Raw genomic sequence first — 72089 nt, forward strand, 5'->3', positions numbered from 1 at the left:
ATATAGTCCTGACCCTGCCCTGCTCCACTTGTCCACATGTCCGTGGTTAAGTGGACATTGGGTACAACTGCATTTTTTAGGACACTGGTGAGTCTTTTTCTGACGTCCGTGTACATTCTCGGTATCGCCTGCCTAGAGAAGTGGAACCTAGATGGTATTTGGTAACGGGGGCACACTACCTCAAGAAATTGTCTAGTTCCCTGTGAACTAACGGCGGATACCGGACGCACGTCTAACACCAACATAGTTGTCAAGGCCTCAGTTATCCGCTTTGCAGCAGGATGACTGCTGTGATATTTCATCTTCCTCGCAAAGGACTGTTGGACAGTCAATTGCTTACTGGAAGTAGTACAAGTGGGCTTACGACTTCCCCTCTGGGATGACCATCGACTCCCAGCAGCAACAACAGCAGCGTCAGCAGCAGTAGGCATTACACTCAAGGATGCATCGGAGGAATCCCAGGCAGGAGAGGACTCGTCAGAATTGCCAGTGACATGGCCTGCAGGACTATTGGCATTCCTGGGTGAGGAGGAAATTGACACTGAGGGAGTTGGTGGGGTGGTTTGCGTGAACTTGGTTACAAGAGGAAGGGATTTACTGGTCAGTGGACTGCTTCCGCTGTCACCCAAAGTTTTTGAACTTGTCACTGACTTATTATGAATGCGCTGCAGGTGACGTATAAGGGAGGATGTTCCGAGGTGGTTAACGTCCTTACCCCTACTTATTACAGCTTGACAAAGGCAACACACGGCTTGACACCTGTTGTCAGCATTTCTGTTGAAATACTTCCACACCGAAGAGCTGATTTTTTTGGTATTTTCACCAGGCATGTCAATGGCCATATTCCTCCCACGGACAACAGGTGTCTCCCCGGGTGCCTGACTTAAACAAACCACCTCACCATCAGAATCCTCCTGGTCAATTTCCTCCCCAGCGCCAGCAACACCCATATCCTCCTCATCCTGGTGTACTTCAACACTGACATCTTCAATCTGACTATCAGGAACTGGACTGCGGGTGCTCCTTCCAGCACTTGCAGGGGGCGTGCAAATGGTGGAAGGCGCATGCTCTTCACGTCCAGTGTTGGGAAGGTCAGGCATCGCAACCGACACAATTGGACTCTCCTTGTGGATTTCGGATTTCGAAGAACGCACAGTTCTTTGCGGTGCTTTTGCCAGCTTGAGTCTTTTAATTTTTCTAGCGAGAGGCTGAGTGCTTCCATCCTCATGTGAAGCTGAACCACTAGCCATGAACATAGGCCAGGGCCTCAGCCGTTCTTGCCACTCCGTGTGGTAAATGGCATATTGGCAAGTTTACGCTTCTCCTCCGACAATTTTATTTTAGGTTTTGGAGTCCTTTTTTTACTGATATTTGGTGTTTTGGATTTGACATGCTCTGTACTATGCCATTGGGCATCGGCCTTGGCAGACGACGTTGCTGGCATTTCATCGTCTCGGCCATGACTAGTGGCAGCAGCTTCAGCACGAGGTGGAAGTGGATCTTGATCTTTCCCTAATTTTGGAACCTCAACATTTTTGTTCTCCATATTTTAATAGGCACAACTAAAAGGCACCTCAGGTAAACAATGGAGATGGATGGATACTAGTATACTTATGGATGGACTGCCGAGTGCCGACACAGAGGTAGCTACAGCCGTGGACTACCGTACTGTGTCTGCTGCTAATATAGACTGGATGATAATGAGATGAAATCAATATATATGTATATATAATATCACTAGTACTGCAGCCGGACAGGTATATATTATATATTTATTATGTAATGACTGATGACGGACCTGCTGGACACTGTCAGCTCAGCAGCACCGCAGACTGCTACAGTAAGCTACTATAGTAGTATGTATAAAGAAGAAAGAAAAACAAAACAACCACGGGTAGGTGGTATACAATTATGGATGGACTGCCGAGTGCCGACACAGAGGTAGCTACAGCCGTGGACTACCGTACTGTGTCTGCTGCTAATATAGACTGGATGATAATGAGATGAAATCAATATATATGTATATATAATATCACTAGTACTGCAGCCGGACAGGTATATATTATATATTTATTATGTAATGACTGATGACGGACCTGCTGGACACTGTCAGCTCAGCAGCACCGCAGACTGCTACAGTAAGCTACTATAGTAGTATGTATAAAGAAGAAAGAAAAAAAAAAAAAACACGGGTAGGTGCTAGGTGGTATACAATATTATATATATTATATACAATTATATATATATATATATATATATATATATATAATATATATTAAACTCATAAACTGGTGGTGATTATTAAACTGGTGGTCAGGTCACTGGTCACACTATCAGCAACTTGCAAGTAGTACTCCTGAGTTCTAAGCAGACAATCACAATATATATGGGCCCTCATTCCGAGTCGTTCGCTCGGTATTTTTCATCGCATCGCAATGAAAATCCGCTTAGTACGCATGCGCAATATTCGCACTGCGACTGCGCCAAGTAATTTAACAATGAAGATAGTATTTTTACTCACGGCTTTTTCATCGCTCCGGCGATCGTAATGTGATTGACAGGAAATGGGTGTTACTGGGCGGAAACACGACGTTTTATGGGCGTGTGGTTGAAAACGCTACCGTTTCCGGAAAAAACGCAGGAGTGGCTGGAGAAACGGGGGAGTGTCTGAGCGAACGCTGGGTGTGTTTGTGACGTCAAACCAGGAACGACAAGCACTGAACTGATCGCACAGGCAGAGTAAGGTTGAAGTTACTCAGAAACTGCAAAGTAGTTTGTAATCGCAATATTGCGATTACATCGGTCGCAATTTTAAGAAGCTAAGATACACTCCCAGTAGGCGTAGGCTTAGCGTGTGTAACTCTGCTAAATTCGCCTTGCGACCGATCAACTCGGAATGAGGGCCATTATACTGGTGGTCAGTGTGGTCACAAACAATGGCAGTGTGGCTGGCACTCTGGCAGCAAAAGTGTGCACTGTACGTTATATGTACTCCTGAGTCCTGAGTCCTGCTCTCAGACTCTAACTGCTCCCCACTGTCAGTGTCTCCCCCACAAGTCAGATAATACAGTCACACTATCTCTCTCTATCACTTCAGCAAGTACTAGTAGTAGTAGTACTCCTCCTAATGCTCCCCAAATTACTACTGTGTCTCTCTCTGTCTCACTCTCTTCTCGAATCTCTATAAACGGAGAGGACGCCAGACACGTCCTCTCCCTATGAATCTCAATGCACGTGTGAAAAATGGCGGCGACGCGCGGCTCCTTATATAGAATCCGAGTCTCGCGATAGAATCCGAGCCTCGCGAGAATCCGACAGCGTGATGATGACGTTCGGGCGCGCTCGGGTTAACCGAGCAAGGCGGGAAGATCCGAGTCGCTCGGACCCGTGTAAAAAAAACTGAAGTTCGGGCGGGTTCGGATTCCGAGGAACCGAACCCGCTCATCTCTAGTTGAAGACACAATTTGTGAATCGCATGTAACACTATCTCCCTTTCTAGGGGAGAAGCGGGTACCGCCGATTTGAAAAACCGGCAAGGGGGCACCTCTACGAATTCCAGCTTGTATCCCTGAGAAACAATTTCTATTGCCCAGGGATCCACCTGTGACTGAACCCAGATGTGGCTGAAAAGTCGAAGACGTGCCCCCACTGGAGCGGACTCCCTCAGGGGTGCCCCAGCGTCATGCAGTGGATTTTGCAGAGGCCGGGGAGGACTTCTGTTCCTGGGAACTAGCTGTGTTGTGCAGCTTTTTCCCCCTGCCCTACCCTCTGACAAGAAAGGACGATCCACGTACTCTTTTGCTTTTATTTGAACGAAAGGACTGCATTTGATAATGAGGCGCTTTCTTAGGTTGTGAGGGAACATAAGGCAAAAAATTCGATTTACCTGCCGTAGCTGTGGAGACGAGGTCCGAGAGGCCTTCTCCAAATAATTCCTCACCCTAGTAAGGTAAAAACTCCATATGCCTCTTTGAGTCGGTATCACCTGTCCACTGTCGGGTCCATAAGACTCGCCTAGCAGAAATAGACATAGCGTTTATACTGGAACCCAGTAAACTAATGTCTCTTTGAGCACCCCTCATATATAAGACCGCATCTTTTATATGCCCTAGGGTCAATAAAATGGTATCCTTATCTAGGGTCTCAATTTCCGCTGATAAGGAATCTGTCCATGCTGCTACAGCACTACAAACCCAGGCCGACGCAATTGCCGGTCTGAGTATCGTACCAGAATGTGTGTAAATGGACTTCAAGGTAACCTCCTGCTTGCGGTCAGCAGGATCCTTGAGGGTAGCCATATCTTGGGATGGCAGCGCTATCTTTTTTGATAAGCGTGTCAATGCTTTGTCTACCCTAGGGGAGGATTCCCACCGTATTCTGTCCTTTGGCGGGAAAGGATACGCCATAAGAATCCTTTTGGGAATCTGCAGTTTTTTGTCTGGAGTTTCCCAAGCTTTTTCGCATAATTCGTTCAGCTCATGTGAGGATGGAAAGGGGACCTCAGGCTTCTTTCCTTTATGCATGTGTACCCTCGTGTCAGGGACAGGGGGTTCCTCTGTGATATGCAAAACATCTTTTATTGCAATAATCATATATCGAATACATTTAGCCACTTTTGGCTGTAATTTTGCATCATCGTAGTCGACACTGGAGTCTGAATCCGTGTCGGTATCTGTGTCAACTATTTGGGATAGTGTGCGCTTCTGAGACCCCGAAGGTCCCGGCGACATTGGGACAGACATGGTTTGACTCCCTGACTGTTCCCTAGCCTCAGCCTTGTCTAATCTTTTGTGCAATAAATTTACATTAGCACTTAAGACATTCCACATATCCATCCAGTCAGGTGTCGGCGCTGCCGACAGAGACCTTACATTCATACACTCCCCCTCCTCCTTAGGTGAGCCTTCAACCTCAGACATGTCGACACACGCGTACCGACACACCACACACACACAGGGAAGCTCTTTTCTGAAGACAGGTTCCCCACCAGGCCCTTTGGAGAGACAGAGAGAGAGAGTATGCCAGCACACACCCCAGCGCTATATGACCCAGGAGAAACACAGAATGTTTACCCAGTAGCGCCTTTATGTATGTATATGCGCCAATTATGTGCCCCCCCTCCCCCCTCTTGAAAACCTTCTGTCACCGTGAGTAAGAATGGGAGAGTCCAGGGAGCTTCCTCTCAGCGCTGTGCTGTGGAGAAAATGGCGCTGGTGAGTGCTGAGGGAGAAGCCCCGCCCCCTCGGCGGCGGGCTTCTGTCCCGCTCAAAATTTTTAAAAACATGGCGGGGGCTCTTTATATACATGTACAGTGCCCAGCTGTACATGTATATATGTACCTTTGCCACAGGAGAGGTTTATATTGCTGCCCAGGTCGCCCCCCCTGTGCCCTGCACCCTTACAGTGACAGATGTGTGTGAGGTGAATGGGAGCAATGGCGCACAGCTTCACTGCTGTGCATTACCTCTATGAAGATCAAGATGTCTTCTGCCGCCTCTGAAGTCTTCTTTTCTTCTAATACTCACCCGGCTTCTATCTTCCGGCTCTGCGAGGAGGACGGCGGCGCGGCTCTGGGACGGACGGCGAGGGTGAGACCTGCGTACCAATCCCTCTGGAGCTAATGGTGTCCAGTAGCCTAAGAAACAGAGCCTTGAAACTCAGAGAAGTAGGTCTGTTTCTCTCTCCTCAGTCCCTCGATGCAGGGAGTCTGTTGCCAGCAGGCTCCCTGAAAATAAAAAACCTAACTAAAATACTTTCTGACAGGAAACTCAGGAGAGCTCCCTGAAAGCACCCAGTCTCCACTGGGCACAGTATCAAACTGAGGTCTGGAGGAGGGGCATAGAGGGAGTAGCCAGTGCACACCCAGATCCAAAGTCTTTCTTAAAGTGCCCATGTCTCCTGCGGAGCCCGTCTATCCCCATGGTCCTTATGGAGTCCCCGGCATCCTCTAGGACGTTAGAGAAAGACATTTTATGGGTGTCCTCCGTTCTTACCGCCTTCCATTGGTAGTATAGTGGTAGTGACTGTGGTCTGCCAGCAGACTTCCGTAGTGCCATGTTAGCGCTCTCCCGGACACTAAGCGGGATCGATGTGTTCCGCAATCGTCGTGTTTCTCCTGGAACAGGCTTCCTCAGGGTAGCAGTATAGTCCCCCATGTATTTATTGCAGCGGTGGTGTCTGATTACTTCCAAAATGGTTCCTGCTGCATTTAGCCCTTAAACAAAGTCCAACAAAGGACTTCATACAAACATATATGAATGTACAGACAACATAAAGTACAGTAATTTAATTAAAAAAAATATGTGATATTGATAGAGCTGTAATGAAGAATTTGATAATATTAATATGTTTTATGCACTGAGATGGTACTGAATAGATGAGGTACCCAGATGAGATTTATAGAGAGGTTCATTGAAAGCATAATGAATAAAAACTGAATACAAATAAATGTAAATTAATGAAAAAATTATATTGACAAAATAAATAAAAATAAGTAAAAAAGAAAGAAAAAAGAAATAAAATATAAATAAAAAAGAAATAATTACAAATTAAAAAGTAAAAAAATAAAAATAATCATTAAAAATAAAACTAAATAATAAAATAAATATAAAAAAATAAATAAATAATATAATTACATAAAAAATAATACAAATACTTTCTATTTATAGAAATATAAAGTAAAATATAAAAAAACATCAGATTATCCTACTTTTCTTTTAAAAAGTGTATGATTTCTATATCAATATTTATACCTCTCGTACATAATTTTTGTTTCTAGAGTGGTTTTCTTCCATATTGCCTCACCTCCATGGTCTTGTTACTTTTTTTATGCCAACATATTGCAAAAGGCTGGGGTCTGAGTTGTGCTTGTCTTGGAAATGTATGGGTTCACTGTGATTATCTTTTTGGTTCTTAATCTTGCACATATGTTCCTGTACCCATATGTGTAGTTATGTTCCTATACCCATATGTGAAGTTCTAGCTTCATTGTTCCTACATACTGTAGTTCACATGGACACCAGAGCATATACAGTAGATCACCCCAGTCATGTGACATCTTATTCGTCATTTGATGGAAAAGGTCTTAACAGTAGTGTTGTATATCCTGCACCGAACCCAAATAAATAGTTTATTCCTATCGCATGTTATGTAACCAGCCCAGTGGCAGAATTATCGAGTGGAGGGCCCAGGTGCAACAATATGCTTTGGGGCCCCCCCGCCCCCTTTTCACTGCAGCCGCTGCTGCACCCCTTGGCCCATCTAGTCTGCCTGTGTACTAGAGATGTGCACCGGAAATTTTTTCGGGTTTTGTGTTTTGGTTTTGGATTCGGATCTGCGGCCGTGTTTTGGATTCGGACGCATTTTGGCAAAACCTCCCTGGAAATTTTTTCTCGGATTCGGGTGTGTTTTGGATTCGGGTGTTTTTTTTCAAAAAACTCTCAAAAACAGCTTAAATCATATAATTTGGGGGTCATTTTGATCCCATAGTATTGTTAACCTCAATAACCATAATTTCCACTCATTTTCAGTCTATTCTGAACACCTCACACCTCACAAGGGCCCTCATTCCGAGTTGTTCGCTCGCTAGCTGCTATTAGCAGCATTGCACATGCTAAGCCGCCGCCCTCTGGGAGTGTATCTTAGCATAGCAGAATTGCGAACGAAAGATTAGCAGAATTGCGATTAGAAAATTAGCTCGAGACTTACTCCTACATTGCGATCAGTTCAGTCAGTTTCGTTCCTGGTTTGACGTCACAAACACACCCAGCGTTCGGCCAGACACTCCCCCGTTTCTCCAGCCACTTCCGCGTTTTTCCCTGAAACGCCTGCGTTTTTCCGCACACTCCCAGAAAACGGTCAGTTTCCACCCAGAAATACCCACTTCCTGTCAATTACTCACCGATCAGCAGAACGATGAAAAAACTTTGTTACGCCGTGAGTAAAATACCTAACTTTTGTGTAAAATAACTAAGCGCATGCGCTATGCGAACCTTGCGCATGCGCAGTAAGCGACTAATCGCAGTATAGTGAAAATCGGCAACGAGCGAACAACTCGGAATGACCCACAATATTATTTTTAGTCCTAAAATTTGCACCGAGGTCGCTGGATGACTAAGCTAAGCGACCCAAGTGGCCGGCACAAACACCTGGCCCATCTAGGAGTAGCACTGCAGTGTCAGACAGGATGGCACTTAAAAAAATAGTCCCCAAACAGCACATGATGCAAAGAAAAAAAAGAGGTGCACCAAGGTCGCTGGATGGCTAAGGTAAGCGACCCAATTGGCCGGCACAAATACCTGGCCCATCTAGAAGTGGCACTGCAGTGTCAGACAGGATGGCACTTAAAAAAATAGTCCCCAAACAGCACATGATGCAAAGAAAAAAGGAGGTGCACCAAGGTCGCTGGATGACTAAGTTAAGCGACCCAAGTGGCCGGCACAAACACCTGACCCATCTAGGAGTGGCACTGCAGTGTCAGACAGGATGGCACTTAAAAAAATGAGCCCCAAACATCACATGATGCAGAGATAAATAAAAAAAAAAGAGGTGCAAGATGGAAATGTCCTTGGGCCTTCCCACCCACCCGTATGTTGTATAAACAGGACATGCACACTTTAACAAACCCATCATTTCAGTGACAGGGTCTGCCAAACGACTGTGGCTGAAATGACTGGTTGGTTTGGGCCCCCACCAAAAAAGAAGCAATCAATCGTTCCTTGCACAAACTGGCTCTACAGAGGCAAGATGTCCACCTCCTCCTCATCGTCCGATTCCTCACCCCTTTCACTGTGTACATCCCCCTCCTCACAGATTATTAATTCGTCCCCACTGGAATCCCCCATCTCAGGTCCCTGTGTACTTTCTGGAGGCAATTGCTGGTGAATGTCTCCACGGAGGAATTGATTATAATTAATTTTGATGAACATCATCTTCTCCACATTTTCTGGAAGTAACCTCGTACGCCGATTGCTGACAAGGTGAGCGGCTGCACTAAACACTCTTTCGGAGTACACACTGGAGGGGGGGCAACTTAGGTAAAATAAAGCCAGTTTGTGCAAGGGCCTCCAAATTGCCTCTTTTTCCTGCCAGTATACGTACGGACTGTCTGACGTGCCTACTTGGATGCGGTCACTCATATAATCCTCCACCATTCTTTCAATGGTGACAGAATCATATGCAGTGACAGTAGACGACATGTCAGTAATCGTTGGTAGGTCCTTCAATCCGGACCAGATGTCAGCACTCACTCCAGACTGCGCTGCATCACTGCCAGCGGGTGGGCTCGGAATTCATAGCCTTTTCGTCGCAGCCCCAGTTGCGGGAGAATGTGAAGGAGGAGCTGTTGACGGATCACGTTCCGCTTGACTTGACAATTTTCTCACCAGCAGGTCTTTCCACCTCTGCAGACTTGTGTCTGCCGGAAAGAGAGATACAATGTAGGCTTTAAACCTAGAATCGAGCACGGTGGCCAAAATTTAGTGCTCTGATTTCAACAGATTGACCACCCGTGAATCCTGGTTAAGCGAATTAAGGGCTTCATCCACAAGTCCCACATGCCTAGCAGAATCGCTCCGTTTTAGCTCCTCCTTCAATCTCTCCAGCTACTTCTGCAAAAGCCTGATGAGGGGAATGACCTGACTCAGGCTGGCAGTGTCTGAACTGACTTCACGTGTGGCAAGTTCAAAGGGTTGCAGAACCTTGCACAACGTTGAAATCATTCTCCACTGCGCTTGAGTCAGGTGCATTCCCCCTCCTTTGCCTATATCGTAGGCAGATGTATAGGCTTGAATGGCCTTTTGCTGCTCCTCCATCCTCTGAAGCATATAGAGGGTTGAATTCCACCTCGTTACCACCTCTTGCTTCAGATGATGGCGGGGCAGGATCAGGAGTGTTTGCTGGTGCTCCAGTCTTCGGCACGCGGTGGCTGAATGCCGAAAGTGGCCCGCAATTCTTCGGGCCACCGACAGCATCTCTTGCACGCCCCTGTCGTTTTTTTAAAAATTCTGCACCACCAAATTCAATGTATGTGCAAAACATGGGACGTGCTGGAATTTGCCCAGATGTAATGCACGCACAATATTGCTGGCGTTGTCCGATGTCACAAATCCCCAGGAGAGTCCAATTGGGGTAAGCCATTCTGCAATGATGTTCCTCAGTTTCCGTAAGAGGTTGTCAGCTATGTGCCTCTTATGGAAAGCGGTGATACAAAGCGTAGCCTGCCTAGGAACGAGTTGGCGTTTCCGAGATGCTGCTACTGGTGCCGCCGCTGCTGTTCTTGCTGCGGGAGGCAATACATCTACCCAGTGGGCTGTCACAGTCATATCGTCCTGAGTCTGCCCTGCTCCACTTGTCCACATGTCTGTGGTTAAGTGGACATTGGGTACAACTGCAATTTTTAGGACACTGATGACTCTTTTTCTGACGTCTGTGTACATTCTCGGTATCGCCTGCCTAGAGAAATGGAACCTAGATGGTATTTGGTACCGGGGACACAGTACCTCAATCAATTCTCGAATTCCCTGTGAATTAACGGTGGATACCAGACACACGTTTAACATCACCGCAGCTGCCAAGACCTGAGTTATCCGCTTTGCAGCAGGATGACTGCTGTGATATTTCATCTTCCTCGCAAAGGACTGTTGGACAGTCAATTGCTTACTGGAAGTAGTACAAGTGGTCTTCCGACTTCCCCTCTGGGATGACGATCGACTCCCAGCAGCAACAACAGCAGCACCAGCAGCAGTAGGCGTTACACTCAAGGTTCCATCGGAGGAATCCCAGTTAGGAGAAGACTCGTCAGACTTGCCAGTGACATGGCCTGCAGGACTATTGGCGTTCCTGTATAAGGAGGAAATTGACACTGAGATAGTTGGTGGTGTGGTTTGCAGGAGCTTGGGTACAAGAGGAAGGGATTTAGTTGTCAGTGGACTGCTTCCGCTGTCACCCAAAGTTTTTGAACTTGTCAATGACTTCTGATGAATGCGCTCCAGGTGACGTATGAGCGAGGATGTTCCTAGGTGGTTAACGTCCTTACCCCTACTTATTACAGCTTGACAAAGGCAACACACGGCTTGACACCTGTTGTCCGCATTTCTGTAAAAATAATTCCACACCGAAGAGGTGATTTTTTTGTAATTTTACCAGGCATGTCAATGGCCATATTCTTCCCACGGACAACAGGTGTCTCCCTGGGTGCCTGACTTAAACAAACCACCTCACCATCAGAATCCTCCTGGTCAATTTCCTCCTCAGTGCCAGCAACACCCATATCCTCATCCTGGTGTACTTCAACAGTGACATCTTCAATTTGACTATCAGGAACTGGACTGCGGGTGCTCCTTCCAGCACTTGCAGGGGGCGTGCAAATGGTGGAAGGCGCCACCTCTTCCCGTCCAGTGTTGGGAAGGTCAGGCATCGCAACCGAAACAATTGGACTTCCCTTGGGGATTTGTGATTTAGAAGAACGTACAGTGCTTTGCCGTGCTTTTGCCAGCTTAAGTCTTTTCATTTTTCTAGCGGGAGGATGAGTGCTTCCATCCTCATGTGAAGCTGAACCACTAGCCATGAACATAGGACAGGGCCTCAGCCGTTCCTTGCCACTCCGTGTCGTAAATGGCATAATGGCAAGTTTACGGTTCTCATCAGACGCTTTTAATTTTCATTTTTGGGTCATTTTACTAAACTTTTGTTTTTTGGATTTTACATGCTCTCTACTATGACATTGGGCATCGGCCTTGGCAGACAACATTAATGGCATTTCATCGACTCGGCCATGACTAGTGGCAGCAGCTTCAGCACGAGTTGGAAATGGATCTTGATCTTTCCCTATTTTACCCTCCACATTTTTGTTCTCCATCTTTTAATGTTTGGAATTATATGCCAGTAATATATAAATAGCAATGGCCTACTGTACGGTACTGCTATATATATATATATATATATTGTAACACTGTAGGGGTGCAAGGTGCCTTTTCCTGGGGAATATGGCAGCCCGCAGCAGCTGAGGAACAACACAAGTCCAGTTTCTGGTACAACCGACCCCGGCCAGTTTTATTGAAACAGAAAATAAAACAAACCCCAAAATAAAAATACCTTGCCTGTCCGGCACTAACTAAACATAAGATGTTCCTAACTGTCACTAAACAAAACACAGAGTTCTTCAGTACATACTGTATAGCTTACTTGCATCAGAAAGCGTGTCTCTCACACACAGATCCTGCAGCCTTCCCAGGCAGTCTGCCCATACTAATCAGGTTAGAAGCACTATATCACTCTTACACAGCTGAAACCCTGATTAGCCCTCTGTGAGGCCAAAGACCCGAACTGGGCCCAATGTCTAGAACTCGCCTTATCTCTCTCTCAGAGCCTTTTCCCAGCTTTTACAGCAAACTGAAAAGGTTCAGACAAAACAAAAAGCATTTTTCCTAGAAGTTAACATTTTCTAAAACATGTAAGACAAGAACCTGGGACAAATATACCTGCCCTCAAACACTATCCCAGTGTTCTTGTCACATATCCCCCTCCCCTGTTTCGACCTAGGGGCCGGAACACTTGTAGCCCCCAAACAGAAGATGCGAGACAATGCATCTGCGTTGGCCAATTGTGTTCCCGGTCTATGTTCGACAGTAAACTTAAAGTCCTGCAACGCTAGAAACCATCTAGTTACACGAGCATTCTTGCCTCTATTTACATACATCCATTTTAAAGGGGCATGGTCTGTCACTAGTCTGAATTGTCTACCCAAGAGGTAATATCTCAAGGTATCTAGTGCCCACTTAATGGCCAAAGCCTCCTTTTCCACAATGGCATACCTTTTTTCATGCTCATTGAGTTTCCTACTCAAATAAATGATAGGGTGTTCGTCCCCATCTCTGGTTTGGGACAGCACAGCACCTATCCCTACCTCTGAGGCATCTGTCTGTACCACAAATTCTTTTGAAAAATCTGGTGTTATCAACACCGGTTGTGAACACAAAGCCACTTTTAATGCTTGGAACGCCTTTTCTGCATCAGGGTTCCATTTCACCACATTTGACTGCTTCCCTTTGGTAAGGTCTGACAACGGCACCGCTGTGGTCGCAAAATTAGGAATAAACCGTCTATAGTACCCAGTAATTCCCAAAAAAGCCCTTACCTGTTTTTTATTCACTGGACGAGGCCAGTTTTGAATAGCATCAACTTTATTCAATTGGGGCCTAATCAGACCTCTGCCTATGGTGAAGCCCAAGTATTTGACCTCCTCCATTGCGAGGCAGCACTTCTTTGGGTTAGCAGTTAACCCTGCCTCTCTGATTGAGTCCAGTACTGCTTGTACTTTAACCAAATGGGACCCCCAGTCTGTACTGTGAATTACCACATCATCCAAATAGGCAGCTGCATATTTTCTATGGGGCCTCAAAATTTTATCCATCGCCCGTTGAAAGGTTGCTGGAGCCCCATGCAACCCAAAGGGTAACATCTTATACTGGTACAGCCCCTCCGGAACCGAAAAGGCTGTTTTTTCTTTGGCGCTATCAGATAAAGGTATTTGCCAGTAACCTTTGGTCAGGTCCAATGTGGTGAGAAACCTGGCTGTTCCCAGCCTTTCTACAAGCTCATCCACACGGGGCATGGGGTATGCGTCAAACTTGGACACCTCATTTAACTTACGAAAGTCATTACAGAAGCGTATGCTACCGTCGGGCTTCGGGATGAGCACTATGGGACTGGACCACTCACTGTTAGACTCCTCTATGACTCCAAGTTCTAACATGGTTTTAACTTCCTTAGAAATAGCTTCTCGCTGAGCTTCAGGAATCCTATATGGCTTTAAATGAACCCTGACCCCTGGTTCTGTGACAATGTCATGTTTTATTATGGTCGTTCGGCCAGGCAGCTCTGAAAATACTTCCCTATTTTGGATGAGAAATTCTTTAACCTGATTGTTCTGATCAGCTGATAATGTCTCTGACACCTTCACTGCGGGAAGCAACCGGGGTGAAGACACCGAAGGGCAAGGCTCCGCTGACAGAGACAACCTATCTTTCCAGGGTTTGATTAAGTTAACATGGTAGATCTGTTCGGGTTTTCTCTTTCCCGGCTGGTATACTTTGTAATTAACCTCATTCACTTTTTCCCTAATCTCAAATGGACCCTGCCATTTAGCTAGGAATTTGCTTTCCACAGTGGGTACCAAAACAAGAACTCTATCTCCAGGAGCAAATTCCCGTATCTTGGCACTCCGGTTATAGACCCTCTGTTGAGCACTTTGGGCCTGTTCCATGTGCTCTCTGACAACAGGTACCACGGCTGCAATCCTATCCTGCATTTGTGTTACATGCTCAATAACGCTTCTATAAGGAGTGGGCTGTCCTTCCCACGTCTCTTTGGCAATATCCAACAGCCCTCTGGGGTGTCTACCATACAACAAATCAAATGGAGAAAACCCCGTAGAGGACTGAGGGACTTCTCTGATGGCCATTAACAAGTAGGGCAACAAACAATCCCAGTTTTTCCCATCTCTCTCAACAACCTTTTTTAACATACTTTTTAATGTTTTATTAAACCTTTCCACCAACCCGTCAGTTTGGGGATGGTAGATGGACGTCCTGAGGTGAGTGACCTTAAATAACTTGCACAATTCTTTCATGATCCTTGACATAAATGGAGTACCTTGGTCAGTCAAAATTTCTTTTGGTATTCCCACTCTACTAAATACCTGCACCAGCTCCCTAGCTATCGCCTTGGTTGTGATAGTGCGTAAAGGGACAGCCTCAGGATATCGAGTGGCATAGTCCATAATTACCAGGATATACTGATGGCCCCGAGCAGACTTTAACAAGGGCCCCACGAGATCCATGGCTATTCTGTCAAACGGGACCTCTATAATAGGCATGGGAACTAGTGGGCTCCTGAAATGGGGTCTAGGGGCATGATACTGGCATTCAGGACAGGAAGAACAATATTCAGACACTTCTTTATATACCCCTGGCCAAAAGAACCTTTGTAAAACTCTTTCAGTGGTTTTTTCTGCCCCTAAATGTCCTGCGGTAACGTGACTATGAGCTAAATCTAGTACCGTTCTCCGATAAGGCTGGGGAACTACCAGCTGTTCCACCACATCCTCACCCCTTTTGACAATGTGGTACAAGAGCTCATTACAGATGGCCATGTGGGGATACGTAACCCTGTCACCTGGTACCACAGGTTCCCCATTAACAATCTTAACATTCTCTCTAGCCTTTATTAAGGTAGGATCCTTTAACTGTTCAGACGCAAACAGATCCTTCTTTACCTCCAGGTCAGGCACGCTTTCAGTTCTAACTACTATGTCTCTGTTCCCGGCAAGAGGGTCCTCACTGGACTCCCCATCTGTCACTTCCCCAGCCAAACTAGCAAAAGGCAAAGGGCCAGAAAGTTCCGAAGACCCACGTACATCCATAAAATCACTGGTATTATCAACTGGCTTTTTACTTCTCACATCTGTTGATAACCGTGATTCCCACAGTTTCCAAAAATGAGGAAAATCCCTCCCTATTATGGCCTCATGCACCAAGGTAGGGACCAGTCCCACTTTAACCATTGCTGACCCACAACAAGTTTCTATATTCACCTCAGCAGTGGCATAATGTTGGGTATCCCCATGTATGCAAGTTACCCCAATAGGTATTTGCTGGACCTTTAAGGGGTTCACTAACCCAGCTTTCACGAGGGTAACTAAACTTCCTGAATCTAGCAAGGCCTCTACCCGGTTACCTTCTAAGAACACATCACACATTTGTTTTTCCAGCTCAGGTGAAGGTACCACAGTACAAGCTAACCTAGCAAAGAAAGACATTCTGCGACATTCAAAGGCAGCATCACATTGCATGGGTTCTTGCGTGACTGGGCAATTGGCAATAACATGACCTGGCATACCACACCTAAAACATTTAACCACACGATTATCAACCCATTTGAGCAGCATAGACCGTTCTAGCCCCATTGGCCTGTTTCCAGGGCCAGTGTTTACAGTCTCTCCAGCCTTGCGTTCTCTTAACCGCCCAGCAACGTTTTCCCACGGAACAGTCTTACCAGTCTTTACTGAAGGGCGCTGTCGAGGACCTATGGGTTGCTGGGTGGTCATCAGTAGTTCCTCTGCTGCCAAATACCTCTCTACCATGTCCACTAACTGGTCAGCAGCACCCGGGTTTCCATGGCTCACCCACTTGCGCAGGACCATGGGCAAAGATCTCAAGTAGCGGTCCATGACGACTCTTTCCACCATCTGGGGACCAGTTAATGTCTCTGGCTGCAGCCATTTTTTTGTTAGCTGAATAAGGTCGTGCATCTGGGAGCGCGGAGGCTTCTCCATGGCGTACAGCCAACGGTGCACCCGTTGCGCTCGTACTGACAGCGTGACTCCCAGGCGGGTCAGGATCTCAGTCTTTAGTTTATCATAGTCCCGAGCCTCAGCAGGGCTTAAATCAAAGTAAACTTTTTGGGGCTCACCTGACAGGAAAGGTGCCAGCAGACTGGCCCACTGTGCTTTCGGCCAGTTCTCACGCTCGGCAGTCCTTTCAAACGTGGTCAGATAGGCCTCCACATCATCAGCCTCTGTCATTTTCTGCAGGAAGTGACTGGCTCGTATAGAACTAGAGCTGGTTGGAGCACTGACGGCCACATCTCCAACCCGAGCTGCAAGTCTCTGCACCACTTCTGTTAAGGCCTCTCTATCCTGACGCTGTTGCCTGTAAAGTTCATCAACAACTGCCTGCTGTTGTCTCTTATTTTCCTCCATTGCCACCTGCTGTAGTCTCCAATTTTCCTCCATTGCCACCTGCTGCTGTCGGTTGGCCTCCTGCTGAGCCGCTGTAGCTTGCAGCAAGGCTTTAAGCAGATCCTCCATGTCAACAGATTTTTCAGGCGGCTTTGCAGCTGCTTTCACCCAGGACATATATCAAACCCTCAGGGGTGAGTCTCAGTAACTTCACACTGGGCTGTATCTGCATAAACCACCGTTTTCTGCAGGCCTCACAAAGCTGCTGCTTTCACTTATGCGCAGAACGGCCTGCTCGCATTCTCCACCAAGTTGTAACACTGTAGGGGTGCAAGGTGCCTTTTCCTGGGGAATATGGCAGCTCGCAGCAGCTGAGGAACAACACAAGTCCAGTTTCTGGTACAACCGACCCCGGCCAGTTTTATTGAAACAGAAAATAAAACAAACCCCAAAATAAAAATACCTTGCCTGTCCGGCACTAACTAAACATAAGATGTTCCTAACTGTCACTAAACAAAACACAGAGTTCTTCAGTACATACTGTATAGCTTACTTGCATCAGAAAGCGTGTCTCTCACACACAGATCCTGCAGCCTTCCCAGGCAGTCTGCCCATACTAATCAGGTTAGAAGCACTATATCACTCTTACACAGCTGAAACCCTGATTAGCCCTCTGTGAGGCCAAAGACCCGAACTGGGCCCAATGTCTAGAACTCGCCTTATCTCTCTCTCAGAGCCTTTTCCCAGCTTTTACAGCAAACTGAAAAGGTTCAGACAAAACAAAAAGCATTTTTCCTAGAAGTTAACATTTTCTAAAACATGTAAGACAAGAACCTGGGACAAATATACCTGCCCTCAAACACTATCCCAGTGTTCTTGTCACAATATATATATATATATATCAGGGACGTGCGGTGAGCTAAATGGCTCAGGTGGCACTAGTTGGGCCCAGAGCCAGATTTAGACACAATATATGAGTCAAAGGGTGCATCTGGGCATTATACACAGGCTCAGCAGTATAAACTAGAGATGAGCGCCTGAAATTTTTCGGGTTTTGTGTTTTGGTTTTGGGTTCGGTTCCGCGGCCGTGTTTTGGGTTCGAACGCGTTTTGGCAAAACCTCACCGAATTTTTTTTGTCGGATTCGGGTGTGTTTTGGATTCGGGTGTTTTTTTCAAAAAACACTAAAAAACAGCTTAAATCATAGAATTTGGGGGTCATTTTGATCCCAAAGTATTATTAACCTCAAAAACCATAATTTACACTCATTTTCAGTCTATTCTGAATACCTCACACCTCACAATATTATTTTTAGTCCTAAAATTTGCACCGAGGTCGCTGTGTGAGTAAGATAAGCGACCCTAGTGGCCGACACAAACACCGGGCCCATCTAGGAGTGGCACTGCAGTGTCACGCAGGATGTCCCTTCCAAAAAACCCTCCCCAAACAGCACATGACGCAAAGAAAAAAAGAGGCGCAATGAGGTAGCTGTGTGAGTAAGATTAGCGACCCTAGTGGCCGACACAAACACCTGGCCCATCTAGGAGTGGCACTGCAGTGTCACGCAGGATGGCCCTTCCAAAAAACCCTCCCCAAACAGCACATGACGCAAAGAAAAAAAGAGGCGCAATGAGGTAGCTGTGTGAGTAAGATTAGCGACCCTAGTGGCCGACACAAACACCGGGCCCATCTAGGAGTGGCACTGCAGTGTCACGCAGGATGTCCCTTCCAAAAAACCCTCCCCCATCAGCACATGATGCAAAGAAAAAGAAAAGAAAAAAGAGGTGCAAGATGGAATTGTCCTTGGGCCCTCCCACCCACCCTTATGTTGTATAAACAAAACAGGACATGCACACTTTAACCAACCCATCATTTCAGTGACAGGGTCTGCCACACGACTGTGACTGATATGACGGGTTGGTTTGGACCCCCCCCAAAAAAGAAGCAATTAATCTCTCCTTGCACAAACTGGCTCTACAGAGGCAAGATGTCCACCTCATCTTCACCCTCCGATATATCACCGTGTACATCCCCCTCCTCACAGATTATCAATTCGTCCCCACTGGAATCCACCATCTCAGCTCCCTGTGTACTTTGTGGAGGCAATTGCTGCTGGTCAATGTCTCCGCGGAGGAATTGATTATAATTCATTTTAATGAACATCATCTTCTCCACATTTTCTGGATGTAACCTCGTACGCCGATTGCTGACAAGGTGAGCGGCGGCACTAAACACTCTTTCGGAGTACACACTTGTGGGAGGGCAACTTAGGTAGAATAAAGTCAGTTTGTGCAAGGGCCTCCAAATTGCCTCTTTTTCCTGCCAGTATAAGTACGGACTGTGTGACGTGCCTACTTGGATGCGGTCACTCATATAATCCTCCACCATTCTATCAATGTTGAGAGAATCATATGCAGTGACAGTAGACGACATGTCCGTAATCGTTGTCAGGTCCTTCAGTCCGGACCAGATGTCAGCATCAGCAGTCGCTCCAGACTGCCCTGCATCACCGCCAGCGGGTGGGCTCGGAATTCTGAGCCTTTTCCTCGCACCCCCAGTTGCGGGAGAATGTGAAGGAGGAGATGTTGACAGGTCGCGTTCCGCTTGACTTGACAATTTTGTCACCAGCAGGTCTTTCAACCCCAGCAGACTTGTGTCTGCCGGAAAGAGAGATCCAAGGTAGGCTTTAAATCTAGGATCGAGCACGGTGGCCAAAATGTAGTGCTCTGATTTCAACAGATTGACCACCCGTGAATCCTTGTTAAGCGAATTAAGGGCTGCATCCACAAGTCCCACATGCCTAGCGGAATCGCTCCCTTTTAGCTCCTTCTTCAATGCCTCCAGCTTCTTCTGCAAAAGCCTGATGAGGGGAATGACCTGACTCAGGCTGGCAGTGTCTGAACTGACTTCACGTGTGGCAAGTTCAAAGGGCATCAGAACCTTGCACAACGTTGAAATCATTCTCCACTGCACTTGAGACAGGTGCATTCCACCTCCTATATCGTGCTCAATTGTATAGGCTTGAATGGCCTTTTGCTGCTCCTCCAACCTCTGAAGCATATAGAGGGTTGAATTCCACCTCGTTACCACTTCTTGCTTCAGATGATGGCAGGGCAGGTTCAGTAGTTTTTGGTGGTGCTCCAGTCTTCTGTACGTGGTGCCTGTACGCCGAAAGTGTCCCGCAATTTTTCTGGCCACCGACAGCATCTCTTGCACGCCCCTGTCGTTTTTTAAAAAATTCTGCACCACCAAATTCAAGGTATGTGCAAAACATGGGACGTGCTGGAATTTGCCCATATTTAATGCACACACAATATTGCTGGCGTTGTCCGATGCCACAAATCCACAGGAGAGTCCAATTGGGGTAAGCCATTCCGCGATGATCTTCCTCAGTTGCCGTAAGAGGTTTTCAGCTGTGTGCGTATTCTGGAAACCGGTGATACAAAGCGTAGCCTGCCTAGGAAAGAGTTGGCGTTTGCGAGATGCTGCTACTGGTGCCGCCGCTGCTGTTCTTGCGGCGGGAGTCCATACATCTACCCAGTGGGCTGTCACAGTCATATAGTCCTGACCCTGCCCTGCTCCACTTGTCCACATGTCCGTGGTTAAGTGGACATTGGGTACAGCTGCATTTTTTAGGACACTGGTGACTCTTTTTCTGAGGTCTGTGTACATTTTCGGTATCGCCTGCCTAGAGAAATGGAACCTAGATGGTATTTGGTACCGGGGACACAGTACCTCCAACAAGTCTCTAGTTGGCTCTGCAGTAATGATGGATACCGGAACCACGTTTCTCACCACCCAGGATGCCAAGGCCTCAGTTATCCGCTTTGCAGTAGGATGACTGCTGTGATATTTCATCTTCCTCGCAAAGGACTGTTGAACAGTCAATTGCTTACTGGAAGTAGTACAAGTGGGCTTACGACTTCCCCTCTGGGATGACCATCGACTCTCAGCGGCAACAACAGCAGCGCCAGCAGCAGTAGGCGTTACACGCAAGGATGCATCGGAGGAATCCCAGGCAGGAGAGGACTCGTCAGAATTGCCAGTGACATGGCCTGCAGGACTATTGGCATTCCTGGGGAAGGAGGAAATTGACACTGAGGGAGTTGGTGGGGTGGTTTGCGTGAGCTTGGTTACAAGAGGAAGGGATTTACTGGTCAGTGGACTGCTTCCGCTGTCACCCAAAGTTTTTGAACTTGTCACTGACTTATTATGAATGCGCTGCAGGTGACGTATAAGGGAGGATGTTCCGAGGTGGTTAACGTCCTTACCCCTACTTATTACAGCTTGACAAAGGAAACACACGGCTTGACACCTGTTGTCCGCATTTCTGGTGAAATACCTCCACACCGAAGAGCTGATTTTTTTGGTATTTTCACCTGGCATGTCAACGGCCATATTCCTCCCACGGACAACAGGTGTCTCCCCGGGTGCCTGACTTAAACAAACCACCTCACCATCAGAATCCTCCTGGTCAATTTCCTCCCCAGCGCCAGCAACACCCATATCCTCCTCATCCTGGTGTACTTCAACACTGACATCTTCAATCTGACTATCAGGAACTGGACTGCGGGTGCTCCTTCCAGCACTTGCAGGGGGCGTGCAAATGGTGGAAGGCGCATGCTCTTCACGTCCAGTGTTGGGAAGGTCAGGCATCGCAACCGACACAATTGGACTCTCCTTGTGGATTTGGGATTTCGAAGAATGCACAGTTCTTTGCTGTGCTGCTTTTGCCAGCTTGAGTCTTTTCATTTTTCTAGCGAGAGGCTGAGTGCTTCCATCCTCATATGAAGCTGAACCACTAGCCATGAACATAGGCCAGGACCTCAGCCGTTCCTTGCCACTCCGTGTGGTAAATGGCATATTGGCAAGTTTACGCTTCTCCTCCGACAATTTTATTTTAGGTTTTGGAGTCCTTTTTTTTCTGATATTTGGTGTTTTGGATTTGACATGCTCTGTACTATGACATTGGGCATCGGCCTTGGCAGACGACGTTGCTGGCATTTCATCGTCTCGGCCATGACTAGTGGCAGCAGCTTCAGCACGAGGTGGAAGTGGATCTTGATCTTTCCCTAATTTTGGAACCTCAACATTTTTGTTCTCCATATTTTAATAGGCACAACTAAAAGGCACCTCAGGTAAACAATGGAGATGGATACTAGTATACAATTATGGACTGCCTGCCGACTGCAGACACAGAGGTAGCCACAGCCGTGAACTACCGTACTGTACTGTGTCTGCAGCTAATATAGACTGGTTGATAAAGAGAAGATGTCTATGTAACTATGTATGTATAAAGAAGAAGGAAAAAAAACCACGGTTAGGTGGTATACAATTATGGACGGACTGCCTGCCGAGTGCAGACACAGAGGTAGCCACAGCCGTGAACTACCGTACTGTACTGTGTCTGCAGCTAATATAGACTGGTTGATAAAGAGAAGATGTCTATGTAACTATGTATGTATAAAGAAGAATGAAAAAAATCCACGGTTAGGTGGTATTACAATTATGGACGGACTGCCTGCCGAGTGCAGAGACACAGAGGTAGCCACAGCCGTGAACTACCGTACTGTGTCTGCTGCGACTGGATGATAAATGATATAAAAATATATATATATATCACTACTGCAGCCGGACAGGTATATATTATATATTATATAATGACGGACCTGCTGGACACTGTCTGTCAGCAGAATGAGTTTTATTTTTATAGAATAAAAAAAACAACAACACACAAGTGAAGTCACACGACGAGTGTTTAACTTTTTCAGGCAATCACAATATAAGTATACTACTAACTATACTGGTGGTCAGTGTGGTCAGGTCACTGGTCAGTCACACTGGCAGTGGCACTCCTGCAGCAAAAGTGTGCACTGTTTAATTTTAATATAATATGTACTCCTGGCTCCTGCTATAACCTATAACTGGCACTGCAGTAGTGCTCCCCAGTCTCCCCCACAATTATAAGCTGTGTGAGCTGAGCAGTCAGACAGATATATAATATATATAGATGATGCAGCACACTGGCCTGAGCCTGAGCAGTGCACACAGATATGGTATGTGACTGACTGAGTCACTGTGTGTATCGCTTTTTTCAGGCAGAGAACGGATATATTAAATAAACTGCACTGTGTGTCTGGTGGTCACTCACTATATAATATATTATGTACTCCTGGCTCCTGCTATAACCTATAACTGGCACTGCAGTAGTGCTCCCCAGTCTCCCCCACAATTATAAGCTGTGTGAGCTGAGCAGTCAGACAGATATATATAATATTATATATAGATAATAGATGATGCAGCACACTGGCCTGAGCCTGAGCAGTGCACACAGATATGGTATGTGACTGACTGAGTCACTGTGTGTATCGCTTTTTTCAGGCAGAGAACGGATATATTAAATAAACTGCACTGTGTGTCTGGTGGTCACTCACTATATAATATATTATGTACTCCTGGCTCCTGCTATAACCTATAACTGGCACTGCAGTAGTGCTCCCCAGTCTCCCCCACAATTATAAGCTGTGTGAGCTGAGCAGTCAGACAGATATATATAATATTATATATAGATAATAGATGATGCAGCACACTGGCCTGAGCCTGAGCAGTGCACACAGATATGGTATGTGACTGACTGAGTCACTGTGTGTATCGCTTTTTTCAGGCAGAGAACGGATATATTAAATAAACTGCACTGTGTGTCTGGTGGTCACTCACTATATAATATATTATGTACTCCTGGCTCCTGCTATAACCTATAACTGGCACTGCAGTAGTGCTCCCCAGTCTCCCCCACAATTATAAGCTGTGTGAGCTGAGCAGTCAGACAGATATATATAATATTATATATAGATAATAGATGATGCAGCACACTGGCCTGAGCCTGAGCAGTGCACACAGATATGGTATGTGACTGAGTCACTGTGTGCTGTGTATCGCTTTTTTCAGGCAGAGAACGGATTATAAAGTAAACTGCACTGTCCTCACTAGTAAACTCTCTCCACTCAGTCTCTACACTTCTACAGTAACAGTACTCCTCCTAGTCAGCTCCAGTAAATCTCTCTCAGTCTCTTATAATCTAAATGGAGAGGACGCCAGCCACGTCCTCTCCCTATCAATCTCAATGCACGTGTGAAAATGGCGGCGACGCGCGGCTCCTTATATAGAATCCGAGTCTCGCGATAGAATCCGAGCCTCGCGAGAATCCGACAGCGTCATGATGACGTTCGGGCGCGCTCGGGTTAACCGAGCAAGGCGGGAAGATCCGAGTCGCTCGGACCCGTGAAAAAAAACATGAAGTTCTGGCGGGTTCGGATTCAGAGAAACCGAACCCGCTCATCTCTAGTATAAACTCCTGGAAATTTGGTGAGTTTTGATCAGAGATGAGTAGAAAAGATAGGTAAGGGAGGCACTGCCTCACCTGCCATAGACTTTTTACTCCAGAGTTTTGGCTATAAAAATTATTAGAATAATGCAAAGGAGATATTTCTTTGTATTTATCATATACTTTACACAGTCAATACTCTGGTTCAAATGTAAGTATGACAGGAAAGGCTCTGTCTCACCTGCCTCACCCCACTGCAAGTCACTATTTTTTATATATATATATATATATATATATATATACTGGTGGTCAGCAAAATTCTGCACTGTCCTCCTACTATATACTGCGCACAACTACAATGCAGTACAGATATGGATAGTATACTTGACGACACAGAGGTAGAGCAATGGACTACTGTACCGTACTGCTATATATATATATATATATATATATATATACTGGTGGTCAGCAAAATTCTGCACTGTCCTCAACTACAATGCAGCACAGATATGGATAGTATACTTGACGACACAGAGGTAGAGCAATGGACTACTGTACCATACTGCTATATATATACTGGTGGTCAGCAAAATTCTGCACTGTCCTCCTACTATATACTGCGCACAACTACAATGCAGCACAGATATGGATAGTATACTTGACGACACAGAGGTAGAGCAATGGACTACTGTACCGTACTGCTATATATATACTGGTGGTCAGCAAAATTCTGCACTGTCCTCCTACTATATACTGCGCACAACTACAATGCAACACAGATATGGATAGTATACTAGACGACACATAGGTAGAGCAATGGACTACTGCACCGTACTGCTATATATATATTGGTGGTCAGCAAAATTCTGCACTGTCCTCCTACTATATACTGCGCACAACTACAATGCAGCACAGATATGGATAGTATACTTGACGACACAGAGGTAGAGCAATGGACTGCTGTACCGTACTGCTGTATATATACTGGTGGTCAGCAAAATTCTGCACTGTCCTCCTACTATATACTGCGCACAACTACAATGCAGCACAGATATGGATAGTATACTTGACGACACAGAGGTAGAGCAATGGACTACTGTACCGTTACAAGGAAAAAAAGGGGACACCTGGGCGTTGACAAACAACAAATTCTGGGATATTAATTAGACTGATCACAGGCTGCTGCTTCACTTAAGAGGTCACTGTTAACCCCAAAAAAGCAAATTTGACAAATACCATGAACTGTCAGTTTAATATTGCTACTTGGCATTAACCGTTGGTGCTTTCTGAGCTTTTAACATCTTTGAGCTTTACTATCTGCAAATATAAAAGCCATGAACTGTTGGCTAAAAGTAAACGTCATTGCATGTTGTTAATTATTAGTGCAGTAATTAAGCTAAATTGATTCAGGAGTGGCCACTAGTCTCTATATATTTTATATTATCTTAATTAATTGTTATACACCGGCCGTGTGATTAATGTTTGTGTGTAATGTATATTAAATGTTTTATGTTTTAAAAATGTACTGATCTGGACAGCGCTTCATTCTTTGGTGTTGTGACTACTGTACCGTACTGCTATATATATACTGGTGGTCAGCAAAATTCTGCACTGTCCTCCTACTATATACTGCGCACAACTACAATGCAGCACAGATATGGAGCGTTTTCAGGTAGAGAATGTAGATATTTGCAGCACACTGAGCACAGATATTTGCAGCACACTGAACACAGAAACTGAGAGAACGCAGCCACGTCCTCTCGCTATCATCTCCAATGCACGAGTGAAAATGGCGGCGACTCGCGGCTCTTTATATGCAATACGAATCTCGCGAGAATACGACAGCGGGATGATGACGGTCAGGCGCGTTCGTGTTAACCGAGCAAGGTGGGAAGATCCGAGGCTGTCTCGGAACCGTGTAAAATAAGTGAAGTTCGGGGGGGTTCGGACCTCGAGGAACCAAACCCGCTCATCTCTACTGTGTACACACATATACTAGGGTTCATTTTTTTGGGAAGCCAATTAACCTATCAGTATATTTTTGGATTGTGGGAGGAAACCGAAGTAGCCAGGGGAAACACACACAAGTATGTGTAAAACATACAAACTCCACACAGTTAGGGTGATGGAGGGAATCAAAACCATGAACTCTGTGCTGTGAGGCAGTAATGTTAACCATTACAGTATGTCACAATCCTGACTGTAGGTTTTATATTTGGTGACTTACCCCTGCCATCTGTCCTGGATCCTGTGTCTTTTCACTCACGGAGTTAAACAGCTTGTCAGTTTTCCTGAGTTCTCTGCCTGAGAGGTAATAGTTAATTAGCTCCACCTGTGGTGATCTCCTGTGTGAGGCTGAATTCAGTAATCTAAAAGCAAGCATCCTGTGTTTTGCAGAAGTCCAGGCTTCAGTGTTCTCTTGGCCTGCTAGGCCTCATTCTACATCACAGCCTTGGCTAGAGTAGTCACATGACAGTGACATCACCTAATCCTGCCCACCAATCATCAAGGACCAGGAAGTATAAATCAGGAGGCTGAGTTGGAATCTGGGCCAGTTCCTTGTGTCACATACAGCCTTGTGTGGGTCTTAAGCTGAGCTCCCTAAAGGTAACCTTTGTACCTAAGTTCCTGTGGAAACTCTGCTCCCTTGTTACCGTTTGGTTTACTTGTGTGTTGCCATTTGATTTCACCATTTCCCTGAGTCTCAATGTAAAGGTACAGCTGCAATGTTTCGTCTTAAAGGCACAGTACTGAATTCCGTGTTCTCTCCTGAAAACCACAGCTGTCGTGTTTCAGTTTTACTGCTGTTGTAGTTGGGATCTCCAGGGCTCAGTACCTCGTGCCTCAGCATCTCCGTGCCTCAGCACCTCCGTGCTCCCAGCACCTCCGTGCTCCCAGCACCTCCGTGCTCCCAGCATCTCCGTGCCTCAGCATCTCCGTGCCTCAGCATCTCTGTGCCTCAGCACCTCCGTGCTTCCAGCATCTCTGTGCCTCGGTACCTCCGTGCCTCAGTACCTCCGTGCCTCAGCACCTCCGTGCTTCCAGCATCTTCGTGCCTCAGTACCTCCGTGCCTCAGTACCTCCGTGCCTCAGCACCTCCGTGCTTCCAGCACCTCAGTATCTCCGTGACTCAGCATTTCCGTGCCTCAGCACCTCCGTGCTTCCAGCATCTCCGTGCCTCAGTACCTCCGTGCTTCCAGCACCCCCGTGCCTCAGCACCTCCGTGCTTCCAGCACCTCAGTATCTCCGTGACTCAGCATTTCCATGCCTCAGCACCTCCGTGCTTCCAGCATCTCCGTGCCTCAGTACCTCCGTGCTTCCAGCACCCCCGTGCCTCAGTACCTCCGTGCCTCAGTACCTCCGTGCTTCCAGCACCTCAGCATCTCCGTGACTCAGCATCTCCGTGCCTCAGCACCTCAGTGCCTCAGTACCTCCGTGCCTCAGTACCTCCGTGCTTCCAGCACCTCCGTGCCACAGCACCTCCGTGCCACAGCACCTCCGTGCCTCAGTACCTCCGTGCCACAGCATCTCCGTGCTTCCAGCACCTCCGTGCCTCAGCACCCCTACGCACCCCAGTGTCTCTACGCACCCCAGTGCCTCCACGCACCCCAGTGCCTCCACGCACCCCAGTGCCTCCACGTACCTCAGTGTCTCCAAGCACCTCAGTGTCTCCAAGCACCTCAGTGTCTCCAAGCACCTCAGTGTCCGCAAGCACCTCAGTGTCCGCAAGCACCTCAGTGTCCGCAAGCACCTCAGTGTCCGCAAGCACCTCAGTGTCTCCAAGCACCCCGTGCCCTTTAGCACAATTATACCTGGTATTCTTCACTGATTCATCAGTGCCTTTCCAGTTCTGTCTTTCAGGAGACCTTCAGCATGCCTCCTGTCTGCCGACCTAATCCTGCATGAGGAGAACCTAGATTCGGCCATCTCTGCTGCGGTTCCTCTTCCCAGTCACCGGAGGAAACCCAGAGTCCACAGCATTTCCAAACCAGGTCAGTGGTAGTATTCACATAATCCTCCAGTCGCCCGCACAGACTTCACTACACCGGGTTCACAAAAACCTCAGTCATGACAGTAGGAACTGGCCACATGGACCCGGCCGAAAGTGTTAGTCTGACGCATGACCTCCTAAGCAATATTGCAGGACGCTTGGAAGGTCTGGAGTCGACTCAGCATCGATTGGCACAGTGTCTGCAGCGGAATTCGTCCTCCAGAGATTCTATGACCTTCTGCTCTAAGACTCCTGACCAACTGCAGATTTTCTACCAGATGTTACTACAGTTACAAGAACTTTTGTCTAGTATTCTCTCTGTGATGCCTGATCTCCTCAGGAATACTACCAACGTTGTTGATCCTGTTTTGTCCCATCCAGTTAATAGAGTCTCTTCCTCTGCGCAAGGGAAAGTTTTTCATCAGAGCTATCCACGGCCCAAGCTCTCTGAAGCTGAACGTCAGCGGCGTAAGGAGCTACATCTCTGTCTTTACTGTGGAAATTCTGGTCATTTTGTTAAAGACTGCATTCTTCGCAAGCCAGGTAATAGTGACAAATCTCAGTATCATAGTGCTCATGTCTACAAGTCATCCACAGTATCCGATTCTTCTGCTGCTGACGGGGGTATCAAGAAGGCTACTCTTCTGAGAGAGACTCAAATTTATGACTGGGGTCCGGTGGTTAAAAGACCTTATCCCAAGTTGGGTGTCCAGAGAAGAATGTTCAAGCCATTTACAGTCACAGAGGAGTCCGTGTCCACAGACCCAGGAGGGGCGTTTTCAGAGCGTCCAGCCCCAGGAGGGGCGTCTTCAGAGCGTCCAGCCCCAGGAGGGGCGTCTTCAGAGCGTCCAGACCCAGGAGGGGCGTTTTCAGAGCGTCCAGCCCCAGGAGGGGCGTCTTCAGAGCGTCCAGCCCCAGAGAGTCTTCAGAGTGCTGCCCAGCCAGTGAGTCTTCAGAGTGCTGCCCAGCCAGTGAGTCTTCAGAGTGCTGCCCAGCCAGAGAGTCTACAGAATGCTGCCCAGCCAGAGAGTTTACAGAGTGCTGCCCAGCCAGAGATTCTACAGAGTGCTGCCCAGCCAGAGATTCTACAGAGTGCTGCCCAGCCAGAGATTCTACAGAGTGCTGCCCAGCCAGAGATTCTACAGAGTGCTGCCCAGCCAGAGATTCTACAGAGTGCTGCCCAGCCAGAGATTCTACAGAGTGCTGCCCAGCCAGAGATTCTACAGAGTGCTGCCCAGCCAGAGATTCTACAGAGTGCTGCCCAGCCAGAGATTCTACAGAGTGCTGCCCAGCTCCGTGAAGAGGGGGCTCTTGCCTCAGCCCAGCCCCGTGAAGAGGGGGCTCTTGCCTCAGCCCAGCCCCGTGAAGAGGGGGCTCTTGCCTCAGCCCAGCCCCGTGAAGAGGGGGCTCTTGCCTCAGCCCAGCCCCGTGAAGAGGGGGCTCTTGCCTCAGCCCAGCCCCGTGAAGAGGGGGCTCTTGCCTCAGCCCAGCCCCGTGAAGAGGGGGCTCTTGCCTCAGCCCAGCCCCGTGAAGTGGGGGCTCTTGCCTCAGCCCAGCCCTGTGAAGAAAGGGCTCAGCCCGTCCCGGTTCCAGCCGGTCCAGCAATACTCCAGGCCCTGCCTGGTCAGTCCGTCCCGGTTCCAGCCGGTCCAGCAATACTCCAGGCCCAGCCTGGTCAGTCCGTCCCGGTTCCAGCCGGTCCAGCAATACTCCAGGCTCCGCCTGGTCAGTCCGTCCCGGTTCCAGCCGGTCCATCAATACTCCAGGCTCCGCCTGGTCAGTCCGTCCCGGTTCCAGCCGGTCCAGCAATACTCCAGGCCCAGCTTGGCCAGTCCGTTCCGGTTCCAGCCGGTCCAGCAATACTCCAGGACCAGCCTGGTCCGTCTCCTTTGGCTCCAGCCAATTCAAGTATCCTTGGATCCAATCCAGTCCTACTCGTCCAGCCAAAGCTTTCTTCAGTTTCATCCTCTAAGCTTTCGTCTGATGGTTTTCCACCTATCTACTTTGATGGAGATTTATTGCAATATGCCGCTCTGGTTGAACAATTTCTCTCTCGGATGGAGTCTGATCCTTCAGGTGCAGTAACTCTTTCCAACGTTACTCGATATCTGTTCCTGGCATTCAGAGGAAGAGCTTTGGAGTGGGCCAACATGCTCTTTGAGAGTAATGATCCTGTGTTCCATGACTTACAGACTTTCAGTAACGCTGTAGTTAAAGAATTTAGTCCTAAACCTTTGGAATCTGCATCAACGAAGGTCCTAAATTCTTCTGTATGAATTTCTCAAGTTCCTCTAAGATTCAAGATGGGTGTCCGGAGTCCACCCTTGAAGAGGGGGATACTGTCACAATCCTGACTGTAGGTTTTATATTTGGTGACTTACCCCTGCCATCTGTCCTGGATCCTGTGTCTTTTCACTCACGGAGTTAAACAGCTTGTCAGTTTTCCTGAGTTCTCTGCCTGAGAGGTAATAGTTAATTAGCTCCACCTGTGGTGATCTCCTGTGTGAGGCTGAATTCAGTAATCTAAAAGCAAGCATCCTGTGTTTTGCAGAAGTCCAGGCTTCAGTGTTCTCTTGGCCTGCTAGGCCTCATTCTACATCACAGCCTTGGCTAGAGTAGTCACATGACAGTGACATCACCTAATCCTGCCCACCAATCATCAAGGACCAGGAAGTATAAATCAGGAGGCTGAGTTGGAATCTGGGCCAGTTCCTTGTGTCACATACAGCCTTGTGTGGGTCTTAAGCTGAGCTCCCTAAAGGTAACCTTTGTACCTAAGTTCCTGTGGAAACTCTGCTCCCTTGTTACCGTTTGGTTTACTTGTGTGTTGCCATTTGATTTCACCATTTCCCTGAGTCTCAATGTAAAGGTACAGCTGCAATGTTTCGTCTTAAAGGCACAGTACTGAATTCCGTGTTCTCTCCTGAAAACCACAGCTGTCGTGTTTCAGTTTTACTGCTGTTGTAGTTGGGATCTCCAGGGCTCAGTACCTCGTGCCTCAGCATCTCCGTGCCTCAGCACCTCCGTGCTCCCAGCACCTCCGTGCTCCCAGCACCTCCGTGCTCCCAGCATCTCCGTGCCTCAGCATCTCTGTGCCTCAGCATCTCCGTGCCTCAGCACCTCCGTGCTTCCAGCATCTCTGTGCCTCGGTACCTCCGTGCCTCAGTACCTCCGTGCCTCAGCACCTCCGTGCTTCCAGCATCTTCGTGCCTCAGTACCTCCGTGCCTCAGTACCTCCGTGCCTCAGCACCTCCGTGCTTCCAGCACCTCAGTATCTCCGTGACTCAGCATTTCCGTGCCTCAGCACCTCCGTGCTTCCAGCATCTCCGTGCCTCAGTACCTCCGTGCTTCCAGCACCCCCGTGCCTCAGCACCTCCGTGCTTCCAGCACCTCAGTATCTCCGTGACTCAGCATTTCCATGCCTCAGCACCTCCGTGCTTCCAGCATCTCCGTGCCTCAGTACCTCCGTGCTTCCAGCACCCCCGTGCCTCAGTACCTCCGTGCCTCAGTACCTCCGTGCTTCCAGCACCTCAGCATCTCCGTGACTCAGCATCTCCGTGCCTCAGCACCTCAGTGCCTCAGTACCTCCGTGCCTCAGTACCTCCGTGCTTCCAGCACCTCCGTGCCACAGCACCTCCGTGCCACAGCACCTCCGTGCCTCAGTACCTCCGTGCCACAGCATCTCCGTGCTTCCAGCACCTCCGTGCCTCAGCACCCCTACGCACCCCAGTGTCTCTACGCACCCCAGTGCCTCCACGCACCCCAGTGCCTCCACGCACCTCAGTGCCTCCACGTACCTCAGTGTCTCCAAGCACCTCAGTGTCTCCAAGCACCTCAGTGTCCGCAAGCACCTCAGTGTCCGCAAGCACCTCAGTGTCCGCAAGCACCTCAGTGTCCGCAAGCACCTCAGTGTCTCCAAGCACCCCGTGCCCTTTAGCACAATTATACCTGGTATTCTTCACTGATTCATCAGTGCCTTTCCAGTTCTGTCTTTCAGGAGACCTTCAGCATGCCTCCTGTCTGCCGACCTAATCCTGCATGAGGAGAACCTAGATTCGGCCATCTCTGCTGCGGTTCCTCTTCCCAGTCACCGGAGGAAACCCAGAGTCCACAGCATTTCCAAACCAGGTCAGTGGTAGTATTCACATAATCCTCCAGTCGCCCGCACAGACTTCACTACACCGGGTTCACAAAAACCTCAGTCATGACACAGTACACTGACCGATCCTACAATAAATAGATTTATACAAAAAGCATCAGTGAAAATTGAAATCTGCAAATATCTACCTCAAACCGTTCCAGGCCACACAACACACTGATACACAGAACCTGAGCTTTCCCAGGACTTTTGACCGAACCTCCATCCTTCCTTTGCCTCAGTGCCAGTGGGGCTGGGGCGCCTAGGTCATCCTGCTGCTCCTGACTCCTAAGTCCTGCAGCAGCCACCATGGTGTCAACGCCCCCATCCTCTTCTGCTTCACTCCTCCTATTTATCCTCCTTGTTGGTAATTAATTCGATTCCTGTTATGTGCAGCTAGTCTGCCGTCCACCTCGCTGGCTGCTCCTCTTCTGTAGCGCAGCCTGAATGATACAGGGGGTGGGTGCAGGGACAGTGCTAGGGTGTACAACTCCCCCCCTACAAACTATAAATGTGTGCCCTCCTAGAAATATGGAGGCAAAATAGTAGTTGGTGCCCTCCACCTACACACACACACACACACATTCATTACAACACCCCAGCAGCACCCAGACACTCCCAATATTCACCAACAATACACCAGAAGCACCCAATCACCCATCCTTCATTCACCACCAATAGCCTGCCCAGCCACACGTCTCATCATTTACTAGTACCAGCTCCCCTGCAGCACTCCGATAATCCCCCTGGTCCTTCATTCACTACCAACACCCACCACCATACAGTACTGTTACCTCTACAGCAAAGATACCTCCACCTCGCACACTACAACACCAAGACATCCCACCCATACACTACAATACCCAGACACATCCCCCTCATGCAGTACTATGCCCAGATACCACCCCCTCCTGTACACTACAATGCCGACACTCCACCTCATACACTGCAACACCCACATACCCACCACCTATACACTACAACACCCAGACCCCCCTATACACTATAACACCCAGACACACCCCTCATACACTAACACACCCAGAAACCCCCCCTTATACACCTCAACACCCAGTCCCCCCTCCTCATACACGACACCTCCTCCTCAAACACTACAACACTTAGACACCCCTCATACACTACAGCACCCATACACCCCCCTCATACACTACAGCACCCAGACACTCCCTCATACACTACAGCATCCAGACACACCTTATACACTGCAGCATCCAGACACCCCCCATACACTACAGCACCCAGACACCCCCCATATACTACAGCACCCAGACACGCCGCCATACACTACAGCACCCACACACCCCCATACACTACAGCACCCAGAAACCACCTCCTCATACACTACAGCACCCAGACACTCCCCCTCATACACTACAGCACCCAAACACCCCCTCATACACTACAGCACCCACCCAGACACCCCCTCATACACTACAGCACCCAGACACGCCTTATACACTACAGCACCCAGACACCCCCCATACACTACAGCACCCAGACACCCCCATATACTACAGCACCCAGACACGCCGCCATACACTACTGCACCCAGACACCCCCTTCATACACTACTGCACCCAGACACCCCCCCTCATTATACTACAGCACCCAGACACCCCCCATACACTACAGCACCCAGACACCCCCCTCATACACTACAGCACCCAGACACCCCCCCTCATACACTACAGCACCCAGACACGCCCCTCATACCCTACATCACCCAGATACCCCCCTCATACACTACAGCACCCAGACACTACCCCTCATACACTACTGCACCCATACACCCCCTCATACACTACAGCATCCAGACACCCCCATACACTACAGCACCCAGACATGCCTTATACACTACAGCACCCAGACACCCCCCATACACTACAGCACCCAGACATGCCTAATACACTACAGCACCCAGACACCCCCCATACACTACAGCACCCAGACACCCCCCATACACTACAGGACCCAGACACCCCCTTACACTACAGCACCCAGACACGCCTTATACACTACAGCACCCAGACACCCCCCATACACTACAGCACCCAGACACCCCCCATACACTACAGCACCCAGACACGCCTTATACACTACAGCACCCAAACACCCCCATATACTACAGCACCCAGACACGCCACCATACACTACAGCACCCAGACACCCCCCTTCATACACTACAGCACCCAGACACCCCCCTCATGCACTACAGCACCCAGACACCCCCCCATACACTACAGCACCCAGACACCCCCCATACACTACAGGACCCAGACACCCCCTTACACTACAGCACCCAGACACGCCTTATACACAACAGCATACAGACAACACCCCCCCTCATACCCTACAGCACCCAGACAACCCCCCCTCATACATTCCAGCACCCAGACAACCCCCCTCATACATTCCAGCACCCATAAAACAGCCCCTCATACATTACAGCACCCATACAACACCCCCCCTCATACATTACAGCACCCAGACAACACCCCTCCTCTCCTCTCCCCCCCCCCCATACACTACAGCACCCAGTCATCCAGTCCATTCAAAAATCCAGACATCCCGGCAGCCGGGAGAAGCGCGGGTGAGAGAGGACGGGGGGTGTGACTGTGCTGCGGGGGAGCTGTCATATGAATTTGGGGCAGCTGATATGAAGTAGTACAGTACCTGATACGGAGGCATGTAGCTAGCCCCGCCATGTCATGAGCCGCACTAGGAAAGCTGGGGGGAGGAGCCGAGGGGGAGAGCTGGCCCGTACAGTAACAGAGGCAGCCGAGGAGAGGCGGAGAGAGAAGAGTGGACCGGACACTCCTCCTGCTCTGGCCGGGACCCTGTCACTTCCGGCCACTAGAGTAATACTGGCGGCGGGCTCAGCGCTACCCGCAGCATACAGTGAGTCAATGTGACTCATTGTAATGGGGGAGACTGTGGGACCTTTTACCCCAGCGGGCCCCAGTGCAACGCAGTGGTTGCACCGCCGGTAGTTCCAGCCTCTGAACCAGCCATATAACATCTTTCTTATCATAGATATAGATTTTGTTATTCTAAGGCTGGAGGTGCTCCAACAATCACAAATAATACCTTGTTAAAGAAACCCCTATTGGCAGATGCCAACAAAGAAAAGAAGATTGTCTACAATTGGAACTAAAAGAGTGCTCCAAAAAGACAATCTTCTTTTCTTTGTTGGCAGTTGCCAATAGGGGTTTCTTTAACATGGAAAAGGTTTTCCTATTTGTGAAAGAGCTGATTTCTTTTATTACCTTTGTTGAGTTTTGTCTCATCTCGCATCTTGAAATAATGCCTTTCTTTTTCTTGGCTCCTTACAAGTGATGTTAGGTGCTTTTCTTTATACCATTCAATGCTATTGAGGTAGAATATCCTGTAGGTCTTCTGTTTGTAGTACATGCCAGTGCTTGTTGATACTTTTTTGAGTAATTAGTTCTGTGTTGAGTATTCTGATATGAATAAAATGTCCCTTGGTTCTTCCTTAGTTTTGGTTCTATACTTAAGTAGTCTATTCCTGTTAGTGTTCCTTGTTTTTTCTTTCTCCTTTTGGAAATCTTCTTGGTTGTAGTTCTTTTCTTTGAAATTCTCTATCATAGTGTTTGCTTGTGTCTCAAAATCTACTTCTCTTGAGCAGTTGTCTTAGCTGTCCTTCTGGGATGTTGGTAATCCATTTCTTATGGTGATTGCTTGTTGTGTTTAGGTAACTGTTACAATCTGTAGGCTTGATATAAGTTCTGGTTTCTAATTTATTGTTGTTTGTGAATATGGTTAGATCTAAAAAGTTAATTGATTCATTGCTGATGTGCATGAATTCCAAGTTTATTGTATTGTCATTTAGTTGTTCCAGGAAATTTCCCATATCCTCATTCTGTCCCTTCCATATGATAATGATGTCGTCTATATATCTTGCCTATAACTTCAACCTTTCTCCTAAAGTTGTATCGTTCCATATTTTCTCCTTCTCCCAATCTGCCAAGAATAGATTTGCGTAGGATGGTGCAAATTTACTGCCCATCACTGAACATAGAAATCTACTCCAAACTGAAAATAATGATGATGTAATATGAACTGTATTGATTCCAATATGAAATTGATTTGTTCTTCTTTTTCTTTAATCTTCTTCTAGCCTTATTCTTTTGAAATTGCACCCTATCTCATGTTTTATACAGGTATAGTGATTTGATGTCACAAGTTGCCATTATGAAGTCTTCTTCCCACTATGTGTTGTTGATCATATTTATTACATGTGTAGTGTCCTTAATGTACCTATTTTGTCAACCACAATGGGTTTTAGGATTTATCCACATATCCTGACAGGTTTGAAATTAGAGATCCTAAACCAACTATAATGGGTCTGCTGGGTAGATTTACCGGGTCCTTATATATTTTTTTGTAGATGATAGAATACCGGTATGATGGGGTTCTTCTGATTTATATATGCATGTTCTTGTTTGTTAAGTCACAATGTCACTTCCTTTTTTTTAAAACGAACAAAGTCATTTTTCCGGGTTCACTACGATATGTCGGCGGTCGGGCTCCCGGCGACCAGCATACCGGCGCTGGGAGCCCGACCGCCGGCTTACCAACAGTGTGGCGAGCGCAAATGAGCCCCTTGCGGGCTCGCTGCGCTCGCCACGCTACGGGCACTGTGGCGCGCTACGCGCGCCACACTATTTTATTCTCCCTCCAGGGGGGTCGTGGACCCCCACGAGGGAGAATAAGTGTCGGTATGCCGGCTGTCGGGATCCCGGCGCCGGTATACTGTGCGCCGGGATCCCGTCAGTCGGCATACAGAAGACCACCCCATTTTTCCATATATTGTGTGAGTTTCTGAAATGTAGTTGTGTCCCCAAGTTCTGAGAGTGCTTCATTTACAGATTCCACGTCCCTTATCTGCTTTGTTTTATAATTATTTCAGTGTTCTTGATTAGAGATATTAGAGCAGCTTTTTTTCTTTTGTTACATTCTACTTTCTTCTAGGGATTTTTGCTGTGATTTTCTCTATGTTTTGTTCCGCTAGTTTTTGAAAAGTTTTGATGAAAGGGCCCTTCAAATTCTGTGGAGAAAAGGAGGATGGTTCCTTTAGACTGGAGTGAGTGAAGTCATTATCTTCCTTGTCTGTTTGAGCAGAGTTTTGTTGATGTTAGTATATAATTGTTGGTGTTCTTTTATCCATTTGTCTTGATCCCTCCATGCTGTCCTCGCTTGTACTTGAACATTGTGTTCTTCTCTTCCTCTTCACATTTTCTTGTGGATATTGGGGGTCATTCCGACCCGTTCGCACGCATCAGTTTATCACTGCGGTGTGAACAGGCACAGTGCGCGTGCGTGATGTTGCCCCGTGACAGGGGTCATCGGGTTAAGTCGCGACTTACAAAGGTAGCAGTAGCAGAGCTGACCGCTAAGAAAATTGACAGGAAGGAGGCGTGGCAGGGTGAATCCGGACCGTTTGGAGCCGTTTTCGGGGAGTGGTGAGTATAACGCAGGCGTGTCCAGCAGAACTGAGTGCAGAGGAGTGACATCAAAGCCAGGCCCATCATCGCTGGATCCATCACACAGGGTAAGTAGGTATAGGGCTGGTCTTGTTCTGCTTTAATTTTTTTTAGCTTTAGCAGGGCTGCACAAGCGATCGCAGCCCTGCTAAGCTAAAATACACTCCCCCATAGGTGTGGACTAGTTGATCACAGCAGCAGAAAAAAGTTGCTGGCTGCGATCAACTCGAAATGACCACCATTATGTGGACTTTGATACTGCACCTTGATCCGTCAGTACATGATCCTTGCATACCATCTCTAAAAAAATGTCCATGTACTTGTCCACGTCCTCTTCCCCTCTTGATATTGTAGTTCTCTTACATTTAGATGTATTGATACTTTTGTTTAATCTGTTCATTTGCTGACATATTCATGAACACTTCTTGGTCCCTCTTTCCTTGATTGATACTTTGTATCAGGACTTGCTCATCCAGATATCTAGCATTAGATGTTATCTTGTTGTGGTCCAGTTCCAGATCTGTCCGGTCTCTACCCATGTTTCTGTGATGTACATTCTATCTTTATTTATTTTTTAAATTTTATTTATATTTTATTTTGTATTTTATTTATTTATTTACTTATTTAAATGTATTTTTATTTATTTTTTCAATATAATTATAGCAGTAGGGTGTCCACACTCACATCCTTATAAGGTCAGCATATAGGGTGCTCCACTTAAGGTAACCAAGCATTGCTTTGGTCCCAAATAATAAATTGTAGCTAGGAACCCAGCAAGAGGGCACTCACCATTTTTAAAATAGAAACAGTCTCTTCATTCAAGCATAGTTACCATAGCATAGTCGACGTTGCGACCCCGCAGGGTCATTGTCATGACACAATACAGGGACATCAATCAGCACAGTGCAGCAGTCAGACGTAAATATATAAATATATATATATATAAATGTTGACTATACAATGTTTACTGTAACTATGCTTGAATAAAGAGACAGCTTTTATTTTAAAAATGGTAAGTGCCCTCTTACTGAATTTATTTTTTCAATATAATAGTTTTTTAATAATTTACATTTCTTTTTATTCATTTTTTAATCATTACACTTTCAAATGAACCTCTATAAATCTCATCTGGGTTCCCCAGCTATAATTATTCAGTACCATCTCTCAGTGTATAAAACATTTTACCATTATTATCAAATGCTTCGTAACAGCTCTATCAATATCACAAAGTATTTTTTTTATTAAACTACTGTATATTATGTTGTCTGTACATTCATATACTGTATATTTGTATGAAGTCCTTTGTCTGAGCTTGTTTAAGGACTAGATGCAGCAGGAACCATTTTAGAAAAAGGTGAAAGTAATCAGACACTGCCACCGCAATAAATACACAGGGAACTGGAGATCGATTATTCTGCTACCCTGGGGAAACCTGTTCCAGGCAAAACGTGTAATAATAATAATAATAATAATAATAATAATTTTATTTATATAGCGCTCTTTCTCCAACAGGACTCAAGGCGCTTTACAGACATCAAAAACAATGCACATAATACAGAAGATTTAAGTAATACATCAATAGATAAGCCACACAGATATAAAAGAAAACCTTAAGCCCATAGAAGCATAATGCATGATTGGTGTAGGCATTCTGGGTAATAACTTCCAAGGGTTGTGTATTCCACCCTCACAAGGTACCAGGTGCGGCAGCCATCTTGGGCGCACAGCGTAGGATTACCCAGGGTGGAATAGTCTTCCCCTAGAAGAGATGACACAAAAGGGGGGTGATTTCAGAGTCCTAAAGTTCAGAATAGGATTCCCACAAAACCACCAGGTCTATGTATTTTTCATCCTATCTACAAGCATACCAGATGAGGCACCCATGTTGGGCGCACTTCGAAAGTTACACTGTGGGAGGTGAGTCATACAAGAGCCCAGTGCATATATGGAAAAAACTGACACGTGTGTAGTAGTATGATGTACCCAGTATGTAGGGCACAATGGCAGGATGTGCAATCAGTGGAGGTGGAAGAGAAAGAAAAAAAATAGATTGTGGAACACATCGTTCCAGTTTAGTGTCCGATAGACCGCTAACATGGCACTATGGGAGTCTGCCAGCAGACCACAGTCACCACCACTATACTACCAATGGAAGGTGGTAAGAAAGGGAGGACCCCCTTAAAATGTCTTTTACACCTCTGCAGCACAGAACGTGAGTTGACAATCAGCTATGAAGTAAGCCATTTAATTTATCTGCATAAAATCTCATAGCAATTGTATACATGAGCAGAAAAGTTTTTAACCTTCACAGAGACTTGGGGCCTAATTCAGACCGGATCGCAGCAGCAATATGTTTCTCTGATGGGCAAAACCATGTTTTACTGCAGGTGGGGTGGGGTGTGTTCAAACTGAAAACTAAATTGCAGTGTAAAAATAAAGCAGCCAGTATTTACTCTGCACAGAAACAATATAACCCACCCAAATCTAACTCTTTCTGCAAATGTTATATCTGCCCCCTTGCAGTGCCCATGATTTTGCCTATTAGAGAAAGATTTTGCTGCTGCGATCAGGTCTGAATTAGGCTCTAACTCCACAGAGACTGAAATTACTATTATTATTATTATCCTTTATTTATATGGCGCCACATGGGATCCGCAGCTCCCAATTACAGAGTAAACAAATAAGCAAAATATGAAGACAGTGACTTACTGTTCAATACAATATAGTACCAGTACAGGGTATATAAATATAGCTGCGTCAGTAAACAGCAGTGAAATAAGTATCAGGGTGGCAGAAAACCGAAGGATTTGGTGCCATCAAAGGGAGTATTGAAAAGAAGATACGTTAAGTAAGAGACGTAAAAGCACATGAGGGAAGAGGACACTACTCGAGACTATTACCTAAGCATAAGGATATAATACTGGGGGGGGGGGGGGGGGTTAAAATGCTGAAAGAGTACCCACTGCCAACATCTCTTTGGACATATCAGCCACATCTATGAAGTATATCTATGTTTAAAGTTTTATGTTTTATATTTGTTATTTGTATTAGGCAGATATACACCGCAAACACATGACTAACATTTCACTAATTGTACTATCTATTTTAAATAAACATGGTCTATTTTATATTTACAAAGTGTGTGCAGTCATTTCATTTAAATACCATATTAAGGTATGTACATATACTACATATGGGTCACACCTCATAAGCTGGCCAAGGGCTGATCTCTCCTTTAGTATACAATTCTTTGTGTTTGAAGTAATCATCCTTGTCTCTTTGGTGTACTATGAGCTAAAAGATAATTGAAATAGTGCAGAAGGCTCCATCCTACCCAATAAAGCACCAGTTCACCACAAGTCACTGTCACATCACCTGTTGGGGTTCCCTAGATAGACGAACCCCAGAACAAGTCTTAGCCTAACATGCATTGGATAAAGCTTTGGCTGCTCAGCGACCACCATACACCGTGATTTTCATGTATCACTCTGACCGTCCGATGCTCTACCGCATTCACTACCAGCTGCCAGATGTGACTTTCCATTGAGCCAGCAAAAGAGGTAGTGGACATCGAGCAACGTCTTCTATCACCTGATTCACCATGCATGCATTCATAAAGCAGCTGTAAGATTTCATGTTTTTGTCATGTCTATGTTCTTGACTGTCTTTAACCAGCTGCATTTAAATCTTTGCATATTACATTAGTCTAATCACACCTAGCGCTTCTTTTTCCTAATTAACAATAATTTCACCGTTATGAAAAGCAAATCACAATAATACAGTTCTGATATTCGACATAACTCGCTTTAGTTTTCAAGCCACTGCTCTGAGATCAATAAATAGCTTTTCTGTCTAATTCTCTGGGCTCTTATCACTCTTTCACCATCACAGTTCTTTTACTGGAATCCTTCTGGTCAGTTTGTTATTTTCCTCACATATATGAGTTCCTGTAAACTTCAGGATGATGCAATGCTTATTTACAAAGTTGCTTTTTTTATTTTACCTCTTCCCTATTTTCTGGTTTGCATTTATACCAAAATTGTATAACCTTCAGGCACATTCTTGTTACAGTAGCTGTACTGTTTGCACAATCTATTATTATATTACTTCAATACTTCTTACATAAAGTCAGTGGTGCAAGGAAGGCGTACAGCAATGAGCATACCATTAAGAAATAAGTTTCTGGTATGCCACACCGCCTGACCACCTTGATAGTGGAACAAAGGGGTCTATTTACTAAGCCTTGGATAGAGATAAAGTGAACGGAGATAAAGTACCAGCCAATCAGCTCCTGTCATTTTTCAAACCCAGCCTCTGACATGACAGTTAGGAGCTGATTGGCTGATGCTTTATTTCTGTCTCATTTATCTCCATCTAAGGCTTAGTAAATAGACCCCACAGTTTGTTCTTTTTTTCATGCCTAACATTAAAACTGAACAAACTGCAGGAGGTAGAGAGGAGGCAGAAGAGCCTGGAAAGTTGACATTGGGAGGCTGCGGAACAATAAAGTTTTATTTTGCAGGTGCAGCGGCATGATGTCGTGCCACTGGACACTGAAGAGGAGCCAAGCTATCAGCAAATGTGGAGTAGCACAGCTCCCTTGTTATGCCATACATGGTACAGATGTGTGCACACATACCTTTACTATTTGGCTCAATTTGGCATGCCATGCATAGCATGGCTAAGCTTTTTTCTACAAGTAGCGAGTGGATGCATTTTAAAAATGTTTGTTTGCCATAATAGAATATGTATAAAGTAGCATGTTAATGAAGCAAATTCAGAAAAATCACAAAGCATGGCTAAATCTCTGAGTCTATGGCATGCCAAGCTGTGCCATACATGGCAGGATATAGGAAAGGTGTATACGGACACATCTGTAAGTGTGGGCTGGTCTGGGGAGACATGGGTTGGGTTTGGAGGGGCTGGTGAGGAAGATGAAAATGGGGATGACTGAGGATATATATTTTATATATATATTTTTATATATATATATATATATATATATATATATATTTATTAGTGATGGACGGCGGGCACTTTCGTGTTTTGTGTTTAGGTTTTGGATCTGGATCCTCGCTCATGTTTTGGATCTGGATTGGTTTTGCCAAAACCACCCTTTTTGAGTTTTGGTTTTGGATCTGGGTGATTATTGAAAAAAACACAAAAACAGCAAAAATCACAAAATTTGGAGGTAATTTTGATCCTATGGCATTATTAACCTCAATAACATTAATTTCCATTTCCAAAGAGGTTCAATGAGGTAGCTGTATGACTAAGCTAAGAGACACAAGTGTACACAGGGGTGTATCTAGGGGTCCGAGTGCCCCTGGCAAAGTAAAGGACTGGTGCCCATAGACCCCTTATACACATTATGCATTATACACATTATGCACCACAATAGTAGGACCCCTTATACTATCTAATACTGGTGCCCCTTTCACATTATACCACACAATATGAGCCAAAATTCACATTATAGCACAGAGAATGAGCCAAAAATCACACTGTAGCACACAGAATGAGACCAAACTGACATTATAGCACACAGAATGAGACAAAATTCACATTACACCACACGGTATGAGCCAAAATTTACATTTTAGCATTATAACAGGCAGCACTCAAAGACTCCATAATAGTAAAATATCCCAACAGGGTGGTCTTATTAATGTATGTTTCAGGGACGGTCTCCCTTTCCTGTCCTGAGGAAGGGGAGACCATCCCTGAGATATGAAAATTAATAAAAACACCCTTGGGACATTTCACTATTTTTGAGTCTCTGAGTGCCACATATACACACACACACACACACACACACACACACACACACACACACACACACACACTATATATATATATGTAACATGTATATGTTATATTTGTATATATATATATATATATATATATAGTATATATTAGTTATTAAACTTTTAGAGGCAGCACTATTAGAGGCAGCAGTTGTCCTACAATGGGTTGCTTGGAGCTGTAGTTTATTTTGTTTCTTGATAGTAGTGCTGTGCCGGATCCCGGCGCCAATTACAGTGGCTGCCGCTGCTGCCTGCTATTATCGTTTCTGGGCGTCAGTGTGGGTGAGGGACTACCCGGTGGAGGAAGGGGGGGGCGATGACTCCCCCCCTTCCTTTGCTGCCCCCCTTCCTTTGCTACCACAAAAATGTAATCTACCTACTAGCTGCGGGTGGCACCGCTGCGCAGTGCCCCTCCTCGGCTGGCACCCCGGCGAGTGCCCTCCTGGCCAATATGTTAGGTTATCCATAATCTTTATAGCATTTTGTGTATGCAGTGTGGGTGTGCTGCCCAGTCTCTCACACAGGCATGGCAGCATGATGATCTGTTTCTGTGGAAATGACTCGTACAAATAACCCATGTAATGAATGAGACCTATATACCCACTGCACCTGTGATTTCCTACTTTTCAGGGTATTTGTTGCAGAAAACCCTTATTTGATCATTGTACCTTAAGAATACATATTTAGAGAGCTACATGTAACATGCAGGGTATGTAGCTCAGTGAAGAACCTGAAGACACGTTTCACTTAGTTTGGTTTATTTAGAAATGAATATTCTGTTCCTGCTGTATTCCTCTGTCTCCATCTACTCCTCATTTTCTTTCCTGCTTTCTCCACTGTGTAATGATTGTGTTATTATCATCTGTCTCTGGCAATTATTGTAGTAGAGATGTGCACCGGAAATTTTTCGGGTTTTGTGTTTTGGTTTTGGGTTCGGTTCCGTGGCCGTGTTTTGGGTTCGAACGCGTTTTGGCAAAACCTCACCGAATTTTTTTTGTCGGATTCGGGTGTGTTTTGGATTCGGGTGTTTTTTTCAAAAAACCCTAAAAAACAGCTTAAATCATAGAATTTGGGGGTCATTTTGATCCCAAAGTATTATTAACCTCAATAACCATAATTTCCACTCATTTTCAGTCTATTCTGAACACCTCACACCTCACAATATTATTTTTAGTCCTAAAATTTGCACCGAGGTCGCTGGATGACTAAGCTCAGCGACCCAAGTGGCCGACACAAACACGTGGCCCATCTAGGAGTGGCACTGCAGTGTCACGCAGGATGGCCCTTCCAAAAAACACTCCCCAAACAGCACATGACGCAAAGAAAAAAAGAGGCGCAATGAGGTAGCTGTGTGACTAAGCTCAGCGACCCAAGTGGCCGACACAAACACCTGGCCCATCTAGGAGTGGCACTGCAGTGTCACGCAGGATGGCCCTTCCAAAAAACACTCCCCAAACAGCACATGACGCAAAGAAAAAAAGAGGCGCAATGAGGTAGCTGTGTGAGTAAGCTAAGCGACCCTAGTGGCCGACACAAACACCTGGCCCATCTAGGAGTGGCACTTCAGTGTCAGGCCGGATGGCCCTTCCAAAAAACACTCCCCAAACAGCACATGACGCAAAGAAGAAAAAAAAGAGGCGCAATGAGGTAGCTGTGTGACTAAGATAAGTGACCCTAGTGGCCGACACAAACACCTGGCCCATCTAGGAGTGGCACTGCAGTGTCACGCAGGATGGCCCTTCCAAAAAATACTCCCCAAACAGCACATGACGCAAAGAAGAAAAAAAAGAGGCGCAATGAGGTAGCTGTGTGACTAAGATAAGTGACCCTAGTGGCCGACACAAACACCTGGCCCATCTAGGAGTGGCACTGCAGTGTCACGCAGGATGGCCCTTCCAAAAAATACTCCCCAAACAGCACATGACGCAAAGAAGAAAAAAAAGAGGCGCAATGAGGTAGCTGTGTGACTAAGATAAGCGACCCTAGTGGCCGACACAAACACCTGGCCCATCTAGGAGTGGCACTGCAGTGTCACGCAGGATGGCCCTTCCAAAAAACACTCCCCAAACAGCACATGACGCAAAGAAAAATGAAAGAAAAAAGAGGTGCAAGATGGAATTGTCCTTGGGCCCTCCCACCCACCCTTATGTTGTATAAACAGGACATGCACACTTTAACCAACCCATCATTTCAGTGACAGGGTCTGCCACACGACTGTGACTGAAATGACGGGTTGGTTTGGACCCCCACCAAAAAAGAAGCAATTAATCTCTCCTTGCACAAACTGGCTCTACAGAGGCAAGATGTCCACCTCATCATCATCCTCCGATTCATCACCGTGTACATCCCCCTCCTCACAGATTATCAATTCGTCCCCACTGGAATCCACCATCACAGCTCCCTGTGTACTTTGTGGAGGCAATTGCTGCTGGTGAATGTCTCCATGGAGGAATTGATTATAATTCATTTTAATGAACATCATCTTCTCCACATTTTCTGGAAGTAACCTCGTACGCCAATTGCTGACAAGGTGAGCGGCGGCACTAAACACTCTTTCGGAGTACACACTTGTGGGAGGGCAACTTAGGTAGAATAAAGCCAGTTTGTGCAAGGGCCTCCAAATTGCCTCTTTTTCCTGCCAGTATACGTACGGACTGTCTGACGTGCCTACTTGGATGCGGTCACTCATATAATCCTCCACCATTCTTTCAATGGGGAGAGAATCATATGCAGTGACAGTAGACGACATGTCCGTAATCGTTGGCAGGTCCTTCAGTCCGGACCAGATGTCAGCATCAGCAGTCGCTCCAGACTGCCCTGCATCACCGCCAGCGGGTGGGCTCGGAATTCTGAGCCTTTTCCTCGCACCCCCAGTTGCGGGAGAATGTGAAGGAGGAGATGTTGACAGGTCGCGTTCCGCTTGACTTGACAATTTTTTCACCAGCAGTTCTTTGAACCCCTGCAGACTTGTGTCTGCCGGAAAGAGAGATCCAAGGTAGGTTTTAAATCTAGGATCGAGCACGGTGGCCAAAATGTAGTGCTCTGATTTCAACAGATTGACCACCCGTGAATCCTTGTTAAGCGAATTAAGGGCTCCATCCACAAGTCCCACATGCCTAGCGGAATCGCTCTGTGTTAGCTCCTCCTTCAATGTCTCCAGCTTCTTCTGCAAAAGCCTGATGAGGGGAATGACCTGACTCAGGCTGGCAGTGTCTGAACTGACTTCACGTGTGGCAAGTTCAAAAGGTTGCAGAACCTTGCACAACGTTGAAATCATTCTCCACTGCGCTTGAGACAGGTGCATTCCACCTCCTATATCGTGCTCAGTTGTATAGGCTTGAATGGCCTTTTGCTGCTCCTCCAACCTCTGAAGCATATAGAGGGTTGAATTCCACCTCGTTACCACTTCTTGCTTCAGATGATGGCAGGGCAGGTTCAGGCGTTTTTGGTGTTGCTCCAATCTTCTGTACGTGGTGCCTGTACGCCGAAAGTGTCCCGCAATTCTTCTGGCCACCGACAGCATCTCTTGCACGCCCCTCTCGGTTTTTAAATAATTCTGCACCACCAAATTCAAGGTATGTGCAAAACATGGGACGTGCTGGAATTTGCCCATATTTAATGCACACACAATATTGCTGGCGTTGTCCGATGCCACAAATCCACAGGAGAGTCCAATTGGGGTAAGCCATTCTGCGATGATCTTCCTCAGTTGCCGTAAGAGGTTTTTAGCTGTGTGCATATTCTAGAAAGCGGTGATACAAAGCGTAGCCTGCCTAGGAAAGAGTTGGCGTTTGCGAGATGCTGCTACTGGTGCCGCCGCTGCTGTTCTTGCGGCGGGAGTCAATACATCTACCCAGTGGGCTGTCACAGTCATATAGTCCTGAGTCTGCCCTGCTCCACTTGTCCACATGTCCGTGGTTAAGTGGACATTGGGTACAACTGCATTTTTTAGGACACTGGTGAGTCTTTTTCTGAGGTCTGTGTACATTTTCGGTATCGCCTGCCTAGAGAAATGGAACCTAGATGGTATTTGGTACCGGGGACACAGTACCTCAATCAAGTCTATAGTTGGCTCTGTAGTAATGATGGATAACGGAACCACGTTTCTCACCGCCCAGAATGCCAAGGCCTCAGTTATCCGCTTTGCAGCAGGATGACTGCTGTGATATTTCATCTTCCTCGCAAAGGACTGTTGGACAGTCAATTGCTTGGTGGAAGTAGTAAAAGTCGTCTTACGACTTCCCCTCTGGGATGACCATCGACTCCCAGCAGCAACAACAGCAGCGCCAGCAGCAGTAGGCGTTACACGCAAGGATGCATCGGAGGAATCCCAGGCAGGAGAGGACTCGTCAGAATTGCCAGTGACATGGCCTGCAGGACTATTGGCATTCCTGGGGAAGGAGGAAATTGACACTGAGGGAGTTGGTGGGGTGGTTTGCGTGAGCTTGGTTACAAGAGGAAGGGATTTACTGGTCAGTGGACTGCTTCCGCTGTCGCCCAAAGTTTTTGAACTTGTCACTGACTTATGATGAATGCGCTGCAGGTGACGTATAAGGGAGGATGTTCCGAGGTGGTTAACGTCCTTACCCCTACTTATTACAGCTTGACAAAGGCAACACACGGCTTGACACCTGTTGTCCGCATTTCTGTTGAAATACTTCCACACCGAAGAGCTGATTTTTTTGGTATTTTCACCAGGCATGTCAATGGCCATATTCCTCCCACGGACAACAGGTGTCTCCCCGGGTGCCTGACTTAAACAAACCACCTCACCATCAGAATCCTCCTTGTCAATTTCCTCCCCAGCGCCAGCAACACCCATATCCTCCTCATCCTGGTGTACTTCAACACTGACATCTTCAATCTGACTATCAGGAACTGGACTGCGTGTGCTCCTTCCAGCACTTGCAGGGGGCGTGCAAATGGTGGAAGGCGCATGCTCTTCACGTCCAGTGTTGGGAAGGTCAGGCATCGCAACCGACACAATTGGACTCTCCTTGTGGATTTGTGATTTCGAAGAACGCACAGTTCTTTGCTGTGCTTTTGCCAGCTTAAGTCTTTTCATTTTTCTAGCGAGAGGCTGAGTGCTTCCATCCTCATGTGAAGCTGAACCACTAGCCATGAACATAGGCCAGGGCCTCAGCCGTTCCTTGCCACTCCGTGTGGTAAATGGCATATTGGCAAGTTTACGCTTCTCCTCCGACGATTTTATTTTAGATTTTTTAGTCCTTTTTTTACTGATATTTTGTGTTTTGGATTTTACATGCTCTGTACTATGACATTGGGCATCGGCCTTGGCAGACGACGTTGATGGAATTTCATCGTCTCGGCCATGACTAGTGGCAGCAGCTTCAGCACGAGGTGGAAGTGGATCTTGATCTTTCCCTATTTTTGGAACCTCAACATTTTTGTTCTCCATATTTTAATAGGCACAACTAAAAGGCACCTCAGGTAAACAATGGAGATGGATGGATACTAGTATACTTATGGATGACGAGTGACTGACGACACAGAGGTAGCTACAGCCGTGGACTACCGTACTGCGTCTGCTAGTATAGAGATGATAATGATATAAAAAATATATATATATCACTACTGCAGGTATATATAATATAATGACGGACCTGCTGGACACTGTCAGCAGACTCCTAAACTACTAGTATGAAGAAGATAGAAAAAAAAAACCCACCACAGGTAGGTATACAACTATGGACAAGCACTGACGACACAGAGGTAGCTACAGCCGTGGACTACCGTACTGCGTCTGCTAGTATAGAGATGATAATGATATAAAAAAAATATATATATCACTACTGCAGGTATATATAATATAATGACGGACCTGCTGGACACTGTCAGCAGACTCCTAAACTACTAGTATGAAGAAGATAGAAAAAAAAACCCCACCACAGGTAGGTATACAATTATGGACAAGCACTGACGACACAGAGGTAGCTACAGCCGTGGACTACCGTACTGCGTCTGCTAGTATAGAGATGATAATGATATAAAAAATATATATATATCACTACTGCAGGTATATATAATATAATGACGGACCTGCTAGACACTGTCAGCAGACTCCTAAACTACTAGTATGAAGAAGATAGAAAAAAAAACCCCACCACAGGTAGGTATACAATTATGGACGAGCACTGACGACACAGAGGTAGCTACAGCCGTGGACTACCGTACTGCGTCTGCTAGTATAGAGATGATAATGATATAAAAAATATAAATATATCACTACTGCAGGTATATATAATATAATGACGGACCTGCTGGACACTGTCAGCAGACTCCTAAACTACTAGTATGAAGAAGATAGAAAAAAAAAACCCACCACAGGTAGGTATACAATTATGGATGAGCACTGACGACACAGAGGTAGCTACAGCCGTGGACTACCGTACTGCGTCTGCTAGTATAGAGATGATAATGATATAAAAAATATATATATATCACTACTGCAGGTATATATAATATAATGACGGACCTGCTAGACACTGTCAGCAGACTCCTAAACTACTAGTATGAAGAAGATAGAAAAAAAAACCCACCACAGGTAGGTATACAATTAAGGACGAGCACTGACGACACAGAGGTAGCTACAGCCGTGGACTACCGTACTGCGTCTGCTAGTATAGAGATGATAATGATGTAAAATATATATATATATCACTACTGCAGGTATATATAATATAATGACGGACCTGCTAGACACTGTCAGCAGACTCCTAAACTACTAGTATGAAGAAGATAGAAAAAAAACCCCCACCACAGGTAGGTATACAATTATGGACGAGCACTGACGACACAGAGGTAGCTACAGCCGTGGACTACCGTACTGCGTCTGCTAGTATAGAGATGATAATGATATAAAAAATATATATATATCACTACTGCAGGTATATATAATATAATGACGGACCTGCTGGACACTGTCAGCAGACTCCTAAACTACTAGTATGAAGAAGATAGAAAAAAAAACCCCACCACAGGTAGGTATACAATTATGGACGAGCACTGACGACACAGAGGTAGCTACAGCCGTGGACTACCGTACTGCGTCTGCTAGTATAGAGATGATAATGATATAAAAAATATATATATATCACTACTGCAGGTATATATAATATAATGACGGACCTGCTGGACACTGTCAGCAGACTCCTAAACTACTAGTATGAAGAAGATAGAAAAAAAAAACCCACCACAGGTAGGTATACAATTATGGATGAGCACTGACGACACAGAGGTAGCTACAGCCGTGGACTACCGTACTGCGTCTGCTAGTATAGAGATGATAATGATATAAAAAATATATATATATCACTACTGCAGGTATATATAATATAATGACGGACCTGCTGGACACTGTCAGCAGACTCCTAAACTACTAGTATGAAGAAGATAGAAAAAAAAACCCCACCACAGGTAGGTATACAATTATGGACGAGCACTGACGACACAGAGGTAGCTACAGCCGTGGACTACCGTACTGCATCTGCTAGTATAGAGATGATAATGATATAAAAAATATATATATATCACTACTGCAGGTATATATAATATAATGACGGACCTGCTGGACACTGTCAGCAGACTCCTAAACTACTAGTATGAAGAAGATAGAAAAAAAAACCCCACCACAGGTAGGTATACAATTATGGACGAGCACTGACGACACAGAGGTAGCTACAGCCGTGGACTACCGTACTGCGTCTGCTAGTATAGAGATGATAATGATATAAAAAATATATATATATCACTACTGCAGGTATATATAATATAATGACGGACCTGCTGGACACTGTCAGCAGACTCCTAAACTACTAGTATGAAGAAGATAGAAAAAAAAACCCCACCACAGGTAGGTATACAATTATGGACGAGCACTGACGACACAGAGGTAGCTACAGCCGTGGACTACCGTACTGCGTCTGCTAGTATAGAGATGATAATGATATAAAAAATATATATATATCACTACTGCAGGTATATATAATATAATGACGGACCTGCTGGACACTGTCAGCAGACTCCTAAACTACTAGTATGAAGAAGATAGAAAAAAAAAAACCACCACAGTTAGGTATACAATTATGGACGAGCACTGACGACACAGAGGTAGCCACAGCCGTGGACTACCGTACTGCGTCTGCTAATATAGAGATGATAAAGATGATAGAGATGAACAAAAAAAATATAACACTACTGCAGGTAAATATTTATATAATATAATGAATGACGGACCTGCTGGACACTGTCAGCAGAATGCGTTTATAGAATTAAAAAAAAAAACACCACAGGAGTGTTTAACTTTTTCAGGCAGACAATATACTGGTGGTCACTGGTCAGTCACACTGGCAGCAAAAGTGTGCACTGTACTCCTGCTATAACTGCACCCCAGTCTCCCCCACAATTCAGCTGTGTGAGCAGTGAGCACTCAGCACAGTCAGATATACATATAGATGATATTATCATGCAGTACACTGAGGCTGAGCACAGATATGGTATGTGACTGTGTATCATTTTTTTTCAGGCAGAGAACGGATTATATTAAATAATAAATAAAACTGGTGGTGGTCAGTCACTAGTAACTATCAGCAAATCTCTGCACTCTGAGTACTCCTAATGCTCCCCAAAATTACTAAGTAATCAACTCAAGTGTCTCTATCTATTCTAACGGAGAGGACGCCAGCCACGTCCTCTCCCTATCAATCTCAATGCACGTGTGAAAATGGCGGCGACGCGCGGCTCCTTATATAGAATCCGAGTCTCGCGATAGAATACGAGCCTCGCGAGAATCCGACAGCGGGATGATGACGTTCGGGCGCGCTCGGGTTAGCCGAGCAAGGCGGGAAGATCCGAGTCTGCCTCGGACCCGTGTAAAAAGGCTGAAGTTCGGGGGGGTTCGGATTCCGAGGAACCGAACCCGCTCATCTCTATATATGACCAGTGTTTACATTGCCATCATCCATTCAATAAATACAGTTTTGTGGGTAGAGCCATTACCAGGGGCTGCAGGAGGGGAGGCACGTGGCTGTTTTTCTCCATCTCACTTGTACCACAAGGAACATCAAGGCCACTTTGTGCAGAACTTAATTGGCCAGTTAATCTTGACAGCTGGCATTTACTCTTCTGGCCTGTCGCCATTCTCTTTATGCTAGCTGTTATTCTCTCTTGTGGTGTTGGAACAGGTAGCGGTAGTGTTGGTAATGGTGAGGGGTTTGGAGACAGCTTGTAGCTGTTGATGTTGATCAACATCTATGGGAAGGAGACAGACACGACACACTAGGTGGTGGTGATGGGGTGGGGAAGGGAAGGGGGAGGGGTAAAACCTTACGCCTAAGTCTGATGTTTCTGACTTGCCGTAATGGCAGCATTTCCCAGCCCCTGTCCAGATGGTCTGGTGGACATAATGAGGGGAGGGAAATGCATATAGTGATGCGTCGGAACGGCATAAAGGCATAAGGGGTAGGAACAAGGGGGGCAGGTGAGATAAGTGTATTCGGGTTGTGTGGGGTATACTGTGGGTGAGGGTAGTGGGGATTCTGGGGGTGTGGGTAGTGGGGATGCTGGGGGTGTGGGTAGTGGGGATGCTGGGGGTGGGGATGGTGGGGGTGGGGATGGAGAAGAAGGAGGGGGGGATGGGGAGGGGGATGGGGGTGGTAGGGTTGAGGGTAATGGTGCTGCCATTTGATCTGTGGAAACAAGACAATCAGGAAACTTATTTTTAGTAATTGTTATGATAGATTTGTCTTTGAAAAGGTGGCTATAGCATAGTCATTGATAAGTATGGAAAGTCCTATCTAAAACACACATTTCCACTGCAGATAGTGGGTTACTCTAGTAAATGGAACAATTCTGTCTGTCCTGTGGCTCCTCATTATAAGGCAGAGGCGTCAGTTACTTGAAAAACATCTGGTGCAGGGGAAAAGGGTGTGTGGTTCCTCAGCAGGGACATGGCTTCATGACAGGGGGCATGGCTAAGTGACCCAACCCCTGTTTTCGGCACATCATGGGTACGGCAGATGGGGGCATCGGCCGGATACTAGTGTATCTGCAGTGCTGGCTTCTGCACTGTGACAGGAGCCGGGTTGCAGCATGTTACGATATAGTGCAGTACCCGGCTCCTGCCACTGAGCAGGAGCCAGCACTTTGGTGTCACCCCTCGAAGGGTAACACCCGGGTGAAGGCCGCACCCCCCGCTCCCACCTTGTGACACCCCTGTTATAGGGTTAGGTAAAATCATAATCTTGACTTTTTCCACGGAGACTAATGAAATGTCGACATTAATGTCAACATATTATCCCTGCAGAGGATTCCGTGGTGTCTTCTGGGTCTTGGTGGTCATGTGACCATCAATTCCGTGTCAGACCTCCAATCGTCCAGCTTTCTGATAATAATTTCTTAGTTATCCCTACCCTTAAACCCTGCCTCTATTGCCTAAGCCTAACCTCCCACCATGGCCTAACCCTAACCTTCTCCCTCACAGTCTAAATCTGGCCTCCCCTCATTGTCTAACCCTAAACTCCCACCTGCAGCCTAATCCCCCCAACCTTCTTAACAATAACCACATCTTGCAGCCTATCCCTCCCACCCACAACCTAACCTCCCAACTGCAGCCTCATGGTGCTTACACACTGGTCCATCAGCCAGTATGTACAAACGATATGTCTGTGAACCCCGTCATTCACAGATATTGCATCAGTCCTGCAGCACAGCCGACAGTCAATATCTAACGCTGTGTGTGTATGGGTGGTCAGCCGACCACCCATACACAAGGTGCTGCAGCCGGCGGTGATTGACAACTGAACTGGGCAGGCGCATGTATATGCCTGCCCAGTTCCTGACGTCAGTCCTGATGGATCGGGCATTGTGTATGCTCAACACACTGCCCGGTCCGTCTTTAGATATATCTGCAGATCAACTGATCTGTATATATATCGATAGGTGTGTACCCAGCTTAAGTCTCCCATCCACAACCTAACCCTCCCTCCCGCAGCATAACTTTTATGTCAACATTCTGAGAATGTTGATATGTTGCCGTTGATATGGTAACGATATTGACATAATGTCGACATTGTTATTGTGAAACCTTTGACTGTATCTCCTCATTATAATGGAGAGCCTGTATCTAGTTATTGTTACCTTGCTTAAGGGCAGCCGCAGACTCAATGTCAGCTGCCACTTTGTACATTTTCCGGCAACTGCAAGAAAAGAAGAAAGGGACAATCAGAGATCATACATAGCGAGCCGGGAACATTAGCTGAATGTACAGTAAGTAAAGAAACCATAATGCAATCTGTAAGAGGTGTTAGTAACTTACCAGATGAAAATGTAGAGAATGAATGCAGTGAGGGCCACAGCACAGACAGTACCGCATACACCTATAATCAGCAGGTTCTCTGCCGTCAGTGTCATCGCTGTGCAGGAAAGAAAAACACAGGTGACTTAAGGTGGGTACACACTATTAGATATATCTGCAGATCAATTGATCTGCAGATATATCTATGTACGGATCGGGCAGTGTGCTGTGCATACACACAGCCCGATCCGTCGGGGGACTGACGTCATGAACTGGGCGGGCGGGCGTTCGCGCCCGCCCAGTTCACCTGTCAATCACCGCCGGCCGCCGCAGCATGTGTACGGGCGGTCGGACGACCGCCCCGTACACACACAGCAACGGGCCAATATATCGTTAGATATATTGGCTGTCGGCTGTGCTGCGCGGCCGCCGCGATACGTCTGTGAACGACGGAGTTCACAGACGTATCGCCCGTACACACTGGCCGACGGTCCCGCGATGTATCGGCCGTTCAAGAGAACGGCCGATACATCGACCAGTGTGTACGGGCCTTTACTCATCTCAGCCATGCTACACATACCAATTCATTACTTGTATCATATCAACAGCAGCGCGGTTTCCTTCACATGGGGAGTATTGGTAATATAGGCAATAAGCATAATAATACAAAGTGGCACCTTTATATTCTCTGTACACAACATGAGGATATTCAATACTGTATCTGCATATTCAGGTACCATTAGCTATATGTTGTATGGTACCAGTGATTCAGATTAGGCCGGGACTACTACTGGAACGTCTCCACCTTCTGGGTTTTATCTGCTTTGCCAGTAACTATGGAATTGTATCCAATACATAGAGATCTGTGTCATATGTAAGGGTAATAAAGACTAAACCCATCTGCCTGGCTGATATAAAGGCCATACTGGAAAAACACATAAGATAAAGCAATGTATAGCAAAGGTAAGGATAACGAGTCTCTCCAACTGACATACTCTATGGGGGGAATTTAATTCTGTACTTACAAGATCTATTCAGAATTAGAATTACCACTCAGTGTTGTGTAAGGTTTCCGTAAGCTGAGTATTATCTGCTGAATGTGTCTCAACATTTAGCCAAATACAATTTATTTTTTCTGCTTAGTAAAAATAATAGAAAGAACTGAGGAGTCCACTTACCTCCTGGCTGTTATAGAATCTCCGATGTTAGAAATAATAATAATATTATATACACACAACACAATAATGTGTGAGCACAGTAAACCACGTCCTAATACTCCAATAACTACCTATCAAAAGAGACTGTTCCAGCCTGTCAGCTATATGAGCCTGAGCCCCATTATGATGCGTTCTGGCTGTAATAATTACAGATCTAGAACCTGGTTAGGACTATTGTATTGAGCTTATGAAGCAAAATAAATCCTGTGTTACTTCAGTACTGCTACTGTATGTGATAAAACTACAGAACTAATATTCAGAAACTCTTAACAATCCGAATTAGCTGTAATGTAATTGTTAATAAAGGATAAAATGTAAAGTTACTTTGCTTTAGGGAAATAGGATATTGACATGGATTCAGTATGATATACCGATGGACGAGATGCCAGCGGTCATAATACCGACAGCGGCATCCCGATCATCAATTTCCCGACAGCCCCCCAAAAAGTACTCTAACCCTCCCTTGTGGGTGCCTAACCCTAACCCTCCCTTCCACGCTGCCTAAACCACACACTCCCCGCTTGGTGCCTAACCTCCCCTTGTTAGTGCCTCTCCTTTTAATATTATATATATATATATATATATATATATATATATATAAAATTATTTTTCATTTTGGTGCTAAACCCCACTGTACTTTACTATTATTTTTCTGTGTATAATCTCATACATGTGTTGTGTGACATCAGGGCTGCCATCAGAAAGGGTGGGACCCGGTACTGAAAAAAATAGGCAGGGCCCCCTACCACACACATGTGCGCTCACACACTGCCCCCATAGATACACACACACACACACACACACACACACACACACACACACACACACACACACACACACACACACACACACACACGCACACAATAAAACACAATACACGAATGAAAGCAGCAAAATATCAGTGTTTTTTATTCAACAAGTAGATCTTACTAACTTTGGAGCTGATTTACATTTGGATGTAAGTCATTTTAATGACCCGCCTCTCAGATGTAGCAGTGCACGTCCGCGCTGATAGGTATCACTGTCACAATCTCCCTGAAATACTCTTTCAAAAGTAGGAAAGTGTGGCACATACCCGAGCATCCCTTTATATGCTAGCTCCATAATTATTACAAACAAGGCAAGTGTGCCAAGATACTGTAGTGGAACACCCACTACTGCCCCCGGGATATAAAAGCTGCTGCTGTTAGCACCCCCTACCCCTACCGCTGGAGGATGGGCAGGGGCCCCAGTGCATTGCTTTGCCCAGGAGCCTATACTGCTGTTAAGACAACCCTGCTCATAGTCTGCACTATAGAGCTATGTTAAGTATGAGTATTGGTAGCCCATCATTGCAAGACCACTTTTCAATGATGTGCTGATTGAAATATAGATTGAAATATGAATAACATTCCATATTGTCAAGGGGGTTTCCGGTTGCCTGGAAACCCCTCCTCCTCATGGCCAGTGACTCAGATTATGACAACAATAGCAACAAAATATAAAACGATTACTAGAGCTGCTGCCACATCATGCAGTTTAAGGGACAGAGCGGAGCTTCTGCACGTGCCTAGTGGTAGCAGCTTCTTCTACCAAGTTTGCAGTGTGTGGTTGATCTGAGCTCTCAATCAGTGCCTGGACCAGAGAGCAGCTGCCAGGAAGAAGAGACAGGAGCCTTACCATGAGGTGGGTGAATGTGTGCTTAGAAAGTGAAGTTCTGTCGAGAGGCAGTCAATTGACCGCCTGTCGGGATCCCTGCACTTGCCGCTGGGATCCTGGCTGTCGGCCTTCCGATGTCTGTCTCCTGACCGCCAGGATATCATACTGATCCTGCTCTGTCTCCTACTGGTTCTCTAATGTTTGTGTATTTATTCATTATGGGATATTTAACCTTTTCCTGAGCACTTATTTTATTTATACATAAATATGTTTGATACAGCTTATACGATAGAGATAGACCATCTATAGTGCTAAATATTAATATTGTATTCAATACAGTATCCAGAGTATGAAAAGACCAATGTGTACATTAATATCCAGGGTCATTACTAGGTTCTTCTACCACTTCCCCAAACTCCTGCACTCGCTCCAGTGTTCCGCAGAGTATGTGGACTGTGTTTGGAAACCCCCCTCTAGAAATCCTGCGTTTGCCTCTGCATTCTGGGCACAGGCGTGCGCACGGGGGGTGCCTGGTGCGCACAGGCACCCCCTAATGTGCGGCACCCCTCACAGACGTCGGCAACTGCAAGTGATCAGCGAGCGTGCCAATCTATTCCTGTGTTCCCCCCCACTCGCTACCGTCAACTCTCCCTCACTGGTCCTGGTCAGCAGGCCCGGCGACAGGAGGACAGATGTAGCGCTGCACTCTCAGTCTCTATACAGGAGGAACCGACGCGACCTATAAACAAGCCATCCAGGAAGGAGGGAGGCGTTGTCTATATGAAGTGGCCGGAGCTGAGAAGCGCTCAGCGGTGAGCCACACAGAACTAATGTATTATATATGTACTTTATAATGTGTATTATATAAAGTGTTTGTGGAGCATTAATTTCCACATAATGTGTTTGGGGGCACTTTGATGCTTATAATGTGTTTGGGTGTGCTGTGTGGCATATAATGTGTTTGGGGCGCGCTGTGTGGCATATAATGTGTTTGGAGGGTGCTGTGTGGCACAATGTGTTTGGGGGGCGCTGTGTGGCACAATGTGTTTGTGGGGCACTGTGTGGCACATAATGTGTTTGGCAGTGCCGTAACTAGCCATTTTAGCGCTGTGTGCAAGAAACGACAGTGGCGCCCCCCCCCCCATGTAAGACAGGGGCAGTGCGCGCCGCAGGCGCGCAATTTTTTTTATAGGGGCGTGGCTTCACAGGGAAGGGGCGTGGCCACAAAATAACAGCAATTCATACTACGGTGCACAGTAGTCTACATTATTCAAATTACGCTGCACAGTAGCGCCACTACACCAGGTAGAGCCCCTTTTATACATTACAGCAGACAGCGTCCCCCTTTTTACACATTACGGCAGCCAGTCCCCCTCTTTACACATTGCGGCAGCCAGTCCCCATTTTTACACATTGCGGCAGCCAGGCCCCCTTTTTACACATTGCGGCAGCCAGGACCCCTTTTTACACATTGCGGCAGCCAGTCCCCCTTTTTACACATTGCGGCAGCCAGTCCCCATTTTTACACATTGCGGCAGCCAGGCCTCCTTTTTACACATTGTGGCAGCCAGGACCCCATTTTACACATTGCGGCAGCAAGGACCCCATTTTACACATTGCGGCAGCCAGGACCCCATTTTACACATTGCGGCAGCCAGGCCCCCTTTTTACACATTGCGGCAGCCAGTCCCCCTTTTTACACATTGCGGCAGCCAGTCCCCCTTTTTACACATTGCGGCAGCCAGTCCCCCTTTTTACACATTTCGGCATCCAGTCCCCCTTTTTACACATTGCGGCATCCAGTCCCCCTTTTTACACATTGCGGCAGCAAGTCCCCCTTTTTACACATTGCGGCATCCACCCCCCTTTTTACACATTGCGGCAGCCAGTCCCCATTTTTATACATTGCGGCATCCAGTCCCCCTTTTTACACATTGCGGCAGCCAGTCCCCATTTTTACACATTGCGGCAGCCAGGCCTCCTTTTTACACATTGCGGCAGCCGGGACCCCATTTTACACATTGCGGCAGCCGGGACCCCATTTTACACATTGCGGCAGACGAGACCCCATTTTACACATTGCGGCAGACGAGACCCCATTGTACACATTGCGGCAGACGAGACCCCATTTTACACATTGCGGCAGACGAGACCCCATTTTACACATTGCGGCAGACGAGACCCCATTTTACACATTGCGGCAGACGAGACCCCATTTTACACATTGCGGCAGACGGTGAGAGAGAGAGAGAGAGAGAGGGATATACTTACCTTCTCCCCGCTGACAGGCTCCTCGTGCAGCTTCCTCTCGGTGCAGGCTGTGAGGTGAGAAGGAGGAGGAGGGAGGGGGAGCAGGGAGCAGCAGCAGCGCTATTTGATTGGTAGTAAGCGCCGCTGCAGCATCCCCCTCTCCTCCTGTATTGGTTGCCTGGCGCTGCTGTGGATGCTGGGGAACCGCATCCCAGCATCCTTAGCAGCGCCGGGCAGCCAATACAGGAGGAGAGGGGGATGCTGCAGCGGCGCTTACTACCAATCAAATAGCGCTGCTGCGGCTCTCTGCTCCCCCTCCCTCCTCCTCCTTCTCTCCGCTGCCCGGCGCTGGTCCTCTACTCCCTACACAACGGGGCGCACGGCGCAGACTTCGGCGGCATGTAATGAGTCAATTTGACTCATTACATGCCGCTGGCCGTTGCGCCCTCAGGGCAACTGCGCTGTGTGCCAAGCCCCCTTGGCACACACGTAGTTACGGCCCTGGTGTTTGGGGGGCGCTCTGTGGCACATAATGTGTTTGGAGGCGCTGTGTGGCATATAATGTGTCTGGAGGGTGCTGTGTGGCACATGTGTTTGGGGGGCGCAGTGTGGCATACCACTATGTTTAATTTTATATCTCTGGGGTGTATTTTATCTACTTTATTATTAGGAGCTAGGTAGAAATTAGATTATGCTATGTGATTTTACTGAGAGAATGTAAAATAGTGCTAGACATGTCCCTGGGTGGTGCTAGATATGCCCAAAGGGCGGTGCTAGACATGCCCCAAAAAGGCGGTGCTACACACGCCCTTCCAGCGGTGCACCCCCTAATAAAATTAGCTGCGCACGCCTATGATTCTGGGATAAATGTAATAGCTTGCAAGTTGCAGGCATCAACGCGTCTTTAATCATTTAAAAGGCAAAACCAGGTCAGGTTTGCCTTTTAAATGAATGTCCCTTTAAAACATTGAACAGACTCGCATTGAACTTGCCGATGGCTGCGTCTCGCAGGTTATTATATCTATCCTGCTATCCCTCTCTTCCTGCTAGGACTACAGTATTTACTCTGAGGCATTCTCATGGCCAGAAGCTCAAAGCAGTAGCGCACGCAGGGGGGGTTCCGAGTACCTGGGAACCCCCCCTGATGAGCCACATGTTTAATTCTTGAGACGGAGACTGCATCCCTCTGGGATGACCATCGACTCCCAGCAGCAACAACAGCAGCACCAGCAGCAGTAGGCGTTACACGCAAGGATGCATCGGAGGAATCCCAGGCAGGAGAGGACTCGTCAGAATTGCCAGTGACATGGCCTGCAGGACTATTGGAATTCCTGGGGAAGGAGGAAATTGACACTGAGGGAGTTGGTGGGGTGGATTGCGTGAGCTTGGTTACAAGAGGAAGGGATTTACTGGTCAGTGGACTGCTTCCGCTGTCGCCCAAAGTTTTTTAACTTGTCACTGACTTATTATGAATGCGCTGCAGGTGACGTATAAGGGAGGATGTTCCGAGGTGGTTAACGTCCTTACCCCTACTTATTACAGCTTGACAAAGGCAACACACGGCTTGACACCTGTTGTCCGCTTTTCTGTTGAAATACCTCCACACTGAAGAGCTGATTTTTTTGGTATTTTCACCAGGCATGTCAACGGCCATATTCCTCCCACGGACAACAGGTGTCTCCCCGGGTGCCTGACTTAAACAAACCACCTCACCATCAGAATCCTCCTGGTCAATTTCCTCCCCAGCGCCAGCAACACCCATATCCTCCTCATCCTGGTGTACTTCAACACTGACATCTTCAATCTGACTATCAGGAACTGGACTGCGGGTGCTCCTTCCAGCACTTGCAGGGGGCGTGCAAATGGTGGAAGGCGCATGCTCTTCACGTCCAGTGTTGGGAAGGTCAGGCATCGCAACCGACACAATTGGACTCTCCTTGTGGATTTGGGATTTCGAAGAACGCACAGTTCTTTGCGGTGCTTTTGCCAGCTTGAGTCTTTTCAGTTTTCTAGCGAGAGGCTGAGTGCTTCCATCCTCATGTGAAGCTGAACCACTAGCCATGAACATAGGCCAGGGCCTCAGCCGTTCCTTGCCACTCCGTGTGGTAAATGGCATATTGGCAAGTTTACGCTTCTCCTCCGACAATTTTATTTTAGGTTTTGGAGTCCTTTTTTTACTGATATTTGGTGTTTTGGATTTGACATGCTCTGTACTATGACATTGGGCATCGGCCTTGGCAGACGACGTTGCTGGCATTTCATCGTCTCGGCCATGACTAGTGGCAGCAGCTTCAGCACGAGGTGGAAGTGGATCTTGATCTTTCCCTAATTTTGGAACCTCAACATTTTTGTTCTTCATATTTTAATAGGCACAACTAAAAGGCACCTCAGGTAAACAATGGAGATGGATGGATACTAGTATACTTATGGATGGACTGCCGAGTGCCGACACAGAGGTAGCTACAGCCGTGGACTACCGTACTGTACTGTGTCTGCTGCTAATATAGACTGGATGATAATGAGATGTAGTATGTATGTATAAAGAAGAAAGAAAAAAAAAACCACGGGTAGGTGGTATACAATTATGGATGGACTGCCGAGTGCCGACACAGAGGTAGCTACAGCCGTGAACTACCGTACTGTGTCTGCTGCTAATATAGACTGGTTGATAATGAGATGTAGTATGTATAAAGAAGAAAGAAAAAAAAACCACGGGTAGGTGGTATACAATTATGGATGGACTGCCGAGTGCCGACACAGAGGTAGCTACAGCCGTGAACTACCGTACTGTGTCTGCTGCTAATATAGACTGGTTGATAATGAGATGTAGTATGTATAAAGAAGAAAGAAAAAAAAAACCACGGGTAGGTGGTATACAATTATGGATGGACTGCCGAGTGCCGACACAGAGGTAGCTACAGCCGTGGACTACCGTACTGTACTGTGTCTGCTGCTAATATAGACTGGATGATAATGAGATGTAGTATGTATAAAGAAGAAAGAAAAAAAAAACCACGGGTAGGTGGTATACAATTATGGATGGACTGCCGAGTGCCGACACAGAGGTAGCTACAGCCGTGGACTACCGTACTGTACTGTGTCTGCTGCTAATATAGACTGGATGATAATGAGATGTAGTATGTATAAAGATGAAAGAAAAAAAAACCACGGGTAGGTGGTATACAATTATGGATGGACTGCCGAGTGCCGACACAGAGGTAGCTACAGCCGTGGACTACCGTACTGTACTGTGTCTGCTGCTAATATAGACTGGATGATAATGATATGTAGTATGTATAAAGAAGAAAGAAAAAAAAAACCACGGGTAGGTGGTATACAATTATGGATGGACTGCCGAGTGCCGACACAGAGGTAGCTACAGCCGTGGACTACCGTACTGTACTGTGTCTGCTGCTAATATAGACTGGTTGATAATGAGATGTAGTATGTATAAAGAAGAAAGAAAAAAAAACCACGGGTAGGTGGTATACAATTATGGATGGACTGCCGAGTGCCGTGTGCCGACACAGAGGTAGCTACAGCCGTGGACTACCGTACTGTACTGTGTCTGCTGCTAATATAGACTGGATGATAATGAGATGTAGTATGTATAAAGAAGAAAGAAAAAAAAAAACACGGGTAGGTGGTATACAATTATGGATGGACTGCCGAGTGCCGACACAGAGGTAGCTACAGCCGTGGACTACCGTACTGTACTGTGTCTGCTGCTAATATAGACTGGATGATAATGAGATGTAGTATGTATGTATAAAGAAGAAAGAAAAAAAAAAACCACGGGTAGGTGGTATACAATTATGGATGGACTGCCGAGTGCCGACACAGAGGTAGCTACAGCCGTGAACTACCGTACTGTGTCTGCTGCTAATATAGACTGGTTGATAATGAGATGTAGTATGTATAAAGAAGAAAGAAAAAAAAAAACACGGGTAGGTGGTATACAATTATGGATGGACTGCCGAGTGCCGACACAGAGGTAGCTACAGCCGTGGACTACCGTACTGTACTGTGTCTGCTGCTAATATAGACTGGATGATAATGAGATGTAGTATGTATAAAGAAGAAAGAAAAAAAAAACCACGGGTAGGTGGTATACAATTATGGATGGACTGCCGAGTGCCGACACAGAGGTAGCTACAGCCGTGAACTACCGTACTGTGTCTGCTGCTAGTAGACTGGATGATAAATAATGATATAAAAAATATATATATATCACTACTGCAGCCGGACAGGTATATATTATATAATGACGGACCTGCTGGAGTGGACACTGTCTGTCAGCAGAATGAGTTTTTTAATTTTTATAGAATAAAAAAACACCACACAAGTCACACGACGAGTGTACTTTTTCAGGCAGACATTCAATCACAATATACTATACTGGTGGTCAGTGTGGTCAGGTCACTGGTCACAGTGGTCAGTGGTCAGTCACACTGGCAGTGGCACTCTGGCAGCAAAAGTGTGCACTGTTTAATACAGTATGTACTCCTGGCTCCTGCTATAACCTATAACTGCTCCCCAGTCTCCCCCACAATTAAGCTGTGTGAGCACAGTCAGATATTATACATAGATGATGCAGCACACTGGGCTGAGCACAGATATGGTATGTGAGTGTGACTGAGTCACTGTGTATCGTTTTTTTCAGGCAGAGAACAAGAACAGAACGGATTATTAAATAATAATAAATTATAAAACTGCACTGGTGGTCAGGTCACTGGTCATCAGTCACTAGTATAACTCCTCCTAAGCTCCAGTAAGTAAATGAAGTGTCTCACTATCACTCTCCTATCTATTTTAATTTCTAAACGGAGAGGACGCCAGCCACGTCCTCTCTCTATCAATCTCAATGCACGTGTGAAAATGGCCGCGACGCGCGGCTCCTTATATAGAATCCGAGTCTCGCGATAGAATCCGAGCCTCGCGAGAATCCGACAGCATGATGATGACGTTCGGGCGCGCTCGGGTTAACCGAGCAAGGCGGGAAGATCCGAGTCGCTCGGACCCGTGTAAAAAAACATGAAGTTCGGGCGGGTTCGGATTCAGAGAAACCGAACCCGCTCATCTCTAATATATATATATATATATATATATATATATATATATTTATTTTGTGTACGTATGAATGTGTGTGCTATATACATATGTATATTTATATATATATGTGTGTGTGTATATGTATATATATAGATATAGATATAGATATATATAATATTTATATATATATATATATATATATATATATATATAGAGAGAGAGAGAGAGAGAGAGAGTCCAATTGACCGTCGGCTCCTCCATCAGGAATATTGCCACGGTGCCGTAGTCAAACAATACAGCAAGTCCAATGTTGGCACTCGGTCTTATTTAAAAGAAACACCTCTGAAGTCAGCAATTTGCAGCAATTTTTCAGGATTTATTTCCCTTTGTCAGGCTTCATACATACAACGTTCCTTATATACACGAGCAGTACACATAACGCTGGAAACTGGTTCCGACCAGCGTTATGTGTACTGCTCGTGTATATAAGGTACGTTTATTACATGTATGTTGTATGTAAGAAGCCTGACGAAGGGAAATCAATCCCGAAACGTTGCTGCAAATTGCTGACTCCAGAGGTGTTTCTTTTAAATAAGACCAACGAGTGCCTACATTGGATTTGCTATATATATATATATATATATATAGTGTGAAGATATGGCGGCGGCACTCAATCAGACTTAGCAACTGCAGTAAATAGATTTATTATGCCAACATGTTTCGGGGATTAGACCCCGTCCTCAGGGCCAGACAAACCTCTACATACAAAAACAACACACATTTATAGCCAACATACTAGACATTAACACAAACCCTACTCACCTGCTCCACGGCGCGACCGCCCGCCAGTCCGTCCGGCCACACTTCCGCATCGCCGTCATCTGACGTCACGGTGCGCCGCGTCGCAGTGGAGTTGCTATAGCAACCAGCCGAAGCTGGACGGGAACTAAAAAACAATAACAATGTACATACAGTTACTTGATTGAATGAAAAAATGTCTAAAAAGACACCCCACAGGTCAGCCACTAAAGGAATGGCAACAATAACAGGTTCGAGGCATAAAAAACCATTAACAGTTGTTGAAGGCAAAGTTACTTTTAAATAATGCAAAAGATCACTAATAACTTTATGTTTCTAAATCAAGATACGTAACCAATAACAAATGGCCTCCCGGCTAAATTACAAACAGAGGTGATTATGTGTAATTAAGCTAACTACAGAAAACACTGTATGCCTAGGTTTTCATTTAATCCCCTGGGAGACAATGTCCCCAGCGTGTAGATCCACCTAGATTCTTTCTGTAGTAATGTCCTATCTCGATTACCACCCCGTAATATGGTCGGGACATGGTCAATTAATATTGCCCTAATACTAGCCACATTGTGGCCAGCAGTGAGGCAATGCCGTGCAAATGGTTGTTCACTAAAGCCCTTTTCATGGGCTTTCTTGATGGCACTCCGATGTAGTGCCATCCTTTCCCGAAATTGTCGTATGGTCTTGCCCACATAGGCAAGACCACAGGGACAAGACAACATGTATACAACATGTGTAGTGGTACACGTTAATCGGTGGTGGATCTTTATTTTCTTGCCCGTATGGGGGTGACTGAAGGTGACACCCGTAATCAATGTGTTACAGGTAGCACACCCTAAGCACCTAAAACAACCATTCTTAGTCCGCAGAAAATGAGATTCCTGATTCTTGGTGAGGTTGGTAATGTCAAGCTTAATCACATAATCACCTATGTTACGACCACGGGTATGGCTGGGTAATAAGGTGGTGTCAGACAAGGATGATAATGCCAGATCTGTTTGAATAATTGGCCAAACCTGTTTTGCCTTTTTGACTATTCTGTCTGTTCCTGTGGTATACTTATTAACCCAGGGAAGCCTATTACGTCCTGCTTTATTATTATTCTTACCAGGGCTTAACGTTTGTTCTCTAGTCATGTTCAACACTTTATGTTTAGTCTTCTCTAATTCCCTCATAGGGTACCCTCTTTCAGCAAACTTCAATAGCATCCGATCCATGGCTTCTATCGTCTCCTCTGGATCTGAAGTGATGCAACGTACTCTAAGGAATTGCGAATAAGGCAATCCTTTACGTAAAGAGATGGGGTGGAAGCTCTGGTGGTTTAATAAAGTGTTTCTATCAGTGGCTTTAACAAAGATAGATGTGGCCAGGGATCCTTCTTTTACTGTAATGGTGACATCAAGGTATAAACTTGCCGCTGTTCGTAATCCCTTTGTACCGTCTTCAATTTATCTTTTTTAAAACGGATCAAATCTTGGCGGTATGTTTCCATCTGGCCATTGAGCTTAGCTATCCAATCAGTCTGGGTGTGCGATGGGGTCAGCAGTGGCCCCGTCGTACGCTAATGCATTCATGCATCTGGTAGAAACCCAGATGTTTTACTTGAACCCCCAGGTATCTCAGAACGTCATATATTATAGACGATTTATAGATGACTTGCTGGTCCTGTGGCGTGGTCCAAGAGAGCAGTTGGTGGCCCTGTGGGAAAATCATAATCAAACACGACACGAAGTTCAGTTTACTTACGTTATTGACGATTCCACAGTTAATTACCTTGATGTCACCGTTACAGTAAAAGAAGGATCCCTGGCCACATCTATCTTTGTTAAAGCCACTGATAGAAACACTTTATTAAACCACCAGAGCTTCCACCCCATCTCTTTACGTAAAGGATTGCCTTATTCGCAATTCCTTAGAGTACGTCGCATCACTTCAGATGCAGAGGAGACGATAGAAGCCATGGATCGGATGCTATTGAAGTTTGCTGAAAGAGGGTACCCTATGAGGGAATTAGAGAAGACTAAACATAAAGTGTTGAACATGACTAGAGAACAAACGTTAAGCCCTGGCAAGAATAATAATAAAGCAGGACGTAATAGGCTTCCCTGGGTTAATAAGTATACCACAGGAACAGACAGGATAGTCAAAAAGGCAAAACAGTTATGGCCAATTATTCAAACAGATCTGGCATTATCATCCTTGTCTGACACCACCTTATTACCCAGCCATACCTGTGGTCGTAACATAGGTGATTATGTGATTAAGCTTGACATTACCAACCTCACCAAGAATCAGGAATCTCATTTTTTGCGGACTGAGAATGGTTGTTTTAGGTGCTTAGGGTGTGCCACCTGTAACACATTGATTACGGGTGTCACCTTCAGTCACCCCCATACGGGCAAGAAAATAAAGATCCACCACCGATTAACGTGTACCACTACACATGTTATACACATGTTGTCTTGTCCCTGTGGTCTTGCCTATGTGGGCAAGACCATACGACAATTTCGGGAAAGGATGGCACTACATCGGAGTGCCATCAAGAAAGCCCATGAAAAGGGCTTTAGTGAACAACCATTTGCACGGCATTGCCTCACTGCTGGCCACAATGTGGCTAGTATTAGGGCAATATTAATTGACCATGTCCCGACCATATTACGGGGTGGTAATCGAGATAGGACATTACTACAGAAAGAATCTAGGTGGATCTACACGCTGGGGACATTGTCTCCCAGGGGATTAAATGAAAACCTAGGCATACAGTGTTTTCTGTAGTTAGCTTAATTACACATAATCACCTCTGTTTGTAATTTAGCCGGGAGGCCATTTGTTATTGGTTACGTATCTTGATTTAGAAACATAAAGTTATTAGTGATCTTTTGCATTATTTAAAAGTAACTTTGCCTTCAACAACTGTTAATGGTTTTTTATGCCTCGAACCTGTTATTGTTGCCATTCCTTTAGTGGCTGACCTGTGGGGTGTCTTTTTAGACATTTTTTCATTCAATCAAGTAACTGTATGTACATTGTTATTGTTTTCTAGTTCCCGTCCAGCTTCGGCTGGTTGCTATGGGAACTCCCCTGCGACGCGGCGCACCGTGACGTCAGATGACGGCGATGCGGAAGTGTGGCCGGACGGACTGGCGGGCGGTCGCGCCGTGGAGCAGGTGAGTAGGGTTTGTGTTAATGTCTAGTATGTTGGCTATAAATGTGTGTTGTTTTTGTATGTAGAGGTTTGTCTGGTCCTGAGGACGGGGTCTAATCCCCGAAACATGTTGGCATAATAAATCTATTTACTGCAGTTGCTAAGTCTGATTGAGTGCCGCCGCCATATCTTCACACTACATAGTGGAAAGGAGTTTCCACCAGGAGGGCACCTCAGCAAATACATCACCTTTAAGGGGAGTGCCGGGACTATTTGCAATTTATACACACACACACACACACACACACACACACACACACACACACACACACACACACACACACACAGAACCCCCCATCCCCTGTATAAATCCTGCGTTTGCCCCAGCTTTTCCCAATAATATGCTTTATTTTTTCCTTAAATAGGCATTTAATGGATTTGGAGATGGATCTTGCACAAATATTTTTTTTCTTAGGCCCTCATTCCGAGTTGTTCGCTCGCTAGCTGCTTTTAGCAGCTTTGCACTAGAGATGAGCGGGTTCGGTTTCTCTGAATCCGAACCCGCCAGAACTTCATGTTTTTTTTCACGAGTCCGAGCGACTCGGATCTTCCCGCCTTGCTCGGTTAACCCGAGCGCGCCCGAACGTCATCATGACGCTGTCGGATTCTCGCGAGGCTCGGATTCTATCGCGAGACTCGGATTCTATATAAGGAGCCGCGCGTCGCCGCCATTTTCACACGTGCATTGAGATTGATAGGGAGAGGACGTGGATGGCGTCCTCTCCGTTTAGACACTTGATTTACTAATTTTGGGGAGCATTAGGAGTACTCAGTAGTGTACAGTGCAGAGTTTTGCTGATAGTGACCAGTGACCACCACTTTTATTTATAATCCGTTCTCTGCCTGAAAAAAGCGATACACAGCACACAGTGACTCAGTCACATACATACCATATCTGTGTGCACTGCTCAGGCTCAGGCCAGTGTGCTGCATCATCTATATATATTATATATCTGTCTGACTGCTCAGCTCACACAGCTTATAATTGTGGGGGAGACTGGGGAGCACTACTGCAGTGCCAGTTATAGGTTATAGCAGGAGCCAGGAGTACATAATATTATATTAAAATTAAACAGTGCACACTTTTGCTGCAGGAGTGCCACTGCCAGTGTGACTAGTGACCAGTGACCTGACCACCAGTATATAATATTAGTAGTATACTATCTCTTTATCAACCAGTCTATATTAGCAGCAGACACAGTACAGTGCGGTAGTTCACGGCTGTGGCTACCTCTGTGTCGGCACTCCGCAGCCCGTCCATAATTGTATATACCAGTGACCTAACCGTGGTTTTTTTTTCTTTCTTTATACATACATACTAGTTACGAGTATACTATCTCTTTATCAACCAGTCTATATATTAGCAGCAGACACAGTACAGTGCGGTAGTTCACGGCTGTGGCTACCTCTGTGTCGGCACTCGGCAGCCCGTCCATAATTGTATATACCAGTGACCTAACCGTGGTTTTTTTTTCTTTCTTTATACATACATACTAGTTACGAGTATACTATCTCTTTATCAACCAGTCTATATATTAGCAGCAGACACAGTACAGTGCGGTAGTTCACGGCTGTGGCTACCTCTGTGTCGGCACTCGGCAGCCCGTCCATAATTGTATATACCAGTGACCTAACCGTGGTTTTTTTTTCTTTCTTTATACATACATACTAGTTACGAGTATACTATCTCTTTATCAACCAGTCTATATATTAGCAGCAGACACAGTACAGTGCGGTAGTTCACGGCTGTGGCTACCTCTGTGTCGGCACTCGGCAGCCCGTCCATAATTGTATATACCAGTGACCTAACCGTGGTTTTTTTTTCTTTCTTTATACATACATACTAGTTACGAGTATACTATCTCTTTATCAACCAGTCTATATATTAGCAGCAGACACAGTACAGTGCGGTAGTTCACGGCTGTGGCTACCTCTGTGTCGGCACTCGGCAGCCCGTCCATAATTGTATATACCACCTAACCGTGGTTTTTTTTTCTTTCTTTATACATACATACTAGTTACGAGTATACTATCTCTTTATCAACCAGTCTATATATTAGCAGCAGACACAGTACAGTGCGGTAGTTCACGGCTGTGGCTACCTCTGTGTCGGCACTCCGCAGCCCGTCCATAATTGTATATACCAGTGACCTAACCGTGGTTTTTTTTTCTTTCTTTATACATACATACTAGTTACGAGTATACTATCTCTTTATCAACCAGTCTATATATTAGCAGCAGACACAGTACAGTGCGGTAGTTCACGACTGTGGCTACCTCTGTGTCGGCACTCGGCAGCCCGTCCATAATTGTATATACCAGTGACCTAACCGTGGTTTTTTTTTCTTTCTTTATACATACATACTAGTTACGAGTATACTATCTCTTTATCAACCAGTCTATATATTAGCAGTAGACACAGTACAGTGCGGTAGTTCACGGCTGTGGCTACCTCTGTGTCGGCACTCGGCAGCCCGTCCATAATTGTATATACCAGTGACCTAACCGTGGTTTTTTTTTCTTTCTTTATACATACATACTAGTTACGAGTATACTATCTCTTTATCAACCAGTCTATATATTAGCAGCAGACACAGTACAGTGCGGTAGTTCACGGCTGTGGCTACCTCTGTGTCGGCACTCGGCAGCCCGTCCATAATTGTATATACCAGTGACCTAACCGTGGTTTTTTTTTCTTTCTTTATACATACATACTAGTTACGAGTATACTATCTCTTTATCAACCAGTCTATATATTAGCAGCAGACACAGTACAGTGCGGTAGTTCACGGCTGTGGCTACCTCTGTGTCGGCACTCGGCAGCCCGTCCATAATTGTATATACCACCTAACCGTGGTTTTTTTTTCTTTCTTTATACATACATACTAGTTACGAGTATACTATCTCTTTATCAACCAGTCTATATATTAGCAGCAGACACAGTACAGTGCGGTAGTTCACGGCTGTGGCTACCTCTGTGTCGGCACTCCGCAGCCCGTCCATAATTGTATATACCAGTGACCTAACCGTGGTTTTTTTTTCTTTCTTTATACATACATACTAGTTACGAGTATACTA

Source organism: Pseudophryne corroboree, chromosome 10, assembly GCF_028390025.1.
Source record: "Pseudophryne corroboree isolate aPseCor3 chromosome 10, aPseCor3.hap2, whole genome shotgun sequence".
NCBI classification, from domain to species: domain Eukaryota; kingdom Metazoa; phylum Chordata; class Amphibia; order Anura; family Myobatrachidae; genus Pseudophryne; species Pseudophryne corroboree.